Source organism: Lissotriton helveticus, chromosome 3_1 (genome assembly GCF_964261635.1).
Source record: "Lissotriton helveticus chromosome 3_1, aLisHel1.1, whole genome shotgun sequence".
Lineage (NCBI taxonomy): Eukaryota > Metazoa > Chordata > Amphibia > Caudata > Salamandridae > Lissotriton > Lissotriton helveticus.
This window is the reverse complement of record NC_136061.1, coordinates 453,059,957-453,132,045: the sequence shown is the minus strand read 5'-3', so window position 1 is coordinate 453,132,045 and position 72,089 is coordinate 453,059,957. Positions and strand designations below refer to the sequence as shown.

General features: G+C 45.4%; 1 protein-coding gene across 1 annotated transcript; it reads left to right on the top strand.

Annotated features, from left to right (window-relative positions):
• The first annotated feature begins 17,212 nt into the window (after positions 1 to 17,212).
• On the top strand, positions 17,213 to 22,742 carry LOC144824603 (gamma-crystallin-3-like). Its single transcript, XM_078683656.1, has 3 exons — positions 17,213 to 17,237; positions 17,595 to 17,837; positions 22,417 to 22,742. Exons 1-3 carry the CDS (start codon positions 17,229 to 17,231, stop codon positions 22,687 to 22,689), a joined length of 525 nt encoding a protein of 174 aa, XP_078539782.1. The 5' UTR covers positions 17,213 to 17,228; the 3' UTR covers positions 22,690 to 22,742.
• Positions 22,743 to 72,089: the final 49,347 nt, after the last annotated feature.

Sequence of the window (72,089 nt, the reverse complement as noted above, 5' to 3'; positions counted from 1 at the left end):
GGCTTGCAAAGTGGGTGAACCTCTGATGCTGAGTGGGAGTTCGTTCAAGGTCTTTGCCACTGTTAGACCTGGCACCGTTGGCGTGGGTCTCCCTTCCATTTTTTGCTGTGGCCTCCGGTGTTTTTTATATGTTTTGCTGGTCTAGATGATTTGGGCACTGTGCCACTGTTATTCAGTGCCACAGTGCAAGTGCTCCCTATGTTAAATTGATGTAATGGATTAGTGACTCCATGATTGGCTTATTTGCTTTACTTATCAGACCATAGTACAGTGCACCGTGTGTGCCCAGGGCCTGTAAATCAAAAGCTGCTGGTGGGTTTGCAGCACTGATTGGGTCACCCACCAGCGCAGCTTGTAACCTTTGGCTCAGGCCTGCCATTGCAGAGCCTGTGTGCAGCCTGGGGCTGCCATGTCGACTTGGCAAGTGCACACACTTGCCAGTCCCTAAACCTTCCCTTTTCTATATATTAGTCATCCCTAAGGTAGGCCCATGGTCAGGGTGCATTGTATGTAAAAGGTAGGACATGCCCTGATGTGTGTGGCATATCCTGATAGTAAATTACAGCCTAATTCGTTTTTCACTTTTGCAAGGCTACCTGTTCCCATAGGCCAGAATGGGCAGTTTGATTATACCATCTTATAATCCTAACTGACTCAGGGAACTAGGTAGAAATTTTAGTTTAGTATGCCTGAACTCAGAATGATAAAATACATATTTTAGTGAAGATGGTTTTATCATTCTGTGTTTGCAAATACCACTTTAAGAAAGTAGGTCTTTTCTTGCCTAACTATCCAAGCCTGCCTCTGCTAGGTTGTGTATTGTGTGTCTGGTTTGTGAGTGACAGGGGCTGGGGTGGCTCCAGGAGACAGAGTGAGTCAGTACAAGGCTGAATAGACCTATCTGCATAAGGAGTGGTTGGAGGAGTAGCACCTGGGCCTGAATATCACTGTGCCTGCCTTTCACACTGCTGGTTCCACCTCCTTGGGTGTGTCTGATGACCCTGGCCCACACTGACAAAGGAAGAAATTTTGCACTGGCAGAATGTACCCAGAACTGGTTTGGACTAGTTACAGACACTCTCTGCCTTCAGAGACAATGGATTTCTGTGTCTAAAAAGGGGGACCCAGACCCCGGAACGACCCTTTGCTGAGGAGAAGAACCAGAGAAGCTGAAGGAGGAGACTACCCCTTTTCTTTGTGTTTGGGGGTTGGCCTGAAGTGGTTGCTTCATTGCCAAAGAAAGGAAAAAAAGGACTGAGTGTTTTTTCATCATCTTGAAGAAGAATCTCCAAGGGCTTGAACTGTGCTTGCCTCCTGCTTGAAGTCTCAGGGATACAAGACTTCACCCCCAGCTCCCCCTTGAATTCCCTTGCTATGAATTGAAGTGACTGCTGTTGTGCTAGGCCTTCTGAGAGACTACTTGTCACTGGGACCTGGAAGTGCGACTCAACGCCGTGAAGCATGTCACCACCGCAGTAGTTGCTGTTGCATCGCCGAGTAAGCGTGCCGCCGCTGTCACCATCACATCGCCGAAGTGCATCGCATCACCGGAGAAGCATGCCGCCGCCGCAGATGTCGCCATCGCATCACCAGTGAAGCGTGTCGCAGGGCCTGTGGCGGCCCAGAAGATCATCGAGTCGCCCCATGGCCGTTGGGCGTGCACGCACCGCATCTACATTTTCACATCGTAACCAAGAGGCCATTTTGTTGCATCGGACCGGAGCATCATCGCATTGTACCGGAGAGCAATAAGAAACCGACGCAACATCTCCCCACACAGTAACGAAGCGAGCATCAAATCCCCTGCACAGCAGTAAGGAACTGATGTATCCACTCCCCTGAGTGTAAGGAACTGATGCATCACCTTCCCTGCGACCCTTTTTGTTTGCTTTGCATTGCGCATCCAAGGGAATGTGAGAGTAAAAGTGTTGCATTTGCAGCTAAAGTGAACTAAGCTATTTGTACCATTTTAAAGACTTAGTTGGATTACAGTATTGTGGATTTTTGTCATTTGCTCTTGTGTTAAGTCTAGTAAAGATTACTTATTTTTTTAAACCTGTGTGGTGTCCATCTGTAGTGTTTTCACTGTATTACTGTATGTGTTCACAAATGCTTTACACACTGCCTTTGAGATAAGCATATCTGTTCGTGTCAAGCTATCAAGGGGGTGAGCAGGACTTATTTTGGAAGTGTAGCCTCTTACCCTGACCAGAAGAAAGGGTCCCTATTTGGTCAAAGGTACCTACCTCTGCCAACTTGAGACCCCCAGTTCTAACATTGGTGGTCAGCGGTGGGATCTGGACTTGCATTTGTGATTCATATACAGTGATTGGTGTACACTACTAGTGAGTGCAGACCATAAGGCGACCACATACATTTTGGTAGAGTTTTTTTTCTTGGAACTTCTGTTCTATTCTTGATTCTTGAGAACTGCCAGTCTTTCTACCATGAGTAACTTCTATTGCATCTGTTGACATTGAATTCGTAGATGAGAGGATTGACACCTACAATGTGCAAAACCTCAAGGCTCTGTGCAAGAAATTTAAAATCTCTTTATAAGGACTCTCCAGGAAAGAGGAATACCAAAATTTGCTGAGGGCCTAAGTAGAATCTAGGAATGCCAGTAAGCATCCTGAGGAGCCGGTGGTGGAGGCAGAGAATTTAGACAGGCAGCTTGAGGGGCAATTGGGCCCACCAGGGAGAAAGTACCTTCCAGGGCGGGCAACAATGTTCCTTACAAGGGCCTGTCCCCATGAGAGCTGGAGGACAGGGAGAGGGAGAGAGTGCATAAGTTGGAGATAGTCAAATTCAAAATAGATGGTCAGAGGGACATAGAGAGCAAGAAAATAGAAATTGAATTGGAATTAGAAATGAAGAAATTAGCCTTAGAGGAAAAGAAAATGCATTTGAACATGAGAGAGTGTTGAGGGAATTGGAACTCAAAGCCAACAGTTTTGAGGTTCCTCCCTCTGGTGGCAGCGCACCACCAGTGTCTGTAGAAGCACGGGCCTACATCCCCAAAGAAGTTGTTAAAGATTTCCACAAACATGAGGATGTTGGCCAATGGTTTAGGGCTTATGAAGGAACAATGTTGGCCCACTGGGTCCCTGAGAAGGATTGGAGAGCAGGGTTGTGGGGCCGCCTTGTTGGTGATAGGCGGGATCCATTGCTAGATTTACCTACATAGGAGCAGGTGTCCTATGCCCACATGAAGGCAGCCCTAATGTCCAGATATGGTTTGAACCCAGAGTTGTACAGACAACAGTTTAGGGAATGCAGGAAACTGGAGTCTACCACCTGGGTGGAATATGTGTCTTTCTTTTGCAGAGCATTGGAAGGTTGGGTGAAGGGTAGCAAAATGGATAATTTTGAGGCGCTCTATGATCTGTTTGCATTGGAACTCTTGTCCAATAATTGTTTTCCAGAGCTATGCCAGCACCTGATTGATAGTAAGCTGACTCACCCTAGGAAGCTTGCTGAGGAGGAGGACCACTGGGTGAGCACCTGGGTCCAGAAGGATCATGTGGGAGACTTCGCCAAAGGTGGGCAGGGTCCCCAGCAGAACAGTGGGGGGGGGGCAAGGGTAAACAGAAGGAGTTCCAGAAGGGCCCCAAAGTAATCCCCAAGGTAACCAAGGGAAAGGTTCCCAGCCTCCTCCTGAGAAGAAGGCAGGGGCCCAATAGATAAGCCTGCTCACAGGGGGCCCAATACCTGTTTTAAGTGTGGTTTAGTGGGCCACTGTTCTTATGATGCTAGATGTCCCCTGTATGAGAAAACCGCACCCAGTGGTGCTCCATCCCGGCAGATGGCTAGGGTAGCCCTGGGGAAGGAGATGGGTGCCCAGGGTGGGTGGGGTCCCGCAGAGATGCCCCTTGTCTCTTTAGGAGACTGTGAGGTGGTCCCCAGGACCCAGATGCCTGATAACACTAAGTAATACAGGCAGTGGGTGACCATCAATGGCAAGAGGGAGGAAGCTCTGAGAGTCACCAGAGCCAGGGTGACATAAGTCAGTTGTCGGCTGGTGTCTACGGAGTAGGTAATTCCCCATGCTTACTTCCTTGTAGTTGCCGCTGACAACTCAGAGAGCCACTGTGAGGTGGCCCAGGTTCCCTTTGAGTGGGAGGGTCTCTGGTACTCTTCAAGAAGCTGTGAGGCCAGCCATGCATGTTGACTGTCTGTTGGGCAACGACTTGGAATGCTCCCCATGGGCTAAGGTGGAGAGAAAGTCTTATTTGGAGATGTTGGAACTGCCTGAGTGGGCATGCGTGACCACTCGGTCAATGGCAGCCAGTAAGGGTGTTCAAGAGGACCTGGAGCCTGAGAGAGTGACCCAGGTTCCTGACTTAAAGAGAAGAGGTGGGGGTCACGGGAAACCGGCCCCTGAAGTTCCCACAGTGCAAGAGGAGGCAGACCTTGAGGGGGATGCCCTGGAACCTACAGGGGAGCAGATTTATAAACTGGGAGACCTGCCTGAGCTGACTAATTGGCAGCAAGAAGGAGGCCCCTCCAGGGAAGAGTTCTGTGAGGAGCAGAACAAGTACCCTTCTCTTGTGGGCTTGCGGCAACAGGCTGCAAACCAGGCAGCAGGTGATCAGTCTGGATCACATTGGATCTACTGGGAGAATGGTCTCCTGTATAGTGAGCCTAAGGTTGCTGAGCCTGGGTCAGCCCGTTTGCTGGTGGTAACCCAGCGCATTAGAGCCTTCCTACTGGGGCTGGCTCATGATGTGCCTTTAGCAGGACATTTGGGGCAGGACAAGAAATCTGAAAGGCTTGTCATACACTTTTATTGGCCCCAAATGTGCAAGAGTTCAGATACTCATTGCAGGACCTGCCAGACTTGCCAGGCAAGTAGAAAGAGAGGAAGGAAGCACAAAGTTCCACTCCAGCCATTCTCTGTGTTCAGCATCCCCTTTGAAAGGGTGGGCATTGACATTGTGGGGCCTCTGGATCCCAAGACAGCCATGGGCAACAGGTTCATCCTGGTCTTGGTGGACCATGCCACCCGGTACCCAGAAGCCATCCCTTTCCGGTCGGTGATGGTCCCGTGGTCGGTCGTGGGTTGATGGGGATTTTCTCCTCCATGGGGTTCCCCAGAGAGGTGGTGTCAGACCGTGATACAAAATTAATTTCCAAGTATATGAAGTCCCTGTAGCAGGAGTGTGGTGTAACATACAAGTTCACCACTCCTTACTACCACCAAGGTGATGGGCTGGTTGAATGATTCAACCAGACCCTTAAAGGCATGATTATGGGTCTTGAGGAACCCATGAGGTGTAAGTGAGATGTCCTCTTGCCATGCCTTCTCTTTCCTTACTGAGAGGTGCCACAGAAGTAACCCTGGGCAAAGCACTACGCTACGCTCGCATGGTTTGTGAAGTTTCCGCTACTTCGCACTACGCTAATTGCACGTAGCACAGTGCAAACACGCATAGCGTAGCATAGAGTAGTGTGGCGGTCATTTGTTGCTTTCTCGCGGTCCTCAACGTCAAGATGGCGACCGCGAGCAAGCAAAATAACATCCTGGTGAGACTTTTTCCTCATTCGCGATCAGCAACATCAAGTTGCCGATCGCAAGCGTGGAAAATAAACCTCCCGGCGAGATTCTCAATGCGGGGAGGTCAGGTTTCTCATTGCGAGCGGTTGCGTATGCTCGCGACCACTCGCAATGAGATACTATCAGTCCGCATTGAGAAAGCTGCCGCCTGAGTAATAATCTACTTGAGCTGCAGAAAACTACAGCTCGCACAGTGCACGATGCCGTTTTCAATGATTGCACTGTGCCCGATTCTTATCCGCACTGTGCAATCATTGAAAACGGCATCTTGCACAAAGCGAACTGGGTACTACGCAGTTCGGGTAGTGCTACGCGCAGCTCGCGTAGTGCAAAGTGTACTTCGCGTAGCTACGCATAGCGCTACTTCCCGAACTACGCCCAGGGTTATACAGAAGTCCCACTTCATTATGGACACCCTGTAAGAGGACCTCTGAGTTTGCTTAAGGAAAGCTGGGAGGAAGCTTCCAGGAAACCTCCACAGGATGTACATAGCTACGTGCTGACCGTCAGAAACCAAACCTGGCGTTTCAGGCAACTCACTCAGGCAAATCTGGAAGCCAGCCGGGAGGAAATGAAGCAGTGGTATGATCAGAATGCCACTCTGATTGACCTTCAGCCTGGTCAGAAAGTGTGGGTCATGGCCCCAGTGGAACTCTTTGTGCTCCAAGATAAGTAGACCGGACCCTTTGAGGTGGTGGAGCGCAAGAGTGATGTCACCTACTTGGTGGACTTGTGGTCTCCTAGTAACCCCTTGGGGGTCCTACATGTCAACCGCCTGAAGCCCCACTTGCAGAGGTCTGAAGTAGGCATGCTCCTAGCCACAGATGCTGGGATGGAAGAGGAGACTGAGCCTCTTCTTGACCTCCTGTGTGTCAAGGAGCAAGATTGGTCAATGGAGGGTGTGAACCTCTGTAACTCCCTGACCCCTGAGCAGCAGGAGCACTGTTGCTAACTGTTCGGACAGTTCCCTGGCCTGTTCTCCCTGACCCCTAGTGTCACTGACTGGTGTGTCCATGATGTGGACACTGGGGACAGTCCTCCTGTTAAGAACAACACTTACAGAGTGACTGACAGGGTGAGAGCTTGCATCAAGGAGGAGGTCTCCAAGATGTTTGCATTGGGGGTGATTGAGTCCTCTAACAGCCCTTAGGCCAGCCCAGTGGTCTTGGTCCCAAAGGCTGCCGTGCCTGGTGCCACACTCGAACTCCGGTTCACTGTGGACTACCGAGGGCTCAATTCAGTCACCAGGACCCATCCCCATGAGCTCATTGATTGGTTAGGGGCTGCCCGGTACCTCAGCACGTTTGATTTGACTTCTGGGTACTGGGAGATCTCCTTGACTGATGGGGCGAAGGAGAGGTCAGCATTCTCCACACCTGATGGGCACTATCAATTCCGGGTTATGCCCTTTGGAATGAACAATGTCCCTGCAACTTTCAGCGGTTGGTCAACCAGGTGTTGGCTGGACTGGAAGATTTCATTCGAGACATTCGATACTGTCAGCCACACCCTGCTCTTGGACAGACTGGCCGCTTTCGGGATACAAGACATAGCCTATAAATGGCTAAAATCCTTTCTTTCCGGGAGAACTCAAAGGATTCAATTGGGGGACTGCATATCAGATTTGGATACCTTGAAGTGCGGAGTCCCTCAGGGATCTGCTTTGTCCCCACTCCTTTTAAATCTTTATCTGCAGCCCTTAATCGACTCCTTGGTAAGCATGGGATGTAAAACTTTTAACTATGCCGATGATACTCAATTAGCATTGATAACACTGCATCTGCACATACCCATGCTCAAAATATTCTCAGACATACGGTGCGCTGGATGACAGCAAATTCGCTGAAGATCATCCAGACAAAACGGAGGTTTTGGTGGTTTCAACGGAAACCTCTCCCTGGGGTGACTTGTTTTGGCCTCAAGAGCTTGGACCCACCCCGAAACCATGCTCTAATGTAAAAAGTTTAAGCATAAAAATCGACCATGAGCTGTCAATGGCCAGCCAGATCTCCTCTGTGGTTGGGACCTGCACAAATTTAATCAGACAGCTACGTAAGCTTGTCCCTCTTCTTTCTTTTCCACGCTTCGTACAATTGTTTCTGCTACAATAATTTCAAGACTAGATTATGGGAATGCCCTGTATTTAGGTGTGCCCAAAACATTGATTAACAGGCTGCAGGTAGTTCTGAACGATGCAGCTAGGCTGATCTTTAGGCTACCCAGACTGACTCATGCTTCTCTATTACTGTATAAGCTACACTGGCTCCCCATAAAACAACGGGTGGAGTTTAAGAGTCTATGCATCGCCCATAAGGCGGTCTATGGTCAAGCACCTGCCTACATTAAAGAACGCCTTGGTGTGTATAACCCCACACGTTCACTAAGGTCCTCGAACACTCAACTGCTGTCCTGTCCTCGCTACAAACTAGCAACGAAGGGTGGCAGATCCTTTTCAGTGACGGTTCCACAGATCTGGAACAAACTCCCAGAGTCGCTTCGTAAGGAATCATATCTGCTGCATTTCAGGAAGTCTCTAAAAACACTCCTGTTCAGGGAAGCCTTAAGCACTGCCTAGTGCCACTGCCCTACACACTTTTTCTTTTTTTCTACTTTGCTAAACACTGTCCTCTTCTGTCATAAGCGCCTAGAGACCTGACGGTGATTTGGCGCTATATAAGCTGTAGTTAACAATAACAATTAACAATTAACAGGCCGAGATGGTAGACTGGCTGGTGTTGCTGGAGTTAGGCGTGGCTTCGGTGTCTAGTATCTGTTTGTTGAAGTTGTCGTAGATTGACTTGATCTTGAGATGAAGTAGGAGCCAAGTTTGTTGCAAAGGTCCTGGGAGGGCTTCACTGGGGATTTGGTGAATTCCTGTATGATGGTGAAGAGCTCTTTCGAGTTGCTGAATTTGGCGGGAATCTTGTCCTGGATGAAGTTCCTTTTAGTGGATATGATTAATTGGTGGTGTTCTGTCATGGCATTCTTGTAGCTGGTCGGTGCTTCCAGGGTTTTGCTGTTCTTGATACTTTCTTGAGACGTCTGCAGGTGTGTCTGGGTTCTCAGAGGTCAGTGATGAACCAGATGGCTTTCGTGGGGCGCTGTCTTTTGGAGTTCCAGAGGGGGGCGAGCTTGTCTGCACAGTCGATGATCCATAGGTAGAGTTAGTTGGCTGCTGAGTTGACATGGGTTGCGGCAGGAGGGGGAGTGTGTTGAGGGTGGAGTTGAGGTGCTACTCAGTGACCTTGCTCCAATTCCTTTGTTAAGGGCTGCGGTGTAGCTGTGTGTGAGATGGGTTTTGAGAAAGAGAAGTGTATGCATTGATGGGCCATCGAGAGGGGTTGCGTAGTATGGCTGAAGTGAATTTTGTTTCCTCCTGCGAAGATGGCGCCGAGGGTGTGTCCTGCCTTGTGGGTGGGGGTGGTGACTGGATTTGGGGTTGCTGGGGTTGTCAAGGTGGAAATTCAGGTCTCTGAGCAGTATGTAGTCCATGGAGGCGATGGCGTGAGGTCAGTGTTGATTGCGGCAAATGTGGTTCATGGTCCGGGAGGTCTGTAGGTGAGGGTGCAGTGTAGGGTTGTTCTGGGGTTTGTCTGGATCTGGAAATGGAGATGCTCCGTGGGGGTCGGGGAGTCGTTTGTGCTGGATATAGTGAGTCGGAGGGAGTTTTTGTGTACAATGGTGAGTCCTCCTCCCGGGTGGTTGAGGTGGTTCTTTCTCTGGATCTTGTATCCGTCGGGGATAGCTATAGCAATGTCGGGGGTGGAGGTGGCGTTAGTCCAGGTTTTAGTGAGGAAGGCAACGTCTGGTAACAGGGTGTTGAGGAGGTCCCAGATTCCCACTGCCTGTCTGTGCAGGGAGTGTACATTGAGGAGGATGCAGCTCAGGGGTTTGGGTGTGCTGGTGTCCATTAAGAGGGCAGTGGCCGTGGGGATCTGGAGGAGGGTGAAGGTACTGCAGCAGTGTCGGCAGGAGAACTGGGCATGGGTGGTGTTAGGAGTTGATCAGCTGGCAGTTGTTGCATCTTCTGGGGTTGAGTGCCTGGAGGGTGGCTGAGTCATAGCGGTGGGAGGTCAGAGAACCAGGGTTCCTGGCGCGGTCAGTTCGCAGAGGCCCTCACACCTGGGGTTCAGAAACTAGTCAGTCACCACACAGGTGGCTGGTAATTTTTCAGGGGGCACCTCTAAGGTGCCCTCTGTGTGCATGTAGTGTTCAATCCGACACTGGCATCAGCATGGATTTATTAATACGAGATGTTTGATACCAAACATCCCTTTTTCCAGTGAAGGCATCATGTAGCTTGAGAACTCATTTCTACCAGTGTCCAGTGTCCAGCACATGCTGATAAAATGGCTGCTCTGTTCACTTGTACTGGCAGCAGTGAATTTGACCAGCACAGGGGCATACCTGCTCATGCTGTGTATTCCTCTCATGTATTATAGTGCACCCAGCCTTAGGGCCGTAAGGCCTCCTGTAGGGTTGACTTACCTATACTGCATGCACTGTTGGTGTGCATGGGACACAGGATGTGTGCCAAGTCATATTTTTACTTTTGTTTGCACCAAGACACACAGTCTGTAGTGGCAGTTTGTGTGAATAAGGGTGGCACAATTTATGCTGCCTCCCTTAGGGACCCTCTTTAGTGCCTCGGGCAAAACGATGCCAATACGATGCCAGATCACACTGCTCATGAAAAACACTTGACTCTCTCCTTTTTGTACCTTCCTTGGAGAACTGCATTCCTTTCCTGTATTCCCCTCTGTTCCCACACTCAGCACCATGAGACTGACTGGTGACCGCATGCTTTACATGACTCATTCATATAACATAACATAACACAACTCAGGCCCTAGATTCCAGGAGTACCATTTACTAGGTACATTTAAAGTGTACCAAAAGGTATTGCCAATTGGTGGAAACAATTGTACAGTTTTGGGAAAGATACCTGGCACTTCCAGGCGAAATCACATCAAAAGCCAGGCAAAAAATAGGGCTGACCATGTCACAAAGGGCACTTTCCTACATTGGAGTCAATCATAACACTAAATATTCTTGTGCGGGTGTGTCAAATGTACTTTTGCCAAAATTGCAATGCAGAGAGGCCTGTGGCAACCCAGTAGTTCTATCTTTTCATGAAACAAACTCTCAATGCATGGGTATATTCCTGCAAAGCAAACAATCCATATCACTATCGTGAGGGACATTTTCTCCCTTCACATCAGAGCACTTGAATATTTGGTGTAACAGGAACTTAACCAATTTATGTCAGAGATCCTGATCTGGTAAATCCTAAATGAGCCACTTAGACTTCAGAACTCCTGTAAAAATCTCTCTCTAATATCTTGATGGGGCCTAAAGGATATGGCCCTTAGGTGCCACGTGGATTACTTACAACCACCTGCTATACCTTTCCAAGAATGAAGATTCGGTCGGACAGTAGAGAATACCAATATGCATTTTATTAGCAATACTCTGCAGAGGAGTCCGTTCAGACCTGGCCCTTAAGACTTCTGCCAAGGGACTGGCTTCCCAGGCATAGAAGTAACAATTATACATTTCAGCAGGCGCACAAGACACACCCACTCAGTAACTTTCCACATAGGGCAGCAGGAGACAAAGAGGGTCACACAAGGATGAGCTAAGAGTCTGAGGCCGTCATTCTGTTTGTGCCTGCAGCTGAGCCTGTGAGAGCCAGCTCTGTCTCATGGGAAAGGTATGCAGAAGTATAAACAATATATCCACTAGTACAGCGAGGCCCAACTTTAGGAGAAAATGCACCCCAGCCGCTTTCTGCTGAAGCATGCAGTACATATAATAAAACTTGAAGTCACATTCTTATATGGATTGCGAAATACAAAATGGAGCCACAAGCGCTAACTTAAGCCTGCATTCTATAAGGACAGCTCAGTGGGTTACCTACAAATGTGGCAGTGGCTACTAACTTAGGCTTATAATGCTAACCTAATAAAGCACGGTGCAATAATAACACAGCTAAGGGATTTTCAGACTAACAGGCCAAAGACCTATTCTCTGAAGTTCTGAACTCCCATGTCCCCCGGACCCTGTAGAAAATCCTACAAGCGGAATCCAGACTGATCGCTGGAGTGAAGAAGTTTAAGAGAATTATCCCCACCTTTAAAGAAGTCCCCATGCTCTGCCCACCTACTTCATCTTCAAAGTCTGCATCTTCATCATCTTCAAAGCAATAATATAAGGCATTCCAGCATACCTTACAGACAGCAGCAATTCAACATGTATGTTAAACCATATGTAACAAGAGTCTGTATACATAATTAGCTAACAGTCTCCCAGAAGCCGAAGAGTCACTGACAGAATATCAATGTCAAAAATATCAGAGGTGGAATATCGACATCAAGAATATCGAAATCCTAGCTACATTAAGGTAAGTACAAAAATATTGGAAACAAATATTGAAATGTTTAAAATGATTATAAAATTAAATAAATATTACATATAATTAAAATAAGCATAGTTAAAAATATATTTAAAATTATAAGTAATACATATAATGTAAAAGAAATGAAACATATACATATAAAATATAATATAATATATATACTTACTTAATAATATTTACAATTAATTACTCTAATTACTATTCTAACTCCAGAGGGTGCAACAGTAGGGAAAGTGTTGGTTAGCGTAGGGGTTAAAATTCCTATTCCAACTCCAGAGGGTGCAACAGTAGGGAAAGTGTTAGATAGCGTAGGGGTTAAAATTACTATTCCAACTTCAGAGGGTGCAACAGTAGGGAAAGTGTTGGATAGCGTAGGGGTTAAAATTACTATTCCAACTTCAGAGGGTGCAACAGTAGGGAAAGTGTTGGATAGCATAGGGGTCAAAACACCTTACTAATAATTAAAATAATATATTTTTGAAAAAAATAACAATTTGATTATTAAATTACAACAAATTAATTAACAATTCCAATAAAAAAAATATTAAAACATAATTACCAATTAATAATTAACAATTAAAATAAATACAATTAAATAATACAAAATAAAAACAAATCAATACCAAAAACCAATAATTATTAAAAAACATTTAGCAATTAATAATAAATTAACAAGGCATTATTGATAAATAACGATACATTATAAAACAATCAAATTTAATTGCCAATTTATAAATAATAGACAATTATTTAAAAAATAAAATAATTATTACAAATGTATTACCAATTAATAATTTATTAACAATAATTTAATTATCAATACTCAACACAAAAAAATTAACGTAATTACAATTAAATTACTGTTACCCTATAACCTCACAACACACTTCAATAATAAATTAATACACTTCATATAATTACCAATTAATCAATTAATAAAAGTTAATTACCTAGTAATAAAAATGTATTACCAATTAATAGTTAATTAAAATTGAAATATTTATCAATACCAATAAATACAAATTACATATTTACTTAATTACAGTTACATTACTTCCCACCCTATTCCCCTATAAACCCACAACCCGCTACAGAACTAAAACGCAAAATGTATTTAAAAATATTTAATAATTCCTAAAAAATATTTAATTAATTCACTATAATTAAATTACTTCCCACCCTTTTCCCCTATAAACCCACAACCTGCTATGGTATTAAAATGCATAATTTACTTAAATACATTATTACTAAATTCTAAAAATTTAATACATATATTTTAAAACGAGTACAATAATTAACAAAAATTATAAAAACAAACATAAAATAAAACACATAACACTAATATTACTATCGATATTAGTAACATCGATATTTTTGCTATCGATATTACTATCTTCGATATAAATTTAAATGATATTTCTTACCTTCAGGTCGATATTCTGGTCGTCGATATTCTTGATTTCGATATTCTGTCCATCCGAAATTATGAACTCGATATTATTGCCTGTCGAAATAAAAAAGTCGATATTTAGACTGTTTACCAAGCTGAAGACGGCGATATATTTGCTAAGGCCCAGGTTCTGCAGAAATAATCAGCTAAGTCCAAATGTGTTGGATTTTGGAATGATTGTTTCCAATGAATTCAAATTCCTCTACACAACAATATGCCTCTTTATGAGTTTCCAGAGTTTGTAGCGGACATAAAGCAAGCCAGAATCCAGTTTATTGGCTGGAATCTCCACCACAACGCCCAGCCATTTGAAGTTTTTTTCCCAAAAGTTGAGAATAACTGTTCACACTCGGATTTACCCAAAGATTTTCTGATGAGTTTTTATCATTTCAGCAGATAAACACTAACATTTTGTGGCTGCAGCCTTGCTTGTGTCAGGAGGAGGTGTAGAATGGCAGTGAAACATGAGGGGACTGCTTGTGTCTGTCTGGGGGAGCAATAACTGTTCCCCCTGAACTGCAGCAGGCAGCGAGTGGAGATGTGCAATGCTGCGTGTCACAGCCCCTGCAGCATTTCTGAGAGGCCTGTTGCCTATATTTATGAAGACTTTGGTGGTCATTAGGATGGCGGCCATCCTTTTGGGGATTGGGACCGCCCGCCATAAGGGCGGGGGTCCCGTGGGGACAATAAGGATGCGCCTGCCACTGTGGCATTGCTGGCACAATGCATTCTGGGCATTGTGGCGGGCGGTGCACTCAGCACCACCCGCCACAATACAAGGAAGGCATGTTGTGCATGGAACTGATGGGGGGTACCATAGGTACCCCTCATGTGCCACCCTCACCCCCCAACATCCTGGGGGCCTGCAACGGGCCCCCAAACACAAACACCACATGCCTTTCCGTGGCAGCTATCACCCTCCCCCCTGCATGCTGATATGGATGGCGGTGTCTAGCAGACACCGCCACCATATGAAACCCTTTTCCGCCCGGTCAACTTATTGACTGGGCAGAAAAGCGGCGGACGGCCTTCCCGTCCGCCGTGGTCCTCCCGCCATACTAATATGGTGGGGTGAAATGGGTGGGGGGCGGCCTAGGATGTAGGGCTGATTGCCACCGCCACGCGGGTGGTGGCGATCGGCCCTACATCCTAATGGACTCCTTTGTGTTGTCCTTGCGTCACAAAAGGCGATGCAAGGGAAACACAAATATTTAGTAATATTTAGAAAGCCATACAAAGCCTGATTTGCGTTGCCCTCCATGGTTTTGTTAAAAAAATCTGCTGATGACTGCTGTGTGTGCTGCGTTAAATTACATTTCTACTTGGGAGGCGTTCCATAAGTGAAGCATGGACGTTCCTATGCATCCCCCATGGATTTATTTATTTATAGAGCGCAGCATTCATCCAATAGGATATCACGGCGCTGGGTTGACCAGTATTAGGTCTTAGGGAACAGGTGAGTTTTGGGTTTCTTCCTGAATGCTAGGCAATCAGTCGTGAGGCGAAGATCTTGTGGTAGTTCATTCTAATGCTTAGCTGCCAGATATGAGAAGGTACGACCTCCTGCCTTTACTTTCTTTATGCGTTTTGTTCTGGCTTGCGCTTGATAGTGTAACCTTTAGCACCTCGGTGGCACGTAAAATACAATTTTGTTCAGGCCTTGTGTGTGACTGAGCAGCTTAAATGTTGCTCTTTGGCGCATTGGCAGCCAATGGAGCTGTTTCATACACTCAGACGCTGAGCTGAATCTGCTTTTATTACACACCAGCTTGGTGGCAGCATTTTGTAAGACCTGCAGGCTTTTAAAGAGGTAGTCTGCCATGCCTACAAACAGTGCATTATCATAATCTAACCTACTAATGAGCAGAGCTTGCGTGATTGTTCTTATGCATTATAGTGGGATCCAGGTAATTAGCCTTTTTAAGAGCTTCAAAATCGTGAAGCTTGTTCCACATAGGACCCGCACATGGTCTTGCATGGAAAGGCTATTATCAATAAGGACCCCCAGATTCTTTGCACATTGCTTGGGTGCTGGGGCATCTCCCAGTGTCTGATGTTGGTGCATTCCTAGATTTAAACGCTGTGTAACCCTGGGAACTTCAGTATGCTATGCCTTCCCCAGTGAGGAGTAGCAAGGAGAAATATCTTTATTTCTCCTTGTTATTGCCTTTTTCCACATGTGCTGCATCATCACACATAAACCAAGTATTTGCAATGCAATTGGTCTTGCATTTAGGAGAGTTTCGTAAATGTCACTCCTATTACATTACAAATGCTAGTTTGTAAAAATGCCCATGCGGTGCTTTACCTTTAATATCAGCCACGCCGCTTTCTTTGGATAAGCGGTGAGAAAAGAAAAGGGTGTGGCCGCCATTAAAGTGAAAGCCTGGCAAGGGGTGCTTTTAATAAAAAAAAACATTTGCTTGTCAACTTGACAAACAAATACCTTTTATTGGAAAAGCGCCCCATACTGCGCTTTCAATTTAATGGCGGCCACGCCCCTTTCCTTAGACTCCGCTAGCTCATTTAAGGAAAGGGACACGCCTTACAAGTGTAAGTGTGGCATGGGGCATTTAAAAAAAATTATTAAATAAATAGTTTTAAAAAAACATGTGGTCGTGTTTGGCGCAGCAAGTAAAGCAAAGGCACAGCCACTATCAACGTGGCTTGCCATGCTATAAAAAAATAAAATAAAGCTGCTGCAAGAGAGTGTGTCCTGCCTGCAACAGCAGGCATGCGGATACCATTGAACAAAATAGTGCTCGGAGGCTGTAATTGAAGCCTTTCGAGCAACAACACATGTAAAAGGGGGTGTCCACATGGGAGCTTACAAATGAAGACAAGACGGTACTAAGGAGGGACTAACAAGCCTATTTACGAATCAGAAGCCAGCATTTATGAAGGACAATGACACAAGCCAGTGACAAATATGGGCGGAGAGTGGGCGGGGTTACCAGTGCATAGTCCAATACATCATGCCTCGCAGAGCAGCTCATGCGCTGCCCAGGCTCGACCTAAATAGGAAAATGCCTCCAAGGATGGTTTTTGTGCAGTAATGGTGTCCTTTCCTGCACTAAAACAATTCTGCCTGATACACAAGCACCCTTGAACCAGGGTGCAAGGGTGCTTGTGTTGGCGTTAGGTTACACACAGTATTCCCAGAAAGATAGAGCAGAAATGCTCCATATCTTGCAAACTTGTCGCATTTCTGCTCTCTTCCTTTCACGCAACACGGATCAACAACTGTGCTTGCTGCCCTGCGTTTAGTAAATATACCCATTGGTGTCACCAGTCCTGTAAATACTGGCCCCGAATTTTCGACTCTGTTAATTCCGGACCCTGAAGGCCCTAAAACACTCCTAACTGTGAATTACGTTAATTCATATGGCTTATTTTTCTTTTACTAGCGAGATTAATTTACTAATATATATGTTTTCTCACTGCGTGGTGTTTGATAAAAATTAGTTTGACTTCTAGGTATTGTATTCAGGTATAGCCCTTAAAACACAACAGATAGTGGGTTAACTGCATTCAGAGCGCGCTATTACATTTTACGCTGTGCTGGCTGCTAACTCCCTGATGCTGCCATGAACTTCAACCTTTCTAGGCACAACGCGCAGCACAAAAGACTAAACAGCTCTCGGAACAATTCGAATAGAAATGAGCAGTGCGTTTACCTTCCTGGGTAGAGAAGCCCCCTTTGTTGAGACTGCAGGCTTAGAAACGTGGGATATAAAAGGGCCGTAGTCTGACAAAAAACAGGACATTACAACTATCGCAGCTCCGAAACACCAACATTCGACATGGGAAAGGTAAGTGTAAAAATATTATGCAGCATGCTTTGTAATGCATATACATTTGAGAAACTCCACCACATATCAGCTTAAAAGAAATAGAAAAAAACAATTCCAAAGATCTCACCACAAAATTTAGGCTGTAAGTGGAGCCGGATTTATGGGTGTGTAAATATAAATAGCTGCACACATATTTCTTTAGTAACAGGCTAATGAAACCAAAACATTGTTGACTTTTTTTTTTAAGTATGTGACTCATTGGGAGGGTTTTATGGTCAGTGAATCCCTTTATTAAAGGATGACTCAGAAAAACCATGCCTACACATATCAACAATCCAAATATGTGTTTAATTTCTTCAATCTGTTTCCTTTCAGATCATTTTCTACCAGGACAGGAACTATGGGGGGCACTCCTACGAGTGTAGCGGGGATTGCTCTGACTTGCACTCTAACTTCAGCCGTTGCAACTCCCTCCGAGTACACAGTGGTTCCTGGATGCTGTACGAGCGCCCCAACTACCTGGGCTCCCAGTACTTCCTGAGGCGAGGAGAGTACCCCGAGTATGATCGCTGGATGGGCTACAATGACTCCATCAGGTCCTGCCATCGGGTCCCAGAAGTAAGTTTTACTCTGAAATATCCACTGAAGTGTATGCTGATATTTTGTGCATATTAGCGTGGGGCAGGGATCTTTTTCCTCAAGTATAAAATGGAGCCATGTTTAGGCTGTTTCATATATATATATATATTTTATTTACGTGCTGGTAAGCGTCCATGAAATCTATTGGCAAGATCATTGTCATAATCACCGAATTTTGAAATCAGCCACTGTTGGAACTGGCCCTTTTTGCAGGGATATCCCCAAACTTTTTGCCTTCCTCCTGTATTTTTTCTGACCTGTTTGTGTTGGTTTTATGACTCTGGGCACTTTACCACTGCCGATCAGTGCTAAAGTCCTTATGCTCTCTCTTATAAACTTGCTAAGATTGGTCTACACCTATTTGGCATATTTAATTTATCTATTAGTCCCTTGTACAGTGATAACCCATCTACCAAGGGCCTGTAAATTAAATGCTTCTAGTGGGCCTGCAGTGCTGCTTTCTCAAACCACAGAAGTAGCCTTTCAAACCTGTCTCAGGACAGTGCCGCTGCAGGGCCTGGGTGCGTAGTTTACTGCCATAGTGATGTGGCATTTAAAGTGTTTGCCACATCTGAAACTCCCCTTTTACTACATATAGGTCACCCCTCAGGTAGCCCGTAAGTAGCCCTATGGGCATGATGCTGTGTAGGTAAAATGTACAAAATGTGCGTTTGTTGTGTGGCATGTCTTGGTAGTGACAAACAGCCTATTTGTCTTCTCACTGCTGTGAAGCTGCCCCTCTCATAGGTTTGCATTGGGAATCCCTTGATATGTGTTTCTGTGGTAATTTAACATATGAAAGGTGCTGCGTGGTCAAGTTTGGTAGTTTAGAATAGTAGTAATAAATCCTGCTTATTGGTGAAAACGGATTTGCTATTACTATTTTAGAAATGCCACTTTTAGAAGTGGACATTCCTGTGTGCTTATGACTCTTTGTGCCCTGCCTGGTTGTGTATTCAACATCTGGTTTAGACTAACCTGACCGGAGCTGAGGATGTGCATTCACTGTAGACAGCCACAAGGGGGGGTTGATGTGTGTCCTGCCTTTTCTGGGTTCCTCATAGTTGGGCTGAATAGGCCTGATCTGCGTTTAGAGTGGTGGGAGGAGCTGTCACCTGCACCTCAATAGGATTGTGCCTGCCTTTCACAATGCTGCCCACCCCTTGCAGTGGGTCTGAAGCCACAGCTGGGAATTGAATGGGGGTGTTGCGTACTTCTAAAAGTTGTTTGAAGTACCCCCAGAACAACGACTTCTAGAGTATAAGTACAGGGGCTGTGACCCGATGATTTTAGAAACTGCATGGACTTGTAACCAGATGCTGTTGGCTCTACGAACAGTACATTGCCAGGAGGAGCTGTTATGCTGTCCGAAGGAACCACCATGGGACTTTACTGATTGTACTGACCTGCCCAACAGGACCCTGTGCGCTGGATTACTGCCTGCACTCCTACTTTGGTGCCCCCCGTGCTCTGCAAGGAGTGCTGTTATTCCTGTTGTCCTTGAAAACCCTATCGCATGGTGAACTGCATCATCTTTTGTTGCTGGAAGGCCTTCCTGGGCCTTCTTGTTGGAAATGTTCCAGTGTGTTTCCCGGAGTGGAAATGTCAGTGCGCTCTAGTATACAGGCAAATCAAGAAAGCCAGTCTAGATTGAGGATAACAATTGACACAGAATTTACATAAAATAAATCCCTTGTAGGCGCCTTTACCTGCCAATATCTTTCAGAGGAAGGAGGGAAGGGTCACCAGGTGACACAGGAGAAGGAATTCCCCGGCGGGAGCCCTTCATCGTTGTCACAAAAATGCAGACCCCAGAGCGGGGCAGGTCCGAAACCGCTGGAATAAGCCAGAGCCTCGCGGGCTCTTGCCACGCAGGAGTTTCTGTGCCCTTTGGGTGAGTCCCAGAGCAGCTCAGCCGCACCGAGGGCCTCTGGCCACTGAGGTTGGAAGTGGAGCTGCCCTAACGCTACCAGCTGTGCCACATGCTAGTGGCCAGCAAGCCCTTTTACAAGGGGAGGGCTCCCTGCCAATGTGGGCAGTGTGGATGCCTCCCCTCCTTGTTGCACTCATACTTAGGGGCACTTGTCCTGTGATTTGGGCAGTATGGGGTAAAGCCTGCAAGAGGACCCTGTGTATTTGTCTTTTTAAAATATCGCTGCATTGGTTGCAGTAGCTGCTCTGCATGATCGCTGCTGGCTGTCTCCCAGTGCGGTGGCAAGGAGTACTGTACTTCTGCTAAAAGGCACCCAGGTGCTTCTACGCCTTGCACCTTGTGGTGCCTCAAGTACAGTTTAACCTGAAATAGGAGCACAGGAGCGATGTGCCCTATGTGATGATGAGGTTGGCAGATTGATGTATTCATATGGTGATGATTTGGTGTTCCATTTACATTCTGCACACAACTGCTCCCCTTTTTTTTCTATGCCTGATGTTTCAAACAGTAGTGTTGATTCATGTACCCTTACATGCTCCATTTTGTGTTCCCAAGTATAGGTCATTTTATATCTTACCATGACAGGATAATGAGTATTATGTCAGAGTACACATACTATGTGCCGTGATGGTGGATTTATAATTTGTGCAACCTATAAATATTTACTGGATTGCACTAACTTGTAATGATATGACAATTGCCTGGTTGGCAAAGTGATTCAGCCTAACTAGAATATGTTTAATCTCTGTCATGTAAAAACCTTTGCAATGTAAACGTGTGAAAATGCACTGTCAATTAAGAAATAGTCCATTTAAGTTGGTCATGTCCACTAAAATCCAGATTTTGGAGAGGTATAGTTCTGACACTTCACACACAAATGGCAGACATTTAAGACTATTTTTTTTAAAAAACAAAAGATGAAAAATGGCAGGAGATTTTGTTTGCTCGCGTAGATTACTGCAATAGTTGTAGCAGATATTCTGCTTTTTTTGGGCATTAAAACAGACATCGAGACATATTTCTGGAAATCTGGAAAAGGTGCATATTTCTAGAATTTTTCATATGAATAAATATTTTTCTGCATGCAGAATTGTAGTAGTGGTACAATTCCACAGGTTGAATGTGATTTTTTCAGATTTACCATTTAGATGTTTTGTCACGGGGAATATAGTTTACCTATAGAAATCTTATACTTATATGAAATATTATGGATGTTTCTATACACTTCCTCGCCTTGGTAGTACACTCCTGCCTACCCTAGTCTGTAGAAGGTTTTCATTGGTTTCAGGTGAAGGACACTGCATGAAAATTGTTGATAAATATTTACAAGGGCTCTGGGTGTTCACAAACATTTCCAGGTGAATTCACATAAACAACTACATATACCCACCTTTAACCCTGAATTTGCAAGTAAGAACATTCAATCAATACTGATAGCATTTCCCTATGGAAAAAAAACAATTAGCCAGTGTCACAGCCCACAGGAATGTGACTTTATCCTCACAAATGTATTTGTGCACTTCATTTGAATATAGGTGCACAATAACCTTTAAGAACTGGCCTCTCAGTTACTTCAGTTATTAACGACTGGACAAGGTTAGACCGAAGAGTTAAACAAATAACATTATTCCTTTAGAAAAGCGTTTGCAAAGGCACGAGGTTCCACTAAGCAAATAAAGGGGCTGGTGCTCTTGAAAAAAGTTTTATCTGCGATGGGAAGGGTCAATTATCTTCGGAAGTAAAGAAAACACAGGAAGACACACTCTGGCCTGCTTGTATTTTGCTTTATTATAAGAATGTGGGATAACAGTTTCGTGCAAACATTAGTCAGAATCTTCTTGTTTTCTACACTATATATGCATGAAAGCAGCGATGCGTCACTACTCAGTGCGCACTCCTTGCGACATACCTGATGCATCATATTTACTGTATGATGCATCATGTCGCAAAGAGTTACAGATACATCAGTATTTCTGACGTATCTGTATGGTACAAAATTGACGCATTGCTGGAGTGTGTCACAAAACTGACGCAACCCCAGCAATGTGTCCTTTCACATGGGGCAAGCCCCATGTGAAAGGCCTTGCGTCAGTCTTACACCTGCTGTGAGGGAGGCGTATGATTTTGACGCATTTGAGTCCTAGAAGTGGCGCAGTGAAATCTGGTAGATTTCACTGCGTCACTTCTATGACCCTTTCTTGCGTGGGAACACCCCCCCTGCATACATTATACCTGGCGCAGGTATAATGTAGCGCAGGGGTTTACAAAGTGACGCATCTGTCTAGATGCGTCACTTTGTAAATGTGGCGCAACAAGGCACATTTTTTACACTGCTGGTGCGTCACAAAAAGTGACGCACCAGTGATGAAAAAGTGACGAAAAGGCTCATAAATGAGCCCCTTTGTCTTTGCACGAAGACACCTAACTTGGCTTATTGTCAATCTTGTCACAATAGTGCACATTCAATAGTGAACTAACAATATACTGACAAGGTTTGTGACACCTCGATGCAGCACAGTTATCAAACGTCGTTGCACAGCGTGACAGCATTCCATCAAACTATAAGGAAAGCAACATTTCACAGCAATATTGACACTTTTCCTTTGCTTTTTTTTGTCATCAAAGCACCATGGCTCCTTCAGAATTCGTGTTTACGAGAAAGGTGACTTCGGAGGCCAGACGATGGACTTCACAGTTGACTGCCCAAATGTATTTGACCGGTTCCGCTTCAATGACATACACTCCTGTAACGTGCAGGACGGGCACTGGATCTTCTATGAGGAGCCCAACTACAGAGGACGCCAGTACTACCTGAGGCCAGGAGAGTACAGGAGATACAGCGACTGGGGAGCCATGAGCCCTAGGATTGGCTCCTTCAGACGAGTGGATTACATTTAATAGCTAATCGCAATTTCATCCAATATTAGTTAATAAAATCGGTACTGGATTAATATATTGTGAAATGTGTCAGTTTTTAATATGTCCAATGGGTTGTACGTGTAGATTCCATCAGTGAGATGATGTAACTCCACGAATGTAGTTAATAGACGTGATGTTTGATTTCGAGATGTTTCTACATCTTTTACCATCCATCAAGGTGTGCGTATGTTATGATTTGAAGTTTTCAGTTCTTTCGGTCTTAAACTAATTGGACAGATCTATTGGCCCACTATTATTCATGCAGTGCAGTTCTATGCAGAAGACATTTTGCTCTGCTTGGAGGTTGCTAACGAACCATTCCAGTCACTGGAAAGGGGGAGAAATGCTTCTACATGCTTCTACCATGACTTTGGGCCATATGTATCAAGCAGAATGGCTATCGCAAGCGTTTGCGATCGCAATTTTGCCAAATGGTATGTAGGAGGCAAATCTGTGTGCAAAATAAGGAATCACAAAATTTGCGATTCCTTATTTTGAGATTGCATTTAAGGAATCGCAAATTTTGCGATTCCTTGTATGCAATGTAAGAAGCACCAAAAAAGTGCAATTTGGAATTAAGGAATTGCAAATTAACACCAACTTCAAGTTGGTGGTAATTTGCGATTTCTTTGAAAAATGCACTTTTTTGCATTTTTCAAAGTGCAATGTGAATGGGAAGGTATTCCTTAATTGCGAATTGCAATTTGAGATTCACAATTAAGGAATATGTAGGATTCACAAAATTATTTGCTAATTCTACATACATAGGTTTTTGCGATTTTCAAATAGCGATTCGCAAAAAATCGCTATTTGAGAATCACAAATGGGCATTTTCATACATATGGCCCTTTGCTTCCTGATTGGCAGACAATTTAATAATCAAATTATCATATGAGGGGCTTCAAAGCCATTCCAAATTCAGATCGAACCATAAGTGGCGAAGATGGAAAAAAGAACAACATTTCGATGATCAAGAAATCACAAATGCCTTCATTCTTTCAAGCAAAACATATGCCTTTCCACCACACAGCACTAACTAACTAACCACAGATGGTTTACTCGACTTACTAGGTAAAGAAGATTCGGAAGCAATTTATTGCTGACGCAGCAGGTTTACAGATTTGCTGTGATCTCCTACTGATCATTTGTTTCCCAGAAAAGGCAGAAGTGCAGGGAAAATGTAAAAAGCATTAGATTACGCCTATGTGATTAATAATTAAATTGCAGTTTTTGTTGTAAGTTGTAGCTTGTGGAGTAGTTGTCAAATATATGTTACAGAAAGTCTGTCAAAGTGTTTTGACTTTATTATGTTCAAAATAGCAATATATTGTGCTGTTTATAGTAGTATAATGCAGGTAAGTAATAGCAACATTTAAAAAAATTAAATGATTGGGAAATTATAGAATTAATTGTTGTAATAGCAAGATAATGCGTTTAATAGAGTTCCAACAACTTTTGGGCCCGGTGCCACTGCACCTTCTACACCATTCAAATTATGCCCCTAACGCCTGCAAGATAACTGCACATGTGACTGCCTATTTCGTAGTAAAATATAGCAATATTTGGTGTATATAGGAGTTATGACAACTGTTGTTCCTGGTGCAGCTGCACCTGCCGCACCATTCAAATCAAGGTCCCATTGTCTGCTAAGTAACTGCACTCGTGACTGCCTGTTTAGTAGTAAAATATAGAAAAATTAGATGTTTGGATGAGCACTGACAACTTTTTGGTCCGGTGCCGCTGCACCTGCTCTAACATTTAAACCAAGTCCTTTTTAACTGCTAGGTAACTGCAATTTTGACTGCCTGTTTAGTAGCAAAATATATGAATATTAAGGTGTTTAGAGGAGTTCTGACAACTGTTTGGCCCAGTGACACTGCATCTGCTGCACCAATCAAATAATGACCCTGTTGCCTGCAAGATAAATGTACTTGTGACTGCCTGTTTAGCAGTACAATATTAGAATATTTGGTCTTTAGTGGAGTTATGGCTCGCGGATGCTACTGGACCCATTGAAAACATGACCCTGTTGTCTGCAAGGTAACTGCACTCGTGGCTGCCTGTTTAGTTTTACATTTTAGCAATAATCTGGGTTTAGTGGAGTTCCTAGATATTTTGGCCCCGGTGCCACAGCACCTGCTGCAATATTCAAATCAAGTCCATTTTAATTGCATGGCAACTGCAATTGTGACTGCATGTTTAGTAGTCAGATATAGCAATATTATGTGTTTAGATCAGTTCTGTAACTTTTGGGCCCATGCTACTACACCATTCAGAGCATGACCCTGTTGTCTGCAAGGTAACTGCACTTGTGGCTGCCTGTAGTAAAATATAGCATAGCTCTTGTATATTAACTTTATTTTTCTTACACAATGTTTATTACAACATTTAGAATTTGATCATAATGAAGAAATAGATACAATATGAAAATTCGATAATGCTTACAAAGTGCAAAGAAAAGTACTGAGACATGAATAGGAAATGCCACAAATGTTTTCAGGCTAAGGCATCTGCTTTACACAACTTAGGGCCTGATTCTGATGCGGGTTGGAAAGCTTCCCGACCGAAATGGTTTCCAACCCACTCGGATCGGGAGAGTCCGACCGATCGATATGATGCATCCGGATGCTTACAGATACGGTTTGGTTGGACTCCCATTGACTTCAATGGGAGCATATGTTCCTAATTGCATCATAATTGGGCCCTGGGTTGGGAAGACACATTCCCGATCCAATTTGGAAGGAGCAAATGCCATTAGGAGGCCTTCCTAACCGCATCGGAATCAGGCCCTAGGTGGAAATGCTTTCCTAACCGCATCAGAATCAGGCCCTAAGTAATAAAAAACAAGCAATCCATCATGCTGTTAGAAGCTGTCTGCCTTTTCTGTGAGAAGAAATCTTGGCAGTGAATAGGGCCTAAACGATGTAAACAGTTTAGTAGACGTATTGCTAATGTGTGCAGCCAGGTGAAGTTAGAAAAAAAGTTGCAGACAAAAGCGATTGAACACAGTAATTTGGGAATGGGAACTGATAAGAGCCCTCCCTTTTCAGATATATTAATACAAAAGATTACACAAGCACCTCGCAAGCGCTATGCAGGCGAGACCTAAAAATGCACCGAGAGAGGGAAATGTCAAAGGCCCCTCTCTTGATATACGATCCAAAGTAACTTATTTAGGGATTCAATCAACATGCCTTCTACTGGCACTGTCAACCAATTAAGGTAGAATCCCTGTGTCTCTAGACTAGTCTGTCTATTTTCTTCTACTTCAATGGCCGCAGGTCTGTGTCAATAAAGTCTGCCCTTTTTTAACCATGAAAAATGTGAATAAGGAAGCAGCCCAGTTCAAGCTACAATAAAGTAAAAAAACTCAAATATAGATGGAATTAAATGAACAATAGTGTTGTTTTAGTAATATTTTGGGCACTGTGATCTATGTTAGTGATTGTGATTACTAACAAATAAGTGCTTTTTACTTAGTGTATCAAGACATCAAATATTCAGTCGTCCTTATACTGCATTCCCCAGCCAGTTACATGAAGATTGAGATTATAATATTTTGTCCTTGCACTTACAAACATTTTAATGCACTGAGGCAGTGGTTCTTAACATTTTGACTCCTGAGGAACCCCACTGAACCATTGCTGGAGCCCAGAGACCCCCACATTATTAATATTGGAATCCGGGGATCCCCACTGAGTCATTACTGGAAGCCGGTGACACCACAAAACAATACGCAAAAATGATAGAAAAAGCATTAATTGAAACACATGCAGAAATTATGAAATATTTTATTTAATTCACAAATATAAAAAATAAATCAAAATTGTAATTGTAATAGGAAAGTTGGAGCATTTTTTAATTCAATTGAGGCATTCATTGTCCCTACTGTATTCTGTTTGATAAACTTGCACTATTCCCACAAATCAATCTGAGGATACTAAATTAATTTTTAGTTTTCAATTTCAAATTCCTTCACATTTACAGAACATTGTAAAATGTTCATTTACACATTTTGTGTAATCTTTAAATATAACTTAATCTCCTAAACAGTCACTGACTTAATGAGAAGGCTTCACAGACCCCCAGGGGACCCCATACCACAGATTAAGAACCACTACCCTAAGGCATATAGACAAACCACTGTAATTACAACATTTGCAAAACTAAATGCAGACATGGAAGTCTTGACTATTTTACTATCTCCAACTTCTGTATTAAGACTAAATTCTTACAAATGGAGATCACCGGTGAACTTCAAAGTCTATTGTCTTATTCATGATGGATAATCTGGCTTCAGATGAGCTAGAGGAGCAGAAACTATTGTGATGGATTCTCAGGAGGATCAACTGAAAGGGTTTCACAAGACCCCACCAGCTTGCTAGAAATATGGCTCGTATTTAGCACCGCAGCGTATGGTATCCTACACCAATTTATTTCAGGCTGCATGACCCAGGTGTAGTTGATTGCTAGACCAACCACACTATTTCAGGCACAATCCAATGCAATGACTCACCAAAACCAGTAAGACCTTGCCTTAGCTTCTCTAAGCATATGTGAACTCTCTGGTTTCATTGTGGGCCTTTACAAGATGCTTGTTAAAAATTATGTTGATGAAAGACAGGTGGAATTCCAACCAACTGGATGGTAGCCCAAAGTACTAGACATATCAATTTGCCTGACCCCTATTTAAAATTCGATGAAAAAAACAATGGTTTTTTCACATTTCTTTTTTATTAAACATGAATGGTTCAGCAATTCAGTTTACACTTGCAAGGTATTGATTCAAAATGGCATGCACATCTTGGTGACAAAAATATCTAGTGACATACAATGAACAAAGAATATGTGTTTCAAGGAGAAAGAGACTCATCCTCCAAGGGGACATTTGGGGTGGTACATCTATTTCCCAGGTAGACATTCCAATTACACCATACAGAGGACCAATTTTTGGGACATCCCCGTGCTTTGTAGACAGTTTTTTCTCTGAACATGCACCAGTCTAAATTCTGTTTCCAGGCTTCCAGAGTCGGTTATGTTCCCGCTCCCCAAATTTGCGCAATGTTTCGATTTGCCACCATCAGGCACAAAGTAGCCCAGAGTTTATCCATACAATTCAGATCGGTAGGTTCCCAAACATTAAGAAGACACCTGTCGGCCTCCGGGCGTATATCCTTCTTTAGTACTTCCCGCATGACATTGTGTATCCCCTGCCAGTACAGTTGTATAAGTTCACATTCCCAAATTATGTTCAGGAAAGTGCCCACTTGACCACAGTGCCTTCTACAATCCCCCCCTCCACTTTCCCCATATGAACCAGTTGGGGTCCTGTGATGTATATTTTGTGTAATATTTTTAGTTGAACATGCCGTAGCCGAGCGGAAATTGCCACTTCCCGAGGAGAGGCCACCTCCTCCCCCCACTCCTCATCGTCAAGCACTAGGCCGCCTCTTTCCCAAAACTCTCATAATCGTTTGAGGGGATCTGGGGTGTTATTGATCACTTTTTTATAAGTTAAGGAGATTGCTTTTTAGGTTTCGCCTATTATCATTTGCTTGTGAATGTAATAGGCGAAAATTCAAGGGCTCAATCGACTAGTGAAACCACTGTGGTTTCTTCACAGTGCATGTCCACAAAAGCGGGTCACGTGACCACACAAGCACGCGCATCTCCCTAATCCGCCTGCCTCCCCTCGCTCGCATTCACGCCCCCCCACCAGGCTCTCCCGCCCCCATCCGGCTTCCCTCCTAATCCGCCTGCCTCCCCTCGCTCGCATTCCCGCCCCAGGCTCTCCCGCCCCCATCCGGCTTCCCTCCGGCCATTTGCCACACTCGCGTTTTCGACTCCCAGACTTTTCTTCAACGTAGCCTCATATTCGCCTCTGTGACTAGTCTGTCACTCCCGCCTGTTTGTCTCTCGCGCTCAGTTTCTCCATGTCATTCTTTTTTTCCTTAATTTCCATGCACTTCTCTCGTCATGTTTCTGCTGCACACCTTTCCTTATCCTATCCTTATCGTAAACACAGAAACCCCGCCCCCATCCGGCTTCCCTCCGCGCATCTGCCTGCCTGGTGCTTGCGCTCCGTCATATCAGCTAGGGTTTATACTTTGTCGGACGGAGCGCAGCGGACAGCAGACTTGAAACTGGAAATGAGAAAATCTCTCTATCTCATCTTTCTTTTCCTCTTCATTCCTTATGTCCCTTTCCATCTTTGTGTATCCATTTCCTCTCCTTATCTTTGTTTCCTTCCTCTTCCTCTCACAATACTTTTTTTCTAATGTAAAACTCGTTTGGTTCTTTCCATACTTCTCGCACCCCGTCTTTATTTCTCATCTTTAACCCCTCGCGTTTTCGACTCCCAGCCTTTTCTTCAACGTAGCCTCATATTCGCCTCTGTGACTAGTCTGTCACTCCCGCCTGTTTGTCTCTCGCGCTCAGTTTCTCCATGTCATTCTTTTTTTCCTTAATTTCCATGCACTTCTCTCGTCATGTTTCTGCTGCACACCTTTCCTTATCCTATCCTTATCGTAAACACAGAAACCCCCGCCCCCATCCGGCTTCCCTCCGCGCATCTGCCTGCCTGGTGCTTGCGCTCCGTCATATCAGCTAGGGTTTATACTTTGTCGGACGGAGCGCAGCGGACAGCAGACTTGAAACTGGAAATGAGAAAATCTCTCTATCTCATCTTTCTTTTCCTCTTCATTCCTTCTGTCCCTTTCCATCTTTGTGTATCCATTTCCTCTCCTTATCTTTGTTCTCCATATTTTTATCATATTTCTCTCTCGGCATCCTTCTTTTTACTCCTATTCTCCACACATTTTTTCTCTTTGTTTCGGTTTATAGCTTTCCTTCTTCTTCGCCATACTCTTCTGTCTTCCCATCTTTCTACGCCCGTACCTTTCTCGCTCAGATATAACATCCAGATTCTCTATCAACCGGGTAATTTTTTTGTTTCGATAACTGTCTCTCCCCGCCCCACCTCTTTTCAGACACATATATCGTTTTCTTCCCACCACTGGCCCTTCCTTTTCTTCTCCTCCTTTCAGGCCTCTCCTCTGTTGCAGGTGGCTCTGCATTTCACCACAGAAGGCTGTGACACTTGCAGTCTGACTGCAGTGCAGACGTTGAAACATAATTATTTCATTTAAAACAAAAAACAATTCCCTTTTCGCTATGTTTTGATAATGCCCACGAGACGGCCATTGTCACCAACAGAAGCAGCCCCTTGCTGGTCCACACCTCGTTTTCATTAATATTCACGAACGTGGAGAACCCATCAGAGGCGTCATGACGCACAATAACACTGCACTGCGCAAATGGCTGCATTGTGTGCAAAACTGACGTGATAAGGTTCCTGCCTCGAAAGATTTGTTGCACGCTCATCTCTTCATTGTCCACACTGTCAAGGCACCGAAAGCGAGAGCAGGGCAATATACACACTTCTCCTCCCCTCGCTCGCATTCCCGCACCCCCAACAGGCTCTCCCGCCCCCATCCGGCTTCCCTTGTACCCGTGTAGTGAAAATGAGTGGTAATCGTTCCGTTCACTTAAGATAAAATAACGTTTTCAAGTTTTATTTTCCACGAAAAATTCTCTAGTCAGACAGCCCCAAAACAAGTTTTTCACCACTGGACACAACCTTGAATGCCGCATGGAGATTTATCTCGACTACCCGGAGTTGTGCTACAGACTGTAAACACACATGCTGTCCTGACGTTGCAAGCGGCACAGAGAAATGTAAAACGCTAAAAAGAAATTCAAACAGGAAAATCAGCTGGCCGTTTGCTACCCTTTAGCTTTAAAACATAACTTGCTTTTTGGCCCTCTGTGCCAGCTCATAACTTGCTAATGCATTCATTCTCTAATTGCTATCGCTGAGTTACATCTATCCCAGACAGATAGAACAAAAAAATATTGCTTTTGTTCGTGTTCGCAGCTGGATTGCATAACAGCGCTTGGGCGCCGGGCCAACCCTTCCGAACGGATCCATACTGCTCTGCAACAGGAAAAACAACAACTTGTTCGTAGCTATGGCTGCTCAATCAGGGACACGAGTGCGCTGGAACAGAATTTGTTTATCCTGTTTCCTTTTCACACAGAATTTGTTATGGAACCCATCACAAAAAGGCTACCCCAAGTTGTGCTGAGGAAGTGTTCTTCACTCAGCTTTCCATGGTTTGTCACGTTCATGAGCAGTGGGAGCCAAGAATGAGTGCAACGAGAAGTCACAGTCACACACCGGAAACTCCCAGACCTGGCTGGATCCGAACCAGGATTAGGATCCACTAGTGTCTGGGCACCGATGCAGGCGGCACCTGTGCATGATGGGAAGCGGATCGGTCACTGTAGAACGCTGTGCCCGAGTTTCCTGCAGAATCCCATGCTCATTAGGCATTACTAGGAAAGGGCGAGGGCACGTTCTTTGCGGGCGCGCGCGAAGCACCAGGCCCGGTCATTAGCACAGGAGTGTCAGATGCTTTGGCCGGAAGAGGAGCCTGGTGGCAGCGCGAGCAGATGCCGTGCCCCGAGGCGGCTCATTCCAGACAACTAGACTGTGACAAGTTATACCAAACATGGTGCGTGCCTGCCTGCGAGAAACAAGCACTGGCGTTATCAATAGGTTTCGCATTTGGAAAGTTGGAGCTATTGGTTTTGTAAATGACATTTTATATTTATATATTGTTATTGACAATGCCAATAACGATATATAAATATAAAATGTCATTTACAAAACCAATAGCTCCAACTTTCCAAATGTGAAACCTATTGGCAACGCCAGTGCTTGTTGTGGTAGGTATCCATCGAGTAATCTGTCTTCTAGTGGTGAAGACTCAGAGGGGGGGTTATTACAAGTGCATGGCAGACCTGCAGGTATCGAAAATACTCTGAGCCGGTTAACTCATACTCCTGCCGCAATGTATCAAACGTAATCATCTGGCCTTTCACAAAAAGGTCTCCAATCCGGGAGATTCCGATGAGGTCCCATTTTTCAAATCCCTTCGAGGACCGCAGGTTTCCCAGTTCTTCCAAGTCCCACAAGGGAGCTGCCGATGTGAGTTTCCGGTCCCATCCCAAGCTTTTATTTGCTGTATGCCTGACCTGGACTGTGTGTTTAGTCGGACCAGTCAAAGGGAATTTCCTAGGGTTTGATTATAGGGCCCTTTTTTAGTCCCTGCCAGGCAGCAGCCATATATCCATGGTACACCCTCAATCATCTGGCCTGCGATAGGTGCTGTGATTGATGACAGTGAGGTGAGAAGCCCAATAATATTTCCTGACGTCAGGGAGGCTTATTCCTCCAACGTACAAATTTAAGACTAGTTTATTTAGAGCTATCTGTGGCCTCCCATCCCATAGCAACTCCCTTTGCAGACCTTCCATTTCCCTAAAGTATCTCACAAGGACCAAGTTTGGGAAGTTTTGCAGGGCATATAGGAAATGGGGCAATGCCATCATTTTAAATAGGGATGCCCTGCCCAGCAGGGAGAGCGGGAGTGCCTTCCAACTGCAAGAAAGGGTGGGAGCAAATTTCTTTCAAAACGGAGCTTAGAGTCCGCGGTGGCAAAGATCCCAAGGTAGCGAAAGCCATCTCTGACCGTTTGTATAGGGCAGTTCCTGGGTGTGGAGGGAGGGTCTACGCTAAGGACATACATAAGAGACTTACTCCAGTTGATCGAGTAGCCGGAGTATCTACCAATGGTCATGAAGATGTCTAGTACACATCTAAGTGACATTTTGGGGGAGGCTAGGTAGAGAAGAACATCATCTGCATATAGCGACATGCTGTCTTCCCAATCCACCGACCACCGTAGCCCTCGTATCACTGGGTCACTTCGGATCCATGCCACCAGTGGCTCCAGGGAAAGGGAAAAAAGCAGGGGTGACAGCGGAGACCCCCGGCGGGTACCACAACTCAGTACGAAAGTGTCTGATAGTTTATTGTTGACCACTACTTGTGCAAGGGGCCCTGAGTGAAGGAGTCTAACCCATGCTGTGAAAACGGGCCCGAACCCTATTTTGGTAAGGACAGCGATGGTGTCAAACGCCATAGAGCTGTATAGGGAAACAATCACTGCCGCCTCCTGGATGGTGTCCACTCTACCCAGCACTCTATGTACTCTATGTAGATTTAGGGCCGTATTTCGGTAAGGCAAAAAGCCCGATTGATCAGGGTGCACTAGATTAGTAATCACTCGAGTCGGTCGGGTAGCCAAGAGTTTGGACAGTATTTTAGGTTCTGCATTAAGCAGGGAAATGGGTCTGTAGGAGGAACATTTGTTTCTAGGCTTACCCTCTTTATGGATCACGACCAATGACGCGTCGCTGGGCTGGCGGAAGTGACCCCACCCTCCTACTCTCTCCGAAAATGGCTTTTAAATGCGGGGCTATTTTATCTGGTCGTAGTTTATACAGTTCAATCGGTAGGCTGTTAGGACCTAGGGCCTTCCCTGACAGGAGGCTCTTGATCACCTAAACTATTTCGTCGTTGGTGATGTTGATTTCCAGGAAACTCTTATCCTCTTCAGAGAGAGCAGGGAGGCGGATATCTCGAACTAGGTCTAGGGAATCCTCCTCGAGTAAGGTTGTGCTTGATTGATATACCGTGCTATAGTGTGCGGCAAATACACTAGTAATTTGTAGGGGATCCGTGATTTTCTCGCCTGCCTCATCTATCAGCTCTGTGACAAATCCATCGGCCCTTTCTTTTTTGTCCAGCCAGGCAAGTAGCTTCCCGGCTTTGTCTCCCCACTCATACTCCCTGTCGTTCCTCTCCCTCCCGAATGTTCTGGCCCTGTCGTGGCAATACCTTTATATTCATCTCTCTTCAATTGTAAGATGTGTAACTTTTCCTGAGTCACTTCGTCATCAAGACTCCCCTCGAGCCGGAGGATTTCATTCTCTACAGTCACCAGATCTTTCTGGTTTTCTTTTCTGACTCCAGCAATCAGGGAAAGAGCCTGCCCCATGATTACTTGAATGCTTCCCATATTGTGTAAGGGAACTCAACGGAACCCTGGTTTTCCTGAAAATAGTGGTTTAGGGCTTGCGATAGCTCTTTTCGAACCAACGGTTCCCGTAGGAACCATGGACTGATAGGTGCAACCCTTCCCACCCATGTATCTCCCAGGACCAACCTGACCCACGGTGGGGAATGATAAGAGATACCTCGAGCCAGGTGTCCAACCTCCTGTATATGGGTGAGTTGAGTAGCTGGTGTAAGGAGGTAGTCGATTCGAGCCAGGCTATTATGCGCCCCCGAGAGGAAGGTGTGTTGGATGCTGTCCGGATGGAACGCCCTCCACACGTCCACGAGGCCAAGGGCCTCCAGGAAGTCAGGAAGCCATTGACGTGAGGGGCCTATGTCGTGGTCCCAGGAGCCGGAGGCTACTGCATTGAAGTCCCCTCCCACTAGTAAGAGACCCTCAGAAGCAAGAGCAGGAGGGCACCCAGATCTGTGAATATTTGGCTCTGTAGTCTGAGTGGAACATAGACTGACATGAATGTTAGTGTGTTCCCTTCTCACTGTCCTGTGATAGCGATGTATCTGCCCCACTCGTCCGAGCATGTAGACTGTATGGAGAAGGGGAAGGAGTTTTTGATCAAGATACCGACTCCCCTGGAGCCGGATGTAAAGTCGGAATGGGCCATCAGCCTATACCCCATCTGTTCAGCGCTTTACAGGTGCTACCTACCAGGTGAGAATCCTGGAGGAGCACCACGTCTGGGGAGTGGCGTTTGAAGTACTGAAAGACTAAAATTACTCTTCATACTCTTATCCCAGTGTGTACCCATGAGGACTCTTCATTTGTAAGCATACCTTTGTGTGCCTTAGAACAGTCGTTACCGAATTAACTAAAACAAGTGAAACCCCCCAACCACCAGCTCGATTACCCCCCTCCCTGCTTCCCTGTACTCTGGGCTTGAAACTGCACATGAAATCAACTATGCAGAGTGCCTGTCACCCAGCTTATAAACTAAAAGTAGCTAAATGTGGGGGAATATGCTCCATCCTTCTGCCCAACCACCCTTTTCTCGAATCAAAATGTATTCCCCGAACGGGGCAGTCACCAGTGTCTATATTGGCAGGAGACATGAGACTACGCAACCAGCGAAAGTTCGCCAGGATGCCATTAGTTGCCACCCACCACTTAGTAGCTCAGTTCTGGCGAAGGGGCGAAGCAAAAGCTATGGCTCATTGAGTCTGGGACTGCATCGCAGTATGAGTTTCATACAGATCAAGGTGTCAGCGAGCATTGTGTTCCTTTGCGTCTCTCCAGCCCTCCAGCCAGTCCACCATTGCTTCCGGATGATCAAAAAACCAGGCCTTTCCATCTGCTTCCATCCAGAGACGGCCCAGGAACAGCATCGCATACTTCAGTCCTTTATCTCTGAGTTTCTTCTTGAAGACAAGAAATGATCGCCTTGAGTAAAGTCGGGGAAGAAAGATATGACTGCATTTTCATATTTGAGCGGTGGAGCATTCCTGGCACTCTGTAATATCATGTCCCGGTCACGGAAGTTAAGCAGTCTGGCCAGTATAGGGCGGGGTGGGGCGCCAGGATTCGGACATCCCCCTGGGACTCTGTGGGCCCTTTCAACCACAAAGAAGTGGGACAGGTCCTTAGGGTGTAGGTGGTTGAGTATGAGATCTTCGTCGAAGAGATCAGCTGCTTGTCCCTCCGCTTTCTCCGGCACCCCAATCATTTGTAAGTTATTACGTCTGGTGCGCCCCTCATAATCATCCAGTTTATCTTCAGTGAATTTCCTAAAGGTTTTCAGTTTGTGGATTTTGTTCTGGAGTTGAGAGGCGTCATCAATGAGGCTAGATGAGGTCACCGCCATTTGTTTAACCTTTCTGATCATTCTGGTAAGGTCCGCTCTGATGAGTGTCATCTCTGTAATTGTGGCTGTCCTCTGCTCCATGGACGTTCTTACCCCAGCTGTCGCCTCCTTGACATCTTTTAGGGTGAGCTCAGGGAGGACTCCCTCTGACCCCCCTGCGGGCCTGTCCCGGGTGAGCTGCTCAAGCATAGTTGCCTTTGGGCAAGTATATCAGTCCAACTTGTTCTGCTGTGTAAGTTTTGAGCCTCTTCCGCCCGACATCTTGTTCCACCCCGGGATGTTGTCCTCTCTTTCCCTCACCTCCTTGGTCACACTGGCGTTGTCCATGGCCCCTTTCGCTATGGTATGTGGGGGATGGGTGACCCACCAACACGTCGTTGGCTCCAGATCGGGAGGCTTCAGAGGATAATGCCCCACCTCAGCCCTTCAGGACAAACAGGCACCACCTCTCTCCTTTGTCAGTTTGCAGGCTTTTCACGTTGGCGTCCCGGGGGAGGGCTCCCTATTTTATCTCCGGAGTATATCTTTATAGCTCCTCACACCAGAGACCTCACCTCTGGGGTTCACCTCTGTTACTGGGGACTGCCAGGCGCTGGGCTCGCCTTCACTATACAGGCCTCATGGGAATCGGACTGCGTATGGACCTCACACCGCTCTGGGGCAGCCGGCAGCGTCGCTGCTATGGGACTCACATGCTTTGGGACACACAAAGTCTTCTGGTGTCTCGGTGTGCATCGGCTGTTCACAACCATGGCCAACTTTGCCAGTAGAGATTGCCGCTTCAGGACGCCAGGCCATGCTGCTGTGGACACACGCGCACTGTCCTCCACTCGATTCCCATATGACCGGGGGACTCACTGCAGTAGGGGCTCCAGGGGGCCCCACGCCACTCTCTGGCGATCGCTACGGGGGGCACTGTCCGTGTGCTGATATTTTACCCCCTGCCTCGGGACATGGTCTCAGGCTGCGGTCTTGCTTGGCGCACTGCAAGCCCATTCCCACGTCTTCTTCGAATCCGGCCAACCCGGCAAGTCCCAGCTTTTTGCTCCGGGGGGCCATGTGCGACAGAACTCACAACTCTGCCAATACTGGTCCGGCTGACTCAATTTCAGGCTCAGCCGATTCCTGGTTACTTCTAGTGGCTATGTTCCTGCTCGAGTGTGGATTATGTAAGCGGATTGTTGGTGTTTAGGCAAAAGTCCGGGAGCTACTCTATTTCACGGCCATCACAAGGTTCCAAATACGATGATCTTGTGTCCTCACAGTATTATCAAACACCATGATGACACAAATGGGTTTCGAAAACTTAGACCCCTCTCCACACCACCCAGGACATTTGATCAATACCATGTCACTCACTGCCACTACCGACTGCCACTACCATTTTTTTCACTGCTTTCCTGCAATTAAAATTCACTTTTCTTTGACGCACCTTCCTGGCCTCTATTGCACCCCAGGTGCTGCAGACACATCATCTTTAATCTTTTCTCTCACGTTAGTAAACCATTCCGGTTCAACAGAGGTGATAGGAGACCCTCCCCAAAACAGATCAAAAGGAGATTTCCTGTTGTGCTGTGGGGCGTTACTCTATATACCTCAATTTTCTTCATCAACTCTTCCTTCCAATTCAAACCATTAGCAATGCCAGAGATATGATCTCTTTGAGCAATCTATTAAATCTCTCCACCATACCATTCGTTTCAGGTTTTACCGAGCACACTTTTTTTCAAGATTACCTTGCTTCTTTTTTTTGTAACATTTAAAAAATGTCATAAGTAAAAAAAAGTTAATGGAGTTGGTTCTCTTTGCATACCATGTCTTCACAACACACTCCCTAAAAGTAAAACCGGGGACCCTTATGCACTACAATCCTCACAAGGTTCCAAATACGATGATCTTGTGTCCTCACAGCATTATCAAACACCATGATGACACAAATGGGTTTCGTAAACTTAGACCCCTCTCCACACCACCCAGGACATTTGATCTATACCATATCACTCACCATTCCGGTTCAACAGAGGTGATGGGAGACCTACCCCAAAACAAATCAAAAGGAGATTTTCCTGTTGTGCTGTGGGGTGTTACTCTATATACCTCAATTTTCTTCATCAACTATTCCTTCCAATTCAAACTATTAGCAATGCCAGAGATATGATCTCTTTGAGCAATCTATTAAATCTCTCCACCATACCATTTATTTCTGGGTGTTACAGAGCGCACTTTTTATGCTTTATACTACTCCACCTCATGAACTCTTCCATCTCTTGGGAAACCAGCTGAACTCCATCGTCAGTCAGAGGCACATCAGGATTACCTTTACTGGTCATTAACTCCCTCACAAACGTAACCACATGCTTAGTTTCTACCCCTACACTCAAACACACTTCAGGCCACCTCAAAAACATGTGTACAGCCATAATCACATAGATTCGTTGACCTCTGTCAGTTGGACCAAGAATGTCAAGAGCAATTTCTTTCCATGGTTCTGAGGGAGAAGGTCTAATAACCATAGGTTGAATCCTCACCTTCTTTGATTTCTTACTCATCGAGCAAAGTAATCACTCACACACAAGTCTCTCCATCTGTACATCCATCTCGGGCTACCAGTAGGATGAGCGGATCCTTTCCTTGGTTTTGGACATACCATAACGGTAATTGTGTGCCAGATTGATTAACTTTGCACGAAGCTTGACTGGAGGTATGAGCCGGGCACCACAAAATAAGAGGTCACCACAAGTGCCCATTTCATCCTTCACACCCCTATACATTTTGCATTTGTCCGAGGCTTGCTATTAAGAGTTCCAACCACTCCTTACTAGCAACAAAACTTGTGACAGCACTACATTATTTTGCAGCTCCTCTCGCCACTGCTCCTCAGGAATGACTAAGCTTCGAGCATTCACGTGTCAGAAACACCATTCTCAACCCCTGGTATATATATCATTACAATCTCCTACTCCTGCAATGCAATCACACACTTGGTTATCCTCCCAGACACCAAATCAATATCTTTTCTCATGAATGTTTCACACAAAGGCTTTTGATCTGTTCTCACTTCAAATTGTACACCCCACAGAAATGTCTTTAACTTCCTTATGATCCAAAACGGCACAAGAGCCTCCTGTTCAATAACTGAATAGCGTGACTCAGCATCACTCAATCCACGTGATAGAAACATGATTATGTACGTACCTTCACACCTCCTCTGTTGCAGTACCGCTCCTAGACCTTTGAGACTAGCATCTGTTGTAACAACAGATGCTTTGCGTGGGTCAAAGCTTTTCAACTTGGGGGCCATTTTAAGTTCCTTCAAGACCATGCACTCCTGCTCACACGCTTCATCCCACACAAATCCGACTCCCTTCCTCAACCATAACCTCATGTTGGCAATCAATTAAGGAAAGTTTCCCACAAACTGGTTGTAATATTCCACCATCCCCAAAAATGTCATCAGTTCCTCACGTGAAGTAAGAGACCTCATCCTAGAGATGGTGCTAACCAACTCATCTTTGCACATAATTCCGTCACCAGTAATGGTATGGCCTAAATTATTGATAGTGGTAGTGGAGAAATTACATTTTTCAGCCTTAATAGTTAGCTTGATCTCATCCAGTTTCCTTGAGACATTTTGAACACGCACGCCATGTTCTTCGCCATCTTTCCCGCGTAGACAAGGATGTCGTCTTGGTAAACACATACTCCCTCAATACTTTTGAATATTTTTTCCATGGCACGTTGATAAACTGAGGCTGCCGAAATTAGCCTAAAAGGCTTTTAAACAAATCTAAATGGGCCAAAAGGTTTAATAAACACCGTGTAGTCCCTAGACTACACTGTGTTTATCAACTTCACCTGGTGCTACGCAGACGTGTGGTCAATTGTGCTAAATAGTCTGGCTTCACCCAGCATCAACAACAACTCTGAAATATTAGGATGGGGATACCTATCAACTATGACACACCTGTTCAAATTCCTTAAATCCTCACATAAGATGCAAGCTGGCATTGGATTTACGAACAGCAACCACTGGTGCGAGCCTCTCAGTGCATTCAACTTCTTCAATTATCCCTCCTATTTTAGCTTCTCAATTTCTGCTTGCATCTCATCTCTAAGAGCTATAGAAACATTCATTATTTTGCAACATACAGGTTGCACATCAGAGCTCAGACTTATCTCATACTGAAAGCCTCTCAAGCATCCTAGCTCCTCACTAAATACGTTTTTCTTTCCTTATCTCACCCCCAACATCACTACTAAAAGAGGCACTCATTCACTCTCTCCTGGAGGGACTGCCACTCGGGTCCAGCATGACACCAAGATCACCTTGATGAAGCCAGCTTACTATGCTGTCTCTTTTTTCTGAGAGATACATCTTGCCTGAGGTGTACCGTCCCTTATATTCTATCAAACCAGTGAAGAAACCTCTTAATCGTATATGTTCTCGCCATACGCATAAGAATTAATCTCAGCTTTCAACAAAGAGACCTTACCTTCAAGTTTATCTTTGAAAAATCTCCTAGAGACAATTGAGATCTTGGCCCCTGAGTCAAACAAAGCATTAATGGTCTCCCCCTCAACCAATATGCTATCAATCTGGCAGGTTTTGTTCCTGTCATTATTACCAGATACTTGTAAGATAATGTGGCAACATTCAAAATCCTCAACCACATGATCATCCTCGATTACCAAACTCTTGATGTTAGACGTTCGCATCCTTGCTTTACACACACACTTGCATAATGTCCCTTTTGGTTACATTTCGAACTGACCATCTTCAACGCAGGACATCCTTTATCATTAGCCAAATGATCTGTCTTATCACACCTATAGCATTTGTCCAGCGTCATTTTGCCCTTCAACCCACTACCTCCATTCTTGATGGTGGGTTTTCTCACTTTCTTCTTCACTACTTGCACTGTTTGCTCCTTATCTTTCTTTATCGTGCCAAAACATTTAAGTGAGTGTACTACCCTTTTCGCCACCTGTTTGACTTCATCCAAAGAAGGTTCATCTCTCATCCACAACTCTTCTCTTACTTTCTCCATGTCACAACCTAACATGAACAGATCTTTTATGCGTTCATCCAAATGTTTAGCAAATTTACAAAAGGAAGCAAGTTTCCTCAACTGGGTAACATAACTTTCAACAGACTAACCCTCCTTTTGCATCCTTTTAGCAAAGTGATACATTTCGAGTACTGGGCTAACCTTCGGCAAGAAATGTTTATCAAACTTCTTTATACACAGCTCATATTCAGTCAATTCATCAGATTCAGATTCATGAAGCTGTGCAAGATGATCAAATATCTCTTGACCCTCCGACCCTAAAGAATGAAGAAGAAGGGATGACCTTCTTTCAGCATTCAACGACGCTCCACATACTTTAGCATACCTTTCAAACAGGTTTTTCCATTTATGCCACTTGATTGGTGGATCCCCTGGGGATGTTAGGAAAAAGGTGGTGCAGGAACATTCTGCATTATTGAAGATAATAAATGATTAAACAATACATCCTAAAGATATACAACCACCGATAGTAATCCTAAAAAATAATTGATTTTTATTCTACACACAACACCCAGGATGATAACCCCACAAGAGAACACTAAATCGTACAGAGTCTTGAACAAAGCCCCAGGGGCAATGTTTTAAAAAACAAAACCTAGCCACCAGGACAGCAAGAAGGAAAAACAACAAACACATCAACTCCAATTAGGAGGAAGTCATAAAATGCCAATGAGATAACTGTGTGCCTGTCACTTAACCAGAAGGGCGTGAGTTTCCTGACAGACGAAGTGCCAGTGTGCCTGTCACTGATCCAACACGACCCAAAGAGATGGCAGATCATAATAATAGTGTGCCTGTCACTGATACTGAAGGACGTGAGTTTTTTGACAGGCAAATAATCACTTGAGAAACAAGCAATGGAGGAATTGGAGCGGGCTGTTAAATCTTTAGCCAATGGCAAGGCCTGCGGCCCTGATGCTGTTCCACTGGAATTCTATAAAATCTTTTTAGATGATATTAAATTGCTTTTTCTTGAGGTCCTTAGAGCAGCGCAGAAGGGCATAGTGCTGGAATCATGGCAAAATGCAACTATAGTTTTGTTCAGGAAAAAAGGGAAACCAGAGTTGCTCCCATCATCATTTAGGCCGATTCACTAATTAATGGTGATTCGAAAGTCTATTCAAAAATGTTGGCTTGTAGACTTGCGTAAGTGATTACTCCATTGGTCTCCATATATCAGCATGGATTTATTCCAGGCAGGGACACAGCGGATCATGTCAGGTGCTCCATAGCTTTGCTAGACTGAGCTCATGTCACGAAATCTCCCCTCGGGTTGATCCTGTTGGATGCCGAGAAGGCGTTCGACAGGGTCTCCTGGGGGTTCCTGTGGGTGGTACTCAGATGGAAGGGGTTTCCAGATTAATTTGTACATGCAGTCTCTGCTATGTATCTTTCCCCAAGAGCTCAATTGCGTATCTCAGGGCAGCGGACTAGCTTCTTTCCTATTACTAGGGGCACACGGCAGGGGTGTCCTTGCTCACCCCTGCTGTTTGCCCTATACATAGATCCGTTTCTTTCTAAAATCATGGCTAATCAGGCTATAGTTCTAATAAGAGCTGGTGACATCTCCTATAATCTGTTAGCCTACGCAGATGATATAGTTGTTATAACATCTGATGTTTCATCTGCATTCCCTGCATTGAAGGAATTAGCAAAACAGTTCGGAGCAGTGTCCGGTTATAAGCTCAATGTGGTTCAGACTTCTGATATGCTCATATCCGACGCTCCTGTTGTCCCGGAAGCTATGTATTTAGGGGTGTGGATAAGTCCCGCAGTGGATAGGATCCCGGACTTAAATATTCTTCCAGTGATAGAGGCAATCAATACTAAATTGGAGAGATTCGATAATTTACACTTATCCTTGTATGGTCGCTGCAGCGTCCTTAAAATATCCTCCCGAAATTTTTATATTTGTTTAGAACTATTCCTTTGTTATTTTCTCAAAATAGCTTGATCAAGGCAGAGAGAGTGTGTAGTAGGTTTTTGTGGGGTTATAGGCGCCCACGACGAGCAGCTAAGTGGATGTGCCTTCCTCGAGATCGGGGGGGCTGGGCGGTCCCCAGCCTTGTTATATATTATTGGGCAGCAATGCTACAAGTTATGGGAGTGCTGATAAGTGGAGATAGGGCGAACGTACCTATATCCAACCAACCTACTATTTATGAGATAGGGATGGGTGAAGCTGCCAAGGGTATATTGTTGGAGGTTCTGGAGCCTAGTTATTATAAAAGGACACGTTTCAAAGTTTTGATCGCTGCATGTACTATCTGGCGGAAAATCAGGAAGAAATTAGCCATTCCTAATTTGAATCTTTACACGCCATTTAAAAGCAGCCGAGTGTTTCCGAGCGTTTTTCAAGATTATGTTACGCTTGGCTGGCAAATGCAGGGTGCCTATATGTTGGGTGACTTAGCAGAGGATGGGCAAATTTTAGCATACAGCGATATCAGGAATAAATACAAACTATCCCTGCGTGATTTTTTCAAATATCTGCAAATACAAAGTTTTGTGTAAAAACAATTGAAGACTTCACCGGGTATACTGGATAAGATACCAATCATTGAGATGATTTGGAAAAGAAGTAGAATAGGGGTACTTTATCAATATATAGTATCAACCTTCCCGGATGATATGTCAGCCCAAAGTGCTAAGTGGGAATCTAAATTAGGAAGGACAGGTATTGACCTAGCCCCGGTAATGGACTTTGCCAGCAATGTCATTGTCTCAGGCTCGTTCAAGACTCAAAGCTATATGGCAATGTTAGATCTTTATTATACGCCAATGAAAATTGCCAAATGGGGCGCTAGGAAGGGTAATACCTGTGCTTGCTGTGATTCACTGATGGCGGATTTAACACATATGCTCTACGCTTGTCCAGCACTGGTAGGGTTTTTTGATGATATTGAGCGCTTTATCAGTTCTACACTCAAGATAAGCTGTTTATTGACTCCAGCACTAGTGATATTTGGGGTTGACGTGGGCAATAGCTTCGCCTGTACTCACTCCTTTTACAAATCAGCTTTTCTCTTCATCGCTATGTCTCAGGCACGTCTCTGCATTACATCTCAGTGGTTATCTGCGGAAGCCCCAACTTTCGCACAATGGCGAGCAAGACTGTTAGCCCTCCAAAAGTTAGAATTTTTAGTTTTTTCTTGTAAAGGGGGGAGGAGCCGACAATTGGCAACTAGGATCTGGGCGCCGGTGTCCGAATGGGTTGGCTAAAGACTTAAGGTGTTACGGGGCACTGATTGATCTGATTTTTTTTTCTCTCTGATTGTTGCCTATTTTGTCTTTGCCGCTATTATTTTCTTTTCTTTTTTTGTCAACTGCTCCACAAGTGTCTAATATTAGATTATTTACATTGATGTGCAATGTTATTTTGTTGCAATGTTTCTTGGGTCTAAAAACCAATTCTGTAGTGTGTTTCGTAATGTGTTTTTGCAAATCAAAAAAAAAATAAAAAAAATTAAAAAAAGAGAAACAAGCTCCTGTTTGTAAGTGTGCCTGTCACTGATGACAGGCAAAGTATCACATGAGAACACACTGTTTGTTAGGGTGTCTGTCACTGGTCCAGCAGGGAGTGGCTTCCTCAACAGAGAACACTCATGAATTGCGTAAATATTCCAGTACCCCGCTTCCAGACGAAGACTTACACTGTTGTGCTCAGCTCTCTAGTTCCTCTTCCCATTCTTCTCCTCATATTGTCTGTGCTTAGGCTGCTTACCTTTTTGTTTGGTTTCCATATTGCTAAAGGTCCAACTCCAAGATACCCTTCTGGCATTCCTAATTCACACATAAATCCCTTTTAGGTTCTGACTAGACCACAGCAGAATGGCCTCTATATCTTGTGCCTCAGTATCCATGGAACAGAATGATTTTGAAAGAATTTAGTACAGAGAGAGAGTATGAGTTACAGAGAGACCAACACAGAGCATGAAAAGGATGATGAGCAATGTTATGCTTTGTCATATGGCTCGTACCTCATTGGTAAAACTGTACGTTTGTCGGACAACATAAACGTTAGGCTTGTGCCAGAATGATTCCATGCAGACCTTCAGGATATGTTGGCTTGTATCCCTGCTACCCACAGTGCACCATTGGCACCCCTAACTTACAGGGCAACAAATGTATGTGCAACCTCAGAACATGACAACCCAGATCCCTCAAGGACATTGTGGTAATAGATCTAGACCCCTTTCATTTGGCCTCTCATGCATACTCAAAGAAATGCACAAGAAATAATCAGCAAGGCGTTTCAATATTTATTGAAGCATTCTGATTCTTGTGTAAAAAATAGGTGCACTGCAATAATCAATAGTATGAAACAGATTAGAGTAATTTGTGTTACAAGAATAGTGAAAAAGATGAACATTTTCACCATTGTGCTAAAATAGTGCTTATATGCGGTAATCCTAATATGCTCTGTACTCTGATGTAGCGCTCCCTTACCTAGTATTGCCTAGAATGGGTGATCTGCCAAATCCCTGCCTGAGTGTTCTAACTTCCCATTACCTGCAGGTAAGGGTCATCAGTCTGTCCGTCTTGGTGTGGAGCTGGACATCCCTTGTGTTGGTATGCAGGAATCAGCTGAACCTTGCACTGTCAGATGAGTGCTTCTCTCCCTAAACAAGGATGTGGATCTTTATATATAATAACAGCAACCATGTGGCAATGTTGCCACCCCTGTCAGGCCACAAATGTTTATTCTAGTTGGATAGCGTTGTTGCCTACCAGACAATAACATAAATAGCATTTGCACAGTAAACTTTAACCTTTGCACTGAATGTTGAACGTGTCGTGATAGTGTTCCTACGAAGTGTAAATTAAAGCAATCGAGATTCAGAGAATGTTATCCTGCATGGTCACGCATGTAAATGCATGTCAAAAGTCACCGTGTTTAGAAGACAAGGCAACTTAAGAAACATGAACTGGTAAATAGTGGCGTTTCTAACCGGGGCTATTATGACCACATAACAGCTTCCAGAATAGAAAATCAGTCCATGAAGGAAGAACTGAGCTATTTGTGTTCGTATTCTTCTTCTTCTTTGAACATTATATTAAACATTGGAATTGAATTATCTTTACTGGAAATTACAGTCTTTTTCATGGTGGATTCACAGTTTTTTTACTTGATTGTTTTTGCTTGCTGTAGAACTCTGTTTCTTTTACCCTTACAAACCAGTGGCAAGTGCCTGTGCTTCTCCTTACAACATGATAAAATAGACATACCCCTCTTATGCACTTTTAACTTACCTATGAGTAGCTAGTTTATAAAACTGCACCTAGGGCCTCTATGTGAAATGTCAGAAGTGGCTGCAGCACCAATTGTGCCATCCACTGTAGTATCACTATACCACCTATCTCCAGGCCTACTATTGTAGCCTAGCTGTGCAGTTTTAAAATGCAAATTGGACCAGTCAATATACTCAATTTCTGACAAGAATAAGCCTTCATTTTATAAATCAATAAGTCTCCCCTAAGTATTCCTTATAAGGCAGAATGCATGGTATTTAAACAGGGGATGTGTCAAACTTAAATGTTAAACATGTCCTTATAGTGAAAAGGCCCCAACTCTATTTTCACTGTAGTAGGGTTGGCTCTTCTATAGGAAAGCATTAAGAAACATTAATAAATGTAATAATATTATCTCCATCTAGGAAAAGTTCCTTCTAGGACTTTTTGAAATATTTATTACACGCTCAATTCACTGGTGTCAAACTTCAATAAATAATTTCATAAAAGGTACTTTTAAAACGTTACATTTTCTGTGCCTGATGCCTCTGGAGTCCCATTTGCACAAGTTCCATGTGACACCCAGGAACTGAATAGCCCACTTGATGAGATGTAAACATGCTCCCAGAGCTGAGGCAAAGGGCTTGGATTTGGGGATGTGTCTGTTCCTCTGACAGAATGATCATCTGGGCTATGCCCAGGAATTGGATTAATTTCAGTCAAAGTGGTTTATTGTGTAGGTCCATAAATTCTTGATTGACCGCTGCTGGAGAGATAATGTTAATCAATCTCGAAAAGCTTTAGGCAGGGATAATGTAACTTTCCAAAAGTTACTTTTTCTAAATATGATTGGAAATCCAGCTTCACCATTTCATTGAGCTTTTAATAAATATTAAAAAGAGTAGTTGAATTATTTTTTCCGCTTGTTCCAAACAAAAGATACATCATTAATATTTTAATCTGTACTGATTTTCTGTATTAGACTGCTAGGCCTACTACAGTAAAAATAACTTTTGGGGCCTTGACACTGTAGGGCCACAATGATATACATTTTCTACATGTCCCACATTGAAATACAAGGCACTGTACGCTATGGGCTACAAGGCCTACATGGTGTGACTTATGAAGCAGTCAATGGTAAGCCTTAAGCCATGTTTTGAAGGCCCACTCTGAGACGGACACAATAGGTGCTGCAGTAGCATTTAACTTCTAGGCCCTGGGTGCATTTTCTACTCAACATAATATGCACATATAGGTAATTAATCCAACCTAACCATGATTAGATAGGGAGAACAGATAGTTTACACCTGGCTATCAAGAGTAAAATTCACAGGTTCTAAAGCAGATAAGTAGGGACCAGAAAAAAAGGCCAGTGTGACCATGTAGAAAAGGATTCATATTTATAAAAACACTTTTGACTCACTTTGACTGATGAAATCACACATCAACTGGGAATGAATAATCAAATGCCTGAATTGATAATTCTCTTTAAACTTTGCTGTGCGTCTCTTGAAATCCTGCTCCATAATACAATTGACAGTCACCGCTGCACATGCATCTATGCAAATTCCTTGTGGCCATCTTTCAGTGGTGTCTGTCATATTTAATCACAAAAATCCCTTTAAAATGGCCTTTAGTGAAGTGACTTTTGTCATAAAGTATAATAAAGACCATTGAATGATGACAATTGTAGGTGCACACACATGTATATGCACAGTCATCTATTTTGTTATACGTTGTTATTTATTGCCTGATCCAAGATTTCTAAAGAGCATTTTTCAATGGTAAATTAGTAGTAAAGTGTCCGTTGGATAAATAGCCATCTTTAATGTTATAATTTAATGTGAATTGACTGATGCAAGATTGCTAAAGAGAATTTTTGAATGAACAAATTAACAACAAAGTAAGCGTAGGTTTCAGCACAGAAGAGAGCAGCAGGTGGCAGTGTTCAGTTGCAAGGAGAATGGGAGAGCCTAGAGAATGGGGGCCGGAAGAGGTAGGGGAGGAAAGCAACAGATAAGGGAGGAAGCAGCAGGAAATAGTTCGATTTTAATGGAGAGACATAAAAGCAAATATAAGCAGGGAGAGATGAAGAAACAGAAGGGAAAATAGTGCCTCATGCACTGGAATGCGTGGTCAACATAGGAGGGAGGAACGCTTATCTTAAACTTACTCTAACTATATGTTAAAGTAGTAGATACAAAAGGTCTTTCAAAGACACAAACTAAAGCTGCCTGTACGCATCACCTAAAAACTCCATCCAGGTTTAAAGATGTTAGGATGAAAATGTAAATTAATTTGCAAGAAAATGGCAAATCCATTTATATTGGCAACTAAACCTCACAAGGAAATATTGCCAGTGATTTTTGTATAGCATTGACTCACTGTGTCATCTTCCTTCTTCCTCCATGCCATGTCCCTTGTTTATTATTGGGCTTCAGTTCTCTTTCTAAAAGTTCAGATTAGGTGAGATTACACCATCAAAAAGTATTATAACACTATTTATGGCGGTAAGTGGACATAATATCAACTTTTTAATATCGACAAACATTAAAATCAAGTTTAGTATGTTGATTTTTAGTGTTTGAAAAAATATCGAAGTTTGAAATGTAGACTTTCATAATATCGTTATGTCAAAATATCGTTATTGTACTTTTTTAATATGTTTTATGTTTGCTTTAGGTATAATATTAATTACTTAGGTTCCGATTCTGATCTTGTTTAGAAAGCCTTCCGTCCAAGTCAGATCCGGAGGGTTTTTCTGACCGAGCTGTGCCCCTGGAGTCCGACCGAGCGAGTACGATGCAGCTGTATGCTGACAGACTCGGGTCGCTCGTACTCCCATTGAAGTCAATGGGAGCCGGTGCATCGACGCGTACATGGGCTGCCATTGACTGAATGGGTAAGTTGTGAACAAGGGCGCCCCCTGTAGTGTGTACGCATTGGTGCCATCCACACCATACATGCATGTGTAGAGGGGACCCTTGGGTCTCCCACTGTGACCGATTCGTAAGGCTACGGGTGCAGGAGGGCCCTGTACAGCCCCTCAAAATCAGCTTCCCAGACGTGTTGTGACTTGTGCATCGTACTTGCTTGGTCATAAAACGTCTCCATTGCACAGTACGAATCATGACCGTATGGGTCGTACGGAGCGGTTCAGAACTGGATACGGGTCGGTCGGCGCTTACGCATTCATTTGCATTGTACTTGGATGTCCGGACCTGTGTACCACTCAGTAGGAAAATAAGCCTCCGAATCGGATCTGCTACTGCCAAACCCGATCCAGAGGCCTTCCGGACGGGATCGGAATCAGCCCATTGGGGGCCGATTCCGATCTCGCTCAGAAAGTCCATGAGCGCGATCAGGCCGTAAAAAGTACAAGCCGTATGCATGTTCTCTGCCCGACTCGCACAGCTGTACGAGCGAGCAAGTACGATGCGAGAAACGCAAAATTGCCGACTGAATCGGTTCCGGGTCTGAACCGCTCCGTACGCCTTGTCCGTAAGCAAACTGTGTCGTGCAATGGAGGCGAATTCTGACCGAGCCAGTACAATTCACGCCTTGGACAGCCGGATCAAGCCAAAGTTTCCAGCTTGCAAAACATCTGGGAAGCTGCCTTTTGGAGTCCGCGTCAGACACCCCGTCACCTACAGCCTTACGACTCAGACACAGGGAGAGACCCAAGGGTCACCCCAACACAGGCATGTACGGTGCGGATGGCACTGAGTACCCACTGTAGGGGGAGCTCATGTGTGAGACTTGCCCATTCAGTCAATGGGAGCCAATGTACGCGCCGTAGAACCGGCTCCCATTGACTTCTTTGGGAGTCTGACCGAACCGTGTCCGGCAGCAATGGGCTGCATCATACTCGCTCGGTTGGACTGCAGGAGTCCGGCTTGGTTGTAAAACACTCAGGATCTGGCTTGGTTGGAGAGCTTTCCGACCCAGATCGGAATCGACGCCATGATGTTATAAAAAATAAAAAAGTATATTTTTTTTAGGAGCGGGATGTTGGGTTTATAGGGGATAGGGTGGGAAGTGTTTTAAAGTAATTGATTTAAATTTTTAATAAATTCAAAAATGCTACATTTAAATAAGACATTTTTGTTTTAGGAGCAGGATGTTGGGTTTATGGGGGCTAAGGGTGGAGGTGTTTTAAAATAATTGATTTACATTTTTAATATATTTGACATTTTTAAATTTAAATTATAATTTTTTGTTTTAGGAGTGGGATGTTGGGTTTATAGGGGATAAGGGTGGGAAATGTTTTAAAATAATTGATTTATATTTTTAATAAAATTGAAGTTTTTAAATTTAAATTAGAAATTTTTGTTTTAGGAGTGGGATGTTGGTTTTATAGGGGATACGGGTGGGAAGTGTTTTAAAATAATTGATTTACATTTTTAATAAATTCAAACTTTATAAATGTAAGTTATACATTTTTGTTTTAGGAGTGGGATGTTGGGTTCATAGGCTATAAGGGTGGTGATTGTTTGAAATTATGTTTCACAAAATGAATCAATATAATTTATTTTAAAATATGGAATATAATGTAATAAGTGTTTTTTTATATTGTTTTTTAATAAATGTTTGTATTTTTGTATAATTCAAGTTAAATTGAATAGGACAAATTATTTACATTATTTGTTGATAAAAAGAAAAATCCTATATATAATGTGTTAATAGGGGATAACTTTAATTAAAGTATTATCATAAATAATGCTTTATTATTACTTATACGTATTCATATTTAAATTTGTGTTATTTATTATTTGAAATATATATATATTTTTTTAATAAATATATGTTATATATATGTAATATGCTTGAATATTTATAAAAAGTTAAAAAAGAAATACATATCAATTAATTTGTTGTAATATTGAATATATAATTAAGTATTATGTATAGTAATTAGAAAATATATTATTTTTATGTGAAATATAGTATTTAGGAAAAAATATTATACTTAACACATTTTTGGATTTTATTTTATTAATAATATATGTTTAAAATGTATTTGAGTAATCACATTATATAGTTCAATTAATTTTTATAGTGAATATTAAAGGAAATCGATTTTATGTATAGTATAGTTTGTGTTGTTATATTAATTGGAATTGGAAAATAATTGATATATGTTTAGTGTCCAGCACCTTCCCTGACTTACTACTAACTGGAGTGGGAATAGTAAACTAGTAAAATGTAATTCCCAGCACCTACCCTGATGTAATACTAACTGGAGTGGGAATAATAAATTAATTACGTTTAGTGTTGAGCACCTACCCTGATTTAATAGTAACTGGAGTGGGAATAGTAAATTAATTAAGTTTAGTGTCCAGCACCTACCATGATTTAATACTAACTGGAGTGGGAATAGTACATTAATTAAGTTTGGTGTCCAGCACCTACCCTGACTTAATACTAACTGCAGTGGGAATGGTAAATTGATTAAGTTGAGTGTCTATAACCTACCCTGACTTAATTTAACTGGAGTGGGAATAGTAAATTAATCAAGTTTAGTGTCCACACCTACCCTGAGTTAATACTTACTGGAGTGGGAATAGTAAATTAATTACTGTTTAGTGTCCAGCACCTAGCGTGACTTAATACTAATTGCAATGTGAATAGTAAATTAATTAAGTTTAGTGTCCAGCACCTACCCTGACTTAATACTAACTGGAGTGGGAATAGTAAATTAATTAAGTTTAGTGTCCAGCACATTCCCTGACTTAATACTACCTGGATTGGGAATAGTAAATTAAGGGGTCAATTCCGATTCAGGAAACTGCGCTCCAAAGAGCTGTACGGAGCGTATTTCCTGTACGAATCGTACACCTTCAACGTCCCCATACGTACAATCAAGTACGATCCAAACCCAAAGCAGATCTCCCTACGAATCGTACCAAACACCGTACAACACAAAAAAACATATGATTTGTATCCGGGGATGCAGTACGCTACGTCGGTACGTAAACAAGCAGCAGTGTCCGGCCCAGCAAGTACAATTTGTCACTGCAACACTCCGTACGACCCTTTTTCTACGGGACCCGAAAACAGCCGTAAAAGCAGAGTCCGGCTCGAACCGCAGCCCGGTACGCGACATACACGCCATGAACCCCATCGTCCGTGTCATCCCAGTCCTGTATGCCTACGACCTGGTGCATAGAAACCGACGACGGCGCAGACGGTGAGAACAACGTACCGCAACAACGGAAGTGTACATGTACGGTGCGTCATACATGCTCGCAGATACCACAATTTCAATAGTGATACGAGCCGCACACACGCCATGAATGTCGGGGTACGGCGTGTCATACACGCTCGCATATACCACCATTGCAATAGTGATATGAGCCGCACACACGCCATGAATGTTGGGGTACGGTGCATCACACGCGCTCGCGTATGGCACCATTGCAATAGTGATACGACCCGCACACACGCCATGAATGTTGGGGTACGGTGCGTCACACGTGCTCGACTATGGCACCATTACAATAGTGATACGAGTCGCACACACGCCATGAATGTTGCGGTACGGTGCGTCACATGTGCTCGCCAATGGCACCACTGCAATAGTGATACGACCCGCACACACACACCATGAATGTTGGGGTACGGTGCGTTACATATGAGGGGTGGGAGGATATGACTCCCAGCAGTGCCCAACAGTATGGGGGTGGGTGGATATGACTTCCAGCAGTGCCCAGACATAAGAGGGGTGGGTGCATAGGACTCCCAGCAGTGCCCGGACATAAGAGGGGTGGGTGCACAGGACTCCCAGCAGTGCCCAGACATAAGAGGGGTGGGTGGATATGACTCCCAGCAGTGCCCAGACATAAGAGGGGTGGGTGCAGAGTACTCCCAGCAGTGCCCAGACATAAGAGGGGTGGGTGCACAGGACTCCCAGCAGTGCCCAGACATAAGAGGGGTGGGTGGATATGACTCCCAGCAGTGCCCAGACATAAGAGGGGTGTGTGCAGAGTACGCCCAGCAGTGCCCAGACATAAGAGGGGTGGGGGCACAGGTCTCCCAGCAGTGCCCAGACATAAGAGGGGTGGGTGCCCAGGACTCCAAGCAGTGCCCAGACATAAGAGGGGTGGGTGGATATGACTCCCAGCAGGACCCAGACATAAGAGGGGTAGGTGCATAGGACGCCCTGTAGTGCCCAGACATAAGAGGGGGGTGCACAGGACTCCCAGCAGTGCCCAGACATAAGAGGTGGTGGGTGCACAGGACTCCCAGCAGTGCCCAGGACTCCCAGCAGTGCCCAGACATAAGAGGGGTGGGTGCAAAGGACTCCCAGCAGTGCCCAGACATAAGAGGGGTGGGTGCACAGGACCCCAGCAGTGACCAGACTTAAGAGTGGTGGCACTCCCACCAGTGGGCAACAGTATGCGGGTGGATGGATATAACTCCCAGCAGTGCCCAACAAAATGGGGGTGGGTGGATCTGACTCCCAGCAGTGCCCACCAGTATGGGGGTGGGTGCACAGGACTCCCAGCAGTGCTCAGATGTAGGGGGGACATCATCATCATCATACCACAACTACATGGGGGTATGTGCATATCCCTAACTTGTGATTTTCATGTGAGGGCCATAGCAATACATCACTTACAGCAGTGTCCCACTCCACGGAGGAAGGATCCCTGTCACACACTGTGTGACATACCACATGTGGGTGTGATGTCAAATTCACCATGCACTCCCACCCATGGAGGTTGGGGGCAACTTACACACCCTACCATCATGACACAATAGTGTATAGTCATGTAACAGCCCACCAAACAAAGAGAGCGAAAGGGAACACACACTGTAACCGTCATCCCTGGGCTGATATGAATGTCCAGGTGGTGGTCAGACCACCAAGATGTAGTCTCTCATGGAAGGAATAGGGTTGAAAAACATGAGATACAATGCTCAAAAATGTGAGCCATGTGCCCAAATACCCAGCAGAACAATTTCCAACATAGGGGTAGGATGTGATGACACACATGCATAGTGGTAAAAAAGGGTGAATGTGTCCATGAAGGCATTTGTACATACTCAAAACACGACTACAGTGAGTAGCATGGATGGCACAGACGAATGAGGAGTAGACATCTGTGAGCAGGCATGGCCATTGCTGAAGGGAACTGTCACCAAAAAAGGAAATGTGCACACATGTCAGCACAACAATTGTGCAACTGTCTGTAGTGAAGATCTCAGGTGTCACAGAGGAAGGAGCACTCCTTGGGACAATGTCTCTCGCCAAACTGAACCCACACAACCAATTATTAAGTGCAGAGACATTGTGATGGCACATAGATACCATGGCCCACCTCATTACCATCATCAAAAAACATCTTTCAGAACCCAAAAACATTACAATTACACCAACTCCAGGGCCCTCAATACCTAAAGTAAGTACCTGAAATGCAATAGTGTAGAATGCAAAATAAAATGCTTTATTCAGCTTCAAATTAAAATATGTCCAAAATTGAGTCCCAGCTCAAACAAGGCCAATGGCCAGTCCAGTTAAAAGTCTCGTAGGGGGACGTTGGGGAGGTTGTCCACCCCAAACTTGCCTGCACAGGAAGGACCTAATGGTCTGTTGACCCTTGGGGGGCATCATCTGGCTCAGGACCAGGCACCGCAGGGACATTCGTGGGAAGGGTAGGTGTTGTGGGTGCAGGGAGGGGGCGTTATCTTCCTCAGTGGCTTGTGCAGCGCCAAAGGTGAAAATCAACTCAGCGCTGCACACTGCTGCCAGTCAGCCAGACCACACCCTGCACCCGAGGACAAAATGGGAGTGGAGGTAGAGGGCTGTTAGTCTTGCGGACTTTGTCTTTGGCTGCGTGTCTTCGGTCAGTCCTGTGGGTGTGCCTGCAGCCCTGTGAGATTGCGTGCCAGGAGATGTGCGCTTACTCTTCTGTGTTGGTGTGCTGGTTGTGTCTTATGGTGTGTGTGATCGTGCTTTTCTGCATGTGCTCTGGACAGGTATGGGAGAAGGGGGTGTGGATGGGTCTGAAGGAGGGGGGACCGCTGCAGGAGGGCAACTGCTGCCGTCAGTGTGGACTCCATGGACTTGAGAATCCAACGTTGGTCAGACATCGTAGCTGACATGCCCTCTATGAATGACAACAACTGGGTCATGATTTGAGTCTGACCATGGAGGACAGTCAGCATTGATGTCTGACCAACCTGAATCTGCCGGAGTAGGTCCACAGACTCCGTACTGAGGGCAGAAGGGATGACAGGGGCAGGGGCTGTGGTGCCGGGGCTGAAGGAGACATGGGGGGCAGCACGGACAGAAGGGACCCTAGCAAATGGGAGGGTGGAGATGGGTCTGGAGGAGGCGGGGACAGACACAGTGATGTTAGATGCTGTTGCTGCGTATTCCCCCTCCTCCTGGCAGTCAGAAGCGGATTCGTCAGCGTGGTAGGAAGTGTCGCCTTCCAACAGTTCAGCCGCCTGACTCCCCTCACCCTCCATGCCACTGGCTCCCTCCGACTCCTCAGCTGTGGTGGCACTGTGGCTGGGTCCCTCCTCTTGGTCCGTGCTCATGTCTCCTCCTATCTCTGTTGATGATGCTGTGGGCAAGGAGAAGAAACACAAATGCATCAGTCACCTGTACATATCTGACACATGAGCATAAATTCAGTAGGTCACACTGCAAATCATGGCATGCATCATGAGTAACAGCCAGATAGCTCTGCACATATTTGAGACTTGTACTGCCCGGTTGGTATAGACACAATGCTACTTGGACACAAGGATCCAAAGAACACACCAGGCCACAACTTGAATGAGAATTACACTGACAAGCTTCTGTTTGTTTGCAGGAGAGCAGATGAATACAATGAAGTGATGTCACCTCAAGTTCACAAAGAAATAAACTGTAGTGGTGCCCCTCAGGGAAAACTAACCCATCTCACTCCCCAATGTGACACCACACTCAGAGCCCTCTAAGTACAATTGGCTAAAAATGAATGCAAATAAATGTTGCAATCTTAGGACTCACCACACTTTACACAATCGACATGTATTGAATGTGTTAATTCGCCATCTTGTGAAGAGAACACGTATGTGCCTGCATGAAAGATGTCTCACAATGAAATGCACACAAAAAACATGTACCTATTCATTGAAACAGCAAGCACCCTTTAAGATGAAACACTGTTAGAAACAAATGGCGTTGCAGATTTGCCATATACATGGTTCAATGGAGGTCTTGATGGCTCGACACACATTAGTTTGTACAATTGACAAAAAAGGAGTTTCAGGACCTCAAGACCACGGTGGGGACATGCATATGGAGATCAAGGCACAACATTAATCACTAACACTGGCCTCCTTCAAAAGCTGCCTGCTTCTTTCAACCAATTTCAAATATCGTTTTGTGTGCACCACCTTGTGAGACAACTATTATGCAGGCACATAAGTGTTACTTACACAATTCGTCATATTAAAACATTTAAAACATTAACAACTTGTACGAAGTGTTGGGAGTGCCAAGGAACAATCATCAATGTGAGACAACTTGAAATATGTCAGTCCTCACAGGGGCATCCGTTACCTGATTATACAGTTGCTAGCACATAGGACCTACTGGCTGTCATGTGAAGTGGCCCACAGGTCCCAAATCAGGACAATGCTTAAGCTAATGGACCTGTAATTGTGATGAACAAAATCATTGCTGAATTGTGGGCACACCTTTATCCCCAGGCAAAATGTCAACACAGTGGAGTGCACACTGAGACAAAACAGTGTTGCACTAGAACTACATACATGTGGCACAAATGAATGAGGCGCAATCTGGAAACAAATGACATAGGCTGTCAAGCCCCAAATGAAAGCACTGGCCACCATCACTGGGGAAGTGCATGGTGAAACATTGACCAGCTAATTCTCACCCACAGGTCACACCTGGCAAGGCAAATCAGGCAGGCCCATTAGACCTCTCCTGCACAACACCCCATCCCTCAGTCAATGTGATTGATACAGCTCAAGAAGTGAGACCCCAGAATCTGGGTAACAAAAACTGTGCAGCAACAATTCCAATAGTAACCCAAGCTCACCTCGTGGGGCTGTCAATACATATTAGTCACGAACAAACAACAACAGTTTGTTGTGAATAGGCACACAGGCACTGCCCAGTGTGAGTATGCACAAGCCAAATCTTGTATCCATTTCCAGTGGGCACATGAAGCAGACACAGGAAAAATACAAACTATGCCATGGACCAATGCCACAGAGGCAGACCCATGCTGAACATACATAGAATGGGCACAGTGTTGGATGACACACATGATTAGGAAGCCAGGGTGTCTCTGGGGACTGTAGTGGGCACACTGATCCGTGGTTCTGGAATGAGCTGACTGTACCATGAGTAACCGTCATCGCACTATGCATATCTCCCAACTGATGTACATCATGTCTGACAACACAATATGGGTCATGCATGCTGCAAGGGTGTGTAGTTGAAACCTCACACTCCTATGTTGAGACTCATCATCAGTGCAAACAAATATGAAGCACAAACACAGTGCACAGGTCATGGCACAGGCAAGGTCCTAAAACATGTCACAGACCACCCTCCCACTTGGTGCGCTATTCAATGTGCAGTCTAATTATCTTGCATCCTAGATGAACATGTGCAAATGTGAATACACACAGACCAGGGGACACATGTTAAGGCAGGGGAAGGGATGAAAAAGAGCACTAGCTAAATATGGGGAATTGAAAATACCCTGCACATATAATCTGTCTGACCAGACACCCCAACTATGGGAGTATATCCAAGCTTCAGAGCACCTCAAGTAGTAGGTGACACACAAAACAACAAACAGCCATGTACCTACCCCCTCCTTGCTGCTGTCTCCCCTGCAACTGCCTATCGAGGTCTGGAAAGACCTCTGCCAGGACCCGGAGCATGTGGGGGGTGAGTTTACAGCTTCCAGCATGCCGGCGTGGGGGCTCCATCTTCAGCTGGACCCGGGCGATACGCCGAGTCCAGCACCGTATGTCTTGCCACCTCTTCTGGATGTTGTGCAGCCGCTGGCCATGTATCCCCACAGACCTGACAGCCCTGACAATCTCCAACCATATCTCCCCCTTCTCGTAGGCAGTTACCTGTCAGGAAGACAAAGTGAAACAACATCACTACACCTGCTCCATTTCCCAGAGACACACACTTGCACAACATTGATAATGTGAACAGGGCATAGGATGCTGACAGGACTTGCATCATTGTCCATGTCAATTAGGCCTGTGGGCAAACCCCAATGCGCTACATGGCATTGAAAGGCAACAGATGGCGTAACGGGTGCAACTCACTCACTGATCATGGCACACACTGGCAAACACATGCAACTGCAGGGTGTGGGACAGCACGTGGCAAGCAGTTACATATCCCACTCCACTTAAGAACCTTCAGCAGACCAGACAGACACACCCTGGCACAGATCACTCGCCTGTCACTGACAACAGCGGATACAACCCTCACTTTGCACATGTGCCACTTGACAATGAGGTGTCACAAGTGTCGTGCTAACTTTGCAAGTCAGTCACACAGCACTGCTTACTTGTCACATCAGATGGCTATAGCTGCTGCATACGCCATGCAGCAGTGGTGCAACACATCACATACACACTCACCCAGATGCCAAGGAACATTCACACACTTCAATGTCCATGAGGTTAAACACATCATTTGTACAATATCACCACTGGTCCCCACAAGTCACAAACATCTGTGAGTACAGTCAGCTGTCACTCCGATGGGAACACTGTTACACCTCAGCAGATTTTGGAATAAAGCCACCAAGGTGTGGCACGGCTGAATATGTCATTCACTATGCATTGAATGTCACAGTAAGCATAATGCAAGTGAGGAGTGAACACACATGAACTACATCATGCTCTGCATGGTAGACACCACCATGTACACCCCTGAGACTCAATCACAAACACATTGCATGTCTGTCCCACCAATACACAATGCCTGTTGTCACACTCACACAACAGGTGCACAGTCAAAGGTAGTGCAGTCATCTCTCACCTGCTCCCCTGGTCTCCCATACAGCTTGCTGTACTGTGTCAGGAGGGCATCCAGCAGGGCTTGGTTTTCCTCCTCAGTGAATGCTGAGGCCCTCTCCATAGTACGCGACATAAAAGTCCTGGGAATGCAGAGACAGCAGCAGTGTGGTCCACTCCAATGTTGTGCTCTCTCAGGGCTACATGCAGCCTTAAATCAGTGCTGCTGAGGGGCATTCAGTTTCAGGAGTACAATGGGATAGGCCAGATTAGTTTGCATCCTACGTTTCATCCAATCCCTTTATACATAAGGCCCTGACACACATTTGCATGGTTTAAAATGTGAGCTTGTATATTTTTGCCCAACTGACTTTTGCAGGACACCTGTAGCACACACTCAAATCCCAGTATCCATAACAACCAGGATGCATTCAGGGCCTACTACTCGCCCCCTAGGTGTCCCCTAAGTATTTTTGAGATCCACATACGTGTACGGTGCGTTTCATGTTGCGTATGGCACCATTACAATAGTGAGATAATGCGCACACACGCACGTAAAGTTGGGGTACGGTTCGCTTGCGTATGGCACGATTACAATAGTGAGACGAGGTGCACACACGCACGTAATGTTGGGGTACGGTTCGCTCACGTATGGAATGATTACAATAGTGAGATGAGGCGCACACATGCACGTAATGTTGGGGTACAGTTCGCTCGTGTATAGCACAATTACAATAGTGAGACGAGGCGCACACACGCACGTAATGTTGGGGTACGGTTCGCTCACGTATGGCACGTTTACAATAGTGAGACGAGGCGCACACACGCACGTAATGTTGGGGTACGGTTCGCTCGCGTCTGGCACGATTATAATAGTGAGACGAGGCGCACACACGCACGTAATGTTGGGGTACGGTTCGCTCGCGTATGGCACAATTACAATAGTGAGACGAGGCGCACACATGCACGTAATGTTGGGGTACGGTTCACTCGCGTATGGCATGAGTACAATAGTGAGACGAGGTGCACACACACACATGATGTTGGGGTATGGTGCATTTCACACAGTGTCAGTGCATTTCACACGCAGTTGTGAATGCAGGGGTACAGTGCATTTCACACGGTGCGTTTCACCAGCAGTTGTGAATGCAGGGGTACGGTGAGTTTCACACGCTCACACATGGCACCATTACAATAGTGATACTAGGCGCACACAGGGCAGGGATGTAGGGGTACGGTTCAAACAAGGATGTCTATCAAGTTCTTTTCATTGCATACTTTCATGTGCAGGCCCTAGGTGTGGCAGGCAGTAATATAGCACAGGGCATCTGATCTTGTTGCACAATCGATGTGTGCTGACCTCTTGACACATGTCATGTGTGATGGGGCACTATGTTGCACACATCACCTTGACACTTGTCACATGTGTACCATTATGCAGATGTTGGCATGCACATCAACACTGAGGTGGCACAGTCATCACTACAGGCACCCGTCTCATGATGCCATGGACCAGGGCACTTTGTCACTTGACATTTCACGCTCAGCATGACCCGATGTGACTATGTCCGGTATGTGTCATGTTAAACCTTGAAATTGTAGTTTGTGTTACGTAAACTTCATCTGCTGTTGGTGCATCTAACATGGGTCTGTGTTGAGATGGGGAATGGTTTCACATGTACTCACACCACGACTCATGTGCATTACCACGGCTTTTGGGTCTGATGGCATCAGACATCATTTTTCCAAAGGCACACATGTCTGCATCCTGACAAGGACTGAGTTGTTTTGTTGTCACATGCACACCTTAATCGCAATGTGACTGATATGTACATTTGCTATTCCATGTGACCTGTGCGTGTGCCTTGCAGTCAGCTGTCTGGATGGGTTGACAACCTTCCACTGCTGGTTTTGTGACGTGTGTCACTACAGTGATATCTTAGGCTGTTCACTCAGTCCAGACCAGCAGCTTGTTTCAGGGCATGTCATGTGTATTAGGCAATCAGCAGGTGTATCTGGGTTTTCATAGGAGTGCCATCAAGCTGGCATATGTGTCCTGGATGTATTGCACATGCCAGACACCATAGTGACCTGATGTCTAGTAGCAGTTTTGCATGTGCTGTGTAAATTGCCATTGATGTTGGCTGACAGTAATTTTCCATTCTTCCAAAATATGTCCTGCAGGGCACCGCCTCTACCAAGGCCATTTCCAGACTTGGCTACCATGAGGGAACGTGCCTGAATCAGACGTTACAGATTCACTCGACAGTTGATTCAGGACTTGACGAACAGGCTGGAACCACATCTGTAACCGCAACACAGGTATCCTACTGCGCTGACCCCCAAGCTGAAGGTGATGGCAGCCCTCCATTTTTTTGCTACAAGTACATTTCAATTAACCATAGCTGATGTTGATGGAATGTCCCAAACGATGTTCAGCCGTGTCCTGCGTGATGTTTTAGCAGCCATGTTGGAGCACATTGATGAATTCATCAAATTTCCAACTCCTGAAGAGTTGAGAGATGTCAAGGGTGAATTCTATGCCCTGGGAGGGATGCCACATGTCATTGGGTCCGTTGATGGGACACATGTGGCTTTGGTGCCACCACAGGCTCAGGAGCAGGCTTACCGCAACAGGAAACATCATCACTCAATAAATGCCCTGGTGGTGTGTCTTGCTAACATGCTGATTTCCCATGTTGGTGCACATTTTCCAGGATTGTGCCATGATCCATTCATCATGAGACGTAGCAGGGTGCCAAGAATGATGCTGCAGCTGCGGAACGATCGGGCATGTCTTGTTGGTGGGTAAACCCTATTTGTCCTGTGTGTTTCAGTATCTTTTGCTCTGACGGCATTGCCTGAACCACTTATTTACATGATGTATATTTGTAGGTGACTCGGGATGTCCCAACATGCCATGGCTGATGACACCTCTATGCAACCCAAGAACAGCTGCAGATCAGCGGTACAATGATGCACACGGGAAGACCAGGTGAGTGATAGAGCGGATGTTTGGCCTCCTGAAGAGTCGATTCCGGTGTCTGGATAAGATCGGCGGATACCTCCCATATGCTCCGGCCAAAGTCTGTAATATCTTCATCGTATACTACTTGCTGCACAACATGGCAGTTGAGAAGGTAGTGCCACTCATCCTGGATACTGAGGAGCAGGAACATCCACCATTTGAGGATGAAGGGCTTGGTCACGATGCAAGTGATGAGGAGGAGGAGGATGATATCCAGAGTCAGCTCATTCGCAAATTCTTAGCATAATGGTGAGTCACTGCGAATGAGTGTGCAAGCTTGTAGCATTGAGTGGCATGTGTGCAATGTGTGTGTCCAGCTGACTGTTTGCAAAGTCATTTTGATGTGTGTTCTGATGTGTCACACCCCACAGAAATGCACAATGACTTAGCTTGAAATTTACATGTGTACTACATTGTTCCTGTTTTGTACATGCCCATGTCTTTAGCAAAGATTTTTAACGGTGAGCCCTTGTGTGTCTGTCATTCCCAGGTTGCTGTGCATGTTGTCTGTGTGTGTCATCTCAGTCCTCCTGCTATTCCTCATGATGATTGCAACGTGGGCCGAATCAGCGTTCCATGCACGGACATGTGTAAAGGTCAGTTCGGGTAAGAGATCCAAACAGGCTGTTTGGGGTTGGTATGGTTTGGGAATATGTGGGAACTGTTTCTAAGCATGTTGTAGAACCATCCATACCTGTCTCATCACCATGGATCAAATTACATGTTGCACCACTTCCATGACAGGACAGTCACCCTTCTTGACAGTCATCAGTTGTGGAGTATTGACTCTGGTGAAGGCATCAATGTGTGTCAACCTTGACCCTGACACATTGCGGATTCCACGGGCTGACATTGTGTGGGACATCATTACCACAGGCTCTATGGGGAATTGCAGCCTCACTTTGTGTAGCAGGATGTGTGTTGGTCATCCACTGAATCTTGTGTGCCAGTACAGTTTGATTTCCAATCAACCATGTTGTGAAGGTGTGGGCCAGAGTATGTCCCACATGTTTTGTCAAGTGTCCTGTGAGTCTGTTCGTATGGATGCATTGTCCCTTGTGCCAGTATGTCATGTCACTGTCACGTTGCTTCCTCAGTGCCGGTGGAGAACACTGCTTAACCCCTTCGATGCTCATGACGAGCTGGGCTCGTCATGAGGTAGCCTCCTCGCACGCTCATGACGAGCCCAGCTCGTCATGAATAATGGGTTTTTTAAAACATGAGTACAGGAGCGGAATTTCGCTAGCGCTCATGTGGTTAACAAGCCTTCTTGGTCAGTTGATGTTAACTTTCTTTTCCCATGATGCCAGGAATGTTGCGCTGATGACGTCACAACGTTGTGCTGTAGCAAATGTAAACACTTCGGTGGCACCAGTCGGGTGACGTTAATCCCAGGATTCTCTTATGGCGTGCTGCATATCCTGGACATGGTAGGGGTGGTTTTGTAGCATTGCTCCTCATTACTCTCTGTTGAGTTCCGGACCAGCAGCTTGTCATGTTAGTTATTACAAAGCCCAGTTGGATGAGCCCATGACTGTTTCTTGTGGAGCTTCCTTGTGTTCACATAATTTCCCTCCCTCATTGGATGAGCTTCTTAAGCCTCTTGCGGGTGATGTTTAATTTCCCTTCTTGACCCTCACTGATTCCCAGGGGTAACTACGGATTGTTGCCTTTGTGTGAGAAGCACTGCAGCGTATTATTATTTTTGTTCATTGGAGCATCATTCATACACTGTGATTACCTTGATTACTGCATGGCTCTGATTGCATTGAAGCAGCCTGCAGAGCGTTGCAATAATAATAATAATAATACTGATACTTGTAGAGCGCGAACAGCTACCTCACGAGGAGGTGTCCCGGCGCTGGTAGAGTACTTCAGCAAGGCGGAAGGCACGGGAGTTGCTTAGATTTTCTGCATAAAGAGCCAGGCCTTTAGAAGCTTCTTAAAGCTAGATTCTGTCGTAGCAGATTGAATAGCAGAAGGCAAGGCGTTCCAAAATTTCGCCGTGCCAACAGAAAAAGACCTGCCCCCAAGTCTGGCTTTTCTAGCTCGTGGAACGAGTAGTTGAAGCAAGGAGTTAGATCGTAAGTGCCTCTCCTGATGGTAGCGGGGGAGTCTGAGTTTTAGGTAATTAGGGCAGGTCCCTCTTAGTGCTCTAAACGCCAGGGTAAGAACTTTGAATTTTATTCTACTTGTCACTGGAAGCCAGTGCAGTTCGCGCAGATGCGGAGAGACGCGCTGTCTGAAAGGAATGTGCTTTATCAGTCTCGCAGCCACATTCTGCACGGTCTGCAGGCGCTGCACTAGATATTTAGGCAGGCCGAGATAAAGGCCGTTCGCGTAGTACAATCTGGATGTAACTGTTGCATGGACTACCATTTTGCGACACTCTTCTGGTAGAAAAGAAAGGAACTTGCGGAGGTTTCTGAGTTTGTGCAGACAGCCAGTAGTGACTTGCTGTATGTGAGAGGAAAAAGAGAGATTCTCATCCCATCTTACTCCCAAATTCTTCGCATTGGTTCCGGGGGATGGTGGTGGAACCATTTCAGGAGGCCACCACAGGTCCGAAGGGGGATGTGTGTTTTTACCAAAGAATATTACCTCCGTTTTGCTAGCATTCAATTTTAATTTGTTTGCATTCATCCAGCTAGCCACATCTCGAAGGCAGCCCCTCATTTGACTAAAAGCTGCCTCCGACGCATCCAAATAGGGGAAGACTAATTGCGTATCATCTGCATACGAAATCGCCTTAACCCCCCATTTGGCAATCAGGGTAAAAAGTGGGGCTAAATAAACATTAAAAAGTAGAGCGCTGAGTGCCGACCCTTGAGGGACGCCACACCATAGGCGTTTAGGTTTAGAGGAAAAGGTGCCCAATGCCACTTTCTGGGACGATCTATAAGATAGGATCGGAGCCAGCTCAGTGCCCTATCTTCCAGACCTATGTCCTTCAACCGTAGCAGCAATCTGTCATGATCCACCGTATCAAATGCGGCTGATAGATCCAGGAGCACCAGCATAGCTGATGCTCCTGAATCTAAGGACCACCTAAACGACTCAGCTACCTCGATAAGGGCGGTCTCGGTGCTGAAGCCGGACCTGAAACCTGACTGTGTTTCATGTAAAATCCCTTTTTCCTCGATAAAGCTGTTCAGTTGTCGTTGTATCAGCTTTTCGAGCATTTTACCTGGGGCTGCTAGAAGGGAGATTGGACGGAGATTACTTAGGTCATCGGGAGCACCGCTGGGCTTCTTTTTCAGAGGGAGAAGTGTGGCATGTTTCCAACAATCAGGAAACTTGCCTGTTTCAACGGACGTATTCCATATATGTAAGAGAGGTAATACAATTGCGTCCGACATCATTTTCCAGAACTTACGCGGGCAGGGGGCATCAGGGGCCCCTGATTTACATTTTTGAATTTCCTTCAGAGCCTCAGGGAAGGAGATGGGATGAAATTGAGCTAGGGATATGGAGGGCATCTCATTTTTAGCCATGTCCGCCATAACTGTGGGCTCGGGACTCGTGAAGGTATCATAGACTTTCACAATTTTATTATCAAAGAAGTCCGAGATGTCTTCACAGAGTTTCGCCAATGGGGTAACTTCTATCTCAATAGCCCTAGGTTTAAAAAAAAGATTGAACAATCTTAAAAACTTCTTTGCTTGATTGCTCCGCTTGCTGAATGGAGGTCACAATGAATAGTTTTTTGGCTTTTTTTATAGATTGATGAAGGCCACGTAGGGCTTTTTTGTAACTAGTTTTTGCTGTTTCACAATAATTTGCCCGCCAGAGGCGCTCCAGCTTTTTACAATAGCTTTTTTGAGCCATCAGCTCTGTGGAGAACCAAGGGGCAGAAGGAGATTCTCTGCATGACGTGGCGACTTTTGCAGGAGCAATGGATTCCATCGTGTTGCCAATCCAGTGATTCAATGCCACTGCATCAGAGTTTACGTCCATAGTCAGGGCTGGGGGGGCGGCTGCAAGGGCAGGACATAGGGTATCTGCAGATATGTTATCCCATTCTCTCCGCATATAAAAACTTTTCCCCCTTGTCTGGTAGTGGGATGGGAATGAGATTGAAAATGGAATTAAAAAATGATCCGTCCATAGCAATGGCTGCGGAGTTTTAGCTGTAGTATCCAACATGTTGGAAAAGATTAAATCCAACATATGGCCTGCCCGGTGCGTTGGTCCAGAAATTATTTGAATTAGGTTGGCGGCTTGCAGCGTTGTGATAAGTTGAGTGGCCTGAGGGCAATCAGGTCTGTCTGCGTGGACATTGAAGTCACCTACTATAATATAGTGTGGGTGGGCTAGAGAACTTTGGACTATAAAGTCCATAGGTTCACAGGTGTTTGTCGTAGAGCAATCCGGTGGTCTGTAAATAATCAGGCCAGCTAAAGACAGTTGGGGGTTGATTTGAAGGCAGAAGTGTAGCCCCTCTATACCAGAGATAGTAGTAGGTGTAGAGGATGCCAATGTGTATTTATCCTTGAAGATAATAGCCACTCCGCCACCCCTTCTATCCTTCTCTCTGTTTGAGAAGATTAATTTGGAGCCCGGCGGGACAGCCAGAGGGATGGAGGCCATATTGTCTTCATTAAGCCATGTTTCTGTGAGAAATAAGGTGTCCCACTCAGAATCCGCCATTAGCAGCCAAATATCATCAGCATGCCTAGGGAGGGATCTACAGTTCAGTAGTCCAGCCCTAAAAAGAGTAGCAGAGGAGTTTACTGTAAATCTGCTTTTTGTTTTTAAATATGAATTTTTTTGTAGCGAACCATCCCAAAGTGTTTTGCAACAAAGCAAGCATGATGGTGGTAGCTCATAATTGGCCAGATCAAACCTGGGCGCCTGACAAGGTTTAGCTGTGTTCAGCTCCAATAGTTCTGACCTGGACCAGGCTATCCTCTTAGTAACTAACCGCTCACCGGCAGCGTGGCTGGCGCTGGACGCAGTCCGGTCGCGGACGGGCGCAGACGGGCTTGCCTTAGGCGCGCCTTTGGCGCGCAAACGGCGCGCCCACTGCGCTCGTCCGCTGCGCGTCCGGGGGATGCACATTTTTATATTGTGAAGGGGGCGTGGAATAAGGGTGGTGGGCGTGGCTTCAGTGTTCCACAAGAATGGCGGCAAAAGTGAGTAGTTTCTCTCGTCAGCGTTAAGATCCGCTGCGCGGGAGTGCACGGGGAAGAAGTGACAGGTAAATTTAAAAGTACATAGTATCACACCAAGGAATTAAAAACATCAGCAATTCTCCCGGCTTCCGCCTCAGGAGTTTTAACAGTCCTCTAATCGCGCTCGCAGTTCAGCGTGCCTTAAGTACTGGATGCGGGGGTGTGGCCTAAGGGTGGTGGGCGTGGCTTCAGTGTTCCACGAGAATGGCGGCAAAAGTGAGTAGTTTCCCTCGTCAATGTTAAGATCCGCTGCGCGGGAGTGCACGGGGAAGAAGTGACAGGTAAATTTAAAAGTACATAGTATCACACCAAAGAATTAAAAACATCAGCAATTCTCCTGGCTTCCGCCTCAGGAGTTTTAACAGTCCTCTAATCGCGCTCGCAGTTCAGCGCGCCTTAAGTACTGGATGCGGGGGGTGTGGCCTAAGGGTGGTGGGCGTGGCTTCAGTGTTCCACGAGAATGGCGGCAAAAGTGAGTGGTTTCCCTCGTCAGCATTAAGATCCGCTGCGTGGGAGTGCACAGGAAAGAAGTGACAGGTAAATTTAAAAGTACATAGTATCACACCAAAGAATTAAAAACATCAGCAATTCTCCCGGCTTCCGCCTCAGGAGTTTTAACAGTCCTCTAATCGCGCTCGCAGCTCAGCGCGCCTTAAGTACTGGATGCGGGGTGTGTGGCCTAAGGGTGGTGGGCGTGGCTTCAGTGTTCCACGAGAATGGCGGCAAAAGTGAGTAGTTTCCCTCGTCAGCGTTAAGATCCGCTGCGCGGGAGTGCACGGGGAAGAAGTGACAGGTAAATTTAAAAGTACATAGTATCACACCAAAGAATTAAAAACATCAGCAATTCTCCCGGCTTCCGCCTCAGGAGTTTTAACAGTCCTCTAATCGCGCGCGCAGTTCAGCGCACCATAAGTACTGGATGCGGGTGTGTGGCCTAAGGGTGGTGGGCGTGGCTTCAGTGTTCCACGAGAATGGCGGCAAAAGTGAGTAGTTTCCCTCGTCAGCGTTAAGATCCGCTGCGCGGGAGTGCATGGGGAAGAAGTGACAGGTAAATTTAAAAGTACATAGTATCACACCAAAGAATTAAAAACATCAGCAATTCTCCCGGCTTCCGCCTCAGGAGTTTTAACAGTCCTCTAATCGCGCTCGCAGTTCAGCGCGCCTTAAGTACTGGATGCGGGGTGTGTGGCCTAAGGGTGGTGGGCGTGGCTTCAGTGTTCCACGAGAATGGCGGCAAAAGTGAGTGGTTTCCCTCGTCAGCGTTAAGATCCGCTGCGCGGGAGTGCACGGGGGAGAAGTGACAGGTACACCCTTCATTGAGCTGCAAAACTCTGCTACCTTTTATGTGTCCATGTTCAATCCTCAGATCTAGTATTCATTTCATTACTGTGATGCCAACTAGGATACCGTGGCAGTTGTTTTTCTTTACAGGTGTAACTGTTACAGTATAGGTCCTGAGGTATTCTTTGATGCAGTGGCAAGAAGTGTTGAATGCTTATGCTTGTTTACCTTTGTTTCAGATCTCCCTTCCTGCTGTTCCCTTCCTTTCCTTCCCTCGCCTGATCACCCTTTTGAGTCAGTCATTTCTACTCAGACCAAGGGGCTATCGGGAGATGGACCACTTTGATCATGGCACCTTTATGTGGATTCAAGGAACCAACAGTCCCAGGCAGCCGTGTGCATATTGTCTCACCAGCATTACAGGTAAACTCAATGCATGACTGTTATTTTCTTCTGAGCAATGGCACTGGACATGGACATTGGCTAAAGCAGCATGGCCTCAACACAAACTGCATCCATTTGTGTAGCAAATGTGTTTCCCACAGTACAATGTGCATCATTAATGTCACCGCAGATCTCTTGCCAGTTTGCATACGTCATCTACGGCATAATTGACAAAGATTGTGCATATGGGAGTATTTGTACTGTGGCAACATGCATGCAGTTTATCATAGCGAATGATCCATATTGTGCATGAAGTACATGGTTGTGTATGTATTATTGCAGCTTGCTACCCACAACGGGCAGGCAACACCTGCTGACGCTGTGTCCTCTGCACAGCTTGGCCTTTTGGTGCCTGATCCTGTGCCCGTCATTTATGGTGAATGTTCATCCATTTTCGTTCCGTGACCCATGAGTAACCAGACACTCCTTCCTTTCCATACACCTGTTACATTGTGCCTTTCAAACCTCCTTGTCTTTGTGTGCTAGTTTTCGCATGGTATCTCACCCCTTCTGCCGTCATATATTCACTCATTCCTGCTGCTGCCTCCCCTGCGGCACCACACCACCGAGTGCCCTGATTCTGCAACACACACGCCTCCCAGATGCTCCTCCTTCCCTCCACCCATTCTTAATGCAGGCAGCAGCTTGTCAGTGCCACTGTTGTGCCACCTCCGTGCCAAAGGCAGGACAGTCAGCCCCTGCAACGAGCACAGTGCAAGACCCTCTGGTCCTTCCATGATGCAGGTAACACAACAGACTCATGCTCCAGCCACCCTCCAAACAGTGAAGAGCAGACAATCATCCACCTGCTATCAGGCAACCCCTAAGCGCACCCATTATAGCTTTGCAGGCTGTGTGTGCAACTCCTACTGCCAACAACACGCTGCCCCGCATAACAGACCATGTCCGTATAAGCAGGTCATGTGCCTCCTACTGCACACCCGCTACATCCAGCAGCACGCCATTGGACTCTGTCACCTCATCAACAGCCCCACACATCGCCTTTATTACAGTTACCTGGTTGAACGCATCCTCAGCACACTACATCAACATTGCCATCACAGACGGATACGAGATCACCCACAGGGACCACACCAACAATCCAGGATGATGAATTCCAAAATTTTCTGAAGTACCCCCACAGAGTCACATACAACACCAAGGACACACTCAGCATTGCCAAACATCTGCACTTCAGGTTTCACAACAACCCCCTGACCACCCTCAGTCTATCATCTACAGATCTCCAGGCCTACACCCACAATTCTGCTAAGCCGTCTACAATTATAATAATAGTCATGTATTGAGCGCACATCTAAGCCAACGGGGTTGTCCCAGCGCTGTAGTATGCGGAAAATGAGGCAGCATACGGAGGAGCAACTAATCAAGCAGGCTAAATATCCAGGTCTTAAGGGCTTAACGAGACTCACACTCAGACAGAATCAGATGCAGCGGAAGAGGTAGCTTAGTCCAACATTGGGTGGTTCCTACCTGAAAGGTTTCACCTCCTGATCTAGGTTTTGAAAAGCAAGGACTAATGAGCAAGTGCTTGTCATTGGAACGTAGAGATCGTGATTGACAATAGGGACGGAGTCTCCTCCTAAGGTAGATCGGACCACAGCCTTGTCCTGCCCTGAAGGCGAGTGTAAGCGCCTTGAAAACTATTTGTGTAGCCATGGGCAGCCAATGGAGTAGTCTAAGATATGCGGAGAAATGTTGTCAAAGTGAGACTCCACATACCAGGCGGGCAGCAGCATTTTGGCCCGTCTGCAGTATACGGAGCAAGCCTAATATGAGACCCACGTATGAGTCTTTCACGTAGTGTAAATGGGAGGTAGTCAGGACGTGGACCAACGTTTTCCGCGTTACATTGTGCAGATAGTGAATAATTCTCTTGATGAGTTTAATCTTGCCAAAACAAGCGGCACCCGCCTCTTGTACCTGTGTGGCAAGGGATAGCTGATTGTCCCCTCTAACTCCCAGATTCCTGACCAAGTCCTTGTGTGCCGGAGCAATAGCCAGTTCCTCTGGCCACCACAGATTGGAAGAGAGGGGAGAAGGTTGGTTTAAAAAATAGGATCTCGGTGTTAACTGTATTAAGTTCTAAGCAATTGTGGTACATCCAGGCCGCAATAATCTACAGAATATTTTATAGTGGCTCAAAATTAGCGGCACACACAGCATTTAAGGTGAATAGAAGCTGAAGATCATCAGCATATGATATGATTTTGACTTCAGACATGGCAATCGATGCAGCCAGCGGGGATAATTAAATATTACAAATCTGAGGGCTCAGAGCAGCGCCCTGCGGCACGCCCCACTTCAGTGGTTTGACTGTGGAGATGAATGGATAGGTCCGGACCTGCTGTGTGCAGTCAGATAGTAAGAACGATATCCAGTTCAGCACTGAGCCCCCCACGCCTATTGTCTTAAGGCGTTTCATTAGAATGGGATGGGCAATGGTGTCAAATGCTGTAGACAAGTCTAACAGCACCAACACCGCCTTGGAACCTCTGTCGACCACACAGCGCATAGAGTCTGTCATTTCAATGAGGGCCGACTCCGTACTTTGGGGTCGATTAGGATGGCGGTTTTTCCGCATCCTCCGGGCCGGCGGAAGTGTCCGCCGGCCTGGAGGATGCGGAAAAACCGCGGCGGAGACTCCAAAGACCCACCGCCAAATTAGGATGGCTGGTGGGTCTGATAATCTGTCCGCCGCTTTTCCGCCGCGGTCGGAAGGCGACCGCGGCGGAAAAGCACTAACATGTCTGGCTGTGTCTATCAGACACCGCCAGGCATATTAGGATGTCTGAAAATATATGCTTTTCCGCGGCGACTTTACCGCCGTGGAAAAGCATACGGACCTTCACTTCGGGGGCCCGTTGCGGGCCCCCTGGGTGAAGGTGGGGTGGGGGGTGCACATGGGGGGTACCTATGGTACCCCCCTGCATTTGCGTGCACAATGCAGCAGGCACCGCGCGGTGCCTGCCGCTTTGTGCACGCAAATGCTGTGCATGGATTTTTTACATTGCGGCGGATGCAGCTTGAAGCTGCACCCGCCGCAATGTTAGAGATGGAGGATGTGACCGCCACACTGGCGGTCACATCCTAATTTGATCGGAGGGAACGCCGCAGCCCATGCGGACGTTCCCTCCTCCTCAGGGGTCGCGGACGGACTCAAGTCCGTCCGCGATCCTAATCGACCCCTTTATCTGGGATGGAAGCTGAATTGAGAGTCGTGAACGAGGCTATTACCTTCAACAAAGGTCATCAGTTGCTGTCAGGATA

Bases quoted from the DNA above. Each gene is read 5' to 3' on its own strand.
- LOC144824603 (XM_078683656.1), top strand. The intron at 17,838-22,416 runs GTAAGTTTTACT...TTGTCATCAAAG, and splicing joins CCTGCCATCGGGTCCCAGAA to CACCATGGCTCCTTCAGAAT.